Genomic DNA, 57,857 nt, shown 5'->3' with positions numbered 1-57,857 from the left:
GTCCGATTATCTTTTATGTCCATCTCAATCCCCGAGACAACCGTCTTTCACATAATAAACTGATAGAACTTGTTGAATGAAAGAACACGCGCAGAAACCCTCTAAAAGACAGCATACATAGTGATTTTTTTCCTTACTTTTTCAAGATGAAATCCTTATTGACTTTAGTTATCATGCATGTAACACAGGTTCCTTGTAAAAAATTTAAATAATATAGAAAATTTCCCTTGAAGCTCTACCCCACAAAGATAACCATTGTTAATGGTGAGTGTCTACCTTGCCAGTGGGTTACATATTAAACAGAAGACAATACGTGGAACTGTGCGAGCTGTTTTTCTCACTTTAACATTATACCCTTTGTGTCAATATGTAAAGATCGTCCTTATCTTTCATTACACCTGCCTGGTCTCCACAACACCTCTGAGTCTCATACATTTATTCAACGAGGACCCTTTGATAAGCATTTAGGTTGTTTCTGATTCTTCAATACAAGGATCATTCTTGCTCACAGCACTTTGCACCCCTGCACCATTGTTTCATTAAAATACATTTCTATAAGAGAAAAACACATGTGCACATTTGAAATGTTGGTACTTATCTCTAAATTGCCCTCCCAAAGGCTATGCCAACTTGGGCTTTCATTAGCAGAATCGAAGGCTGCCTGTTTCTCCACACTCTCGCCAACAACTGGCTATTACAAATCTTTTTAACCCTGTCATTCTAAGTGAAAAATGACATCCCATTTTTCACTCATCTGTAATTATTTTGCTCCTCTGTAATTATTAGTGACGTAGAACATCTTGAACATGAGTTTTGGCCATTTGCATGTTTTCTTTTTTTTTTTTTTAAAAATGTTTATTTATTTTGAGAGAGTGCACATACATGGGGAGAGGAAGAGGGGAAGAGAGAGAATCCCAAGTGGGATCTGTGCTGTTCATGTCTTCTTTCATGGAGTGCTTCTTTTTTTTAATGTTTATTTATTTTGAGACAGAGAGTGAGAACGAGTGGGGGAGGGACAGAGAGAGAAGGAGACACAGAGTCCGAAGCAGGCTCCAGGCTCTGAGCTGTCAGCACAGAGCCTGACACAGGGCTTGAACCCACAAACCATGAGATCATGACCTGAGCTGAAGTTGGACGCTTAACTGACTGAGCCACCGAGGCTCAGGTGCCCTTATGGAGTGTTTCTTAGTGCCTTTCATTCATTTTCTATTAGGCTTGTAATGCTCTTAATTATTTCTACATCATCATCATCATCATCATCATCATCATCATCATCCATAGTTTTCTCTCTCATGTTGCAAATATTTTTTTCATTTTGTTATGCCATTGGTTTGCTTTGTGATATAGAGATTTTACATTTTCATGTCAAATTTCTCAATCTTTCCCTTTCTGTTTTTTGTCATTTTACTTTATTTTTATTTAAAGTAGGCTCCGCATCCAATGTGGGGCTTGAACTTCCAACCCTAAGATCAAAAGTCACATGCTCTACTGACTGAGCTAGACAGACGACCCCCCCTGCCTTATTTCATTTCATTTCATTTCATTTCATTTCATTTCATTTCATTTCATTTCATTTCATTTCATTTCATTTCATTGACACAGTCCTAAGAAAGCTGATTATCACATCAAAATTCTAAAAAATTTCTCCTATTGTTTCTCTATTTCTTTGTAGTCTTTTCATTAAAATTTTCTCCTTTATCCTCCTCCTCCTCTTGTCCTACTCCCCCTCTTCCTCCTCCTTCTTCATCATCATCAGCCTTTACAAGGCTGTCATAGACCCGCCTATTATCTCCATCTCCCCTGAATTCCTTGAGGTATGTATGGCCTTATGTGCCATGTGGCCCAGGAGAAGACCCTACCACTCCCTCCTGGGAATCTGGAACAGGAGTATCAGAGACAGAGACAAAGTTGGTTTTGCTTTTGCAAAGTGCTCCCCTGGTAAAAATGAGGTGATTTGGGGTGGCCTGTGGTGAATCGTTTTCATTTAGTTTAATTAAAAATTTAAAATTATTATCATTTTTGGGACGCCTGGGTGGCTCAAGCCGTTAAGCCTACAACTTTGGCTCAGGTCATGATCTCACGGTTTGTGAGTTCGAGTCCTGCGTGGGGCTCTGTGCTGACAGCTCAGAGCCTGGAGCCTGGAGCCTTCTTTGGATTCTGTGTCCCCCTCTCTCTCTGCCCCTCCAACACTTGCAGTCTGTCTCTCTCACAAAAATAAATAAACATTAAAAAAAAGAATCTTTTAAAATTATTACCATTTTTCCTTACATTTACCAGTTTATTATTATTATTTTTTACATGTTTATTTTTTTTTTTGAGAGAGAGAGAGAGACAGAGATGTAAGCACAGTAGGGGCAGAGAGAGAGGGAGACACAGAATCTGAAGCAGTCTCCAGGCTCTGAGCTGTCAGCACAGAGCCCGAAGCAGGGCTGGAACTTGTGAACCATGAGATTATGACCTGAGCTGGAGTCAGACACTTAACCACCTGAGCCACCAGGCATCCCCTTTACCAGTTTATTATAAAAGATGCAAATGAACAGCCAGGTGAACAGGCAAGGTCTGGAAGGGTCCTGAGGGCAGGAACTTCTCCGTGGGGTTGGGGTGCACCAGCCTTGTGGTGGGTGGATGTGTTTACCAATTTGGAAACCTGTTTTCATTTCAATTGGTACATGTTTATTGTAACAGGTATGGGAAAAAAATAAAACTCACACGTGAGAGTCACAAGGCTAACATAGGTATTTAAGTTACTTTGATAAAAGTGGATCAATTTATTTTTTTAATGTTTATTTTTGAGAGAGAGCAAGAGAGAGACAGAGCACGAGCAGGGAGGGTCGGAGAGAGGGAGACACAGAATCCGAAGCAGGCTCCAGGCTCCGAGCTGTCAGCACAGAGCCTGATGCAGGGCTCGAACTCACGAGCTGTGAGATCATGACCTGAGCTGAAGTTGGACGCCCGACTGACTGAGTCACCCAGGCGCCCCAAGTGTGAATCAATTTAAAGAAGAACATGGCCCTTGAGTAAACATGACACAATGGCTGCAGACGGTTTGAGGGTGATTGAGGTTTGGAAAATCCCAAATTAGATGATAATCTAATCACTCTCAGTCAGTCAAGAGTGCCCTCCGCTGCAAGAAACAAGAACCTGACTCATAATAGCTAAAACACGTCGTGGTATTTTTGTTTGTGATTTTACGCATCATGTCCGTTAATGTTGAGTCAGGGGTTCAATGGTGTCCGAGGGGGAACCACCTCTTCGTGATTCTCCTGACCTTTCTTCACGGTCCCCTGATGACTATTAGAGCCCTAGCTATTACAACCAAAAGGAAGAAAAGGAAGACGTGGTACCAAGCAGCATCTTTCCTTTTTTTGTCGGGAAAAGTAAGAGCTTTCCTGGAGTTTTCAGCAGTCTTTTCCTCAAGCGTCATTTGCCAGAACCACATACTTGGCCACTGCTAGGTGTAAAGGAGGCTGGGAACGTGGACAACAGACTGCTGTCATTGGCTTTAACCATCCTCATTAAGCTGGGGTCCTGACAGTGAGGAAGGAAGGACAAGTGCTGTGTCTGTCGTGTGGGAATGCTTGGACCTGCAGACAGAAGCAGAGATGGGAGGCCACATGGCCCCAGAGAGAATGGTCCAGCAAGGAATAACGTTGGGCTTTCAGCCCCAATCTCTAAGTGACAAACTCTACTTCGTTTCCTGCTCTTGTGAGTTGGCGAGATTGCCCGTTGTATCATTTCCAAAAACTGTCCTTCTGACTTGAGCTGGTGGGAGTGAATTTCTATTCCTTGTAGCCCTGAGCAGAGTTTGTGACACATCTTTCTAGGTGCTTCCTCATCTGTTCCTTACAGTGGTTGCTATTGTCCTTATTTGACACCAGAGGAACAAGAGGCTCTGAGAGGTGAGGTTGCCCACTTTCATGCGACTGTGGCCCAGATTTTCTGACAACGAATATATTCTTTATGCCATCAATGTAGTTTTAGAAGGATCACTTACAGGGGGAGTGTTTATTCCGTAAATAGCATCAAGGGCACAGAGGGACAAATATATGAGAGATGGAGTTTCATCTGGGGCCTGTCAGAGTCACCCATCAGCTCTGTCCCTGGCTTAAGTCAAAAGGCAGGAGGCAGCTTGTCATGCGTCTGGGTTTTGGAAACCCAGGGAATGTTTATTTTCTGCTTGTCTATTTTCAAACTTCACGCATGTAATTTACTGTCCTGATTACACAGTTTAACATGGTTGGAAGATGTGAGTTATTCAAGTTACAGATTTGTATGAGAAGCACAAGAAAAAAGAACCACATCTGGGAGCTATCGCGCTCCCCTTCTCACGCCACTGTCTCTCCTTGGGTGACCTTAGCCGGCCAGCGCCTCTACTGCCCCCAGACAGTGCCGGCTATCAAGATGGTGATTCATCCTGGTCAAGCAGAAGTCATTATCTCCTCTCCCTAAACTTGACCTTTCTCCTTCGTTCCCTATCTCGGTAAATGGCACAGCCGTGGTACACAGTCATGCCCGGAAGTCATCACCCCCGCGTGCTTGCCACGTTATTTAAGATTAATCCCACTTTAATATGCCTCTTCTCCTCTTACCTCAATGCCTCAGTTCCGGCCTTAATCTCCTTTTGGAAGATAGTGGACATCATCTCCTGGACTCATTGTTTTCTAAGCTTGTTAGAAACGTGCCCTGCTCGTTAATCATCTAGATTCTCAGGCCCTTCTCCTAGACGCGACTCAATAGGTCTGGGGTGGAGCCCTGGGATCCACGTGCTTAACAATGATCCCAATCCATTCTTCTGAGCCGGTTTCCTGGCCTCAGGGCTCTCTGCTGCCACTCTAGCCCTCCTCTGCTATAGAACCATCCTCCTAAAATGGGCCCATAGCTCTTTGTCTGTGGCACAAAACCCAACCCTGCAGCATAACAAACAGGGTGTGATTTCGTCACTACCTCCCTCTCTGGTCTTATCTCCTGCCTTCCCTGGGCTCTAACAGCAAAAACTGTTGGTCAGATCTGAGGACCCCATTGCTTTTTCATTGCTCAATGCCTCTGCATGTGCCTTTCTTTCTGCCTGGACAGCCCTCCGTCCCCACAGCTACCTGGAAAATTCCTATCCATCCTGCAAGACCCCAACTCAAGTGTTCCTTCTTCCCTGAAGCTTTCCTTGCCATCCCTGGGACTCAAGTGTATGTTTATTATTGTAGTTGTCTCACTGACTTCTCTATTGAAGAGACTATGTTTAGCGCACAGGGTACTTTTCCCACGTGAGATGAAATTTAGGGAAAGCACATAAGGCAGTTTCCAGGAAAAAATGCTCCCATTCTTTCCCACGAGCGTAAACTCTATCGAGTTTCTTACTGTGAAAATAAAACACTATCCATTTACATTTACAAAGTCAGCGTACTAATTGTTCAATAGTCAATAATAGTCAGTAGTAGTCAACATGTATCTGGTGCCCACTGTGTGCTAGAAACTTTGCATTCACCATTTTACCCCACCTTACAGATGGGAAAAGTGAGGCTCAGAGGTGAGTTAATTTGCCTAAGATCACAAAACTGGTAAGTGGTGAGATTGACGCTATGATAATTCTACCTCTTCCAGAGATTTCTCTAACAACCATTAGGATCTGCAGTATATGTCTAGGACAAACATCCCTGTACCAGGGGGTGCAGGAAGTATAAGGGAGTGAAATGGTGTGGGCTTTGGGCAATAAGATAGGGTAGGGAGTGTGGCCGACTGGAGGACATACAGCCCATTTAAAAGAGCCTGCCAAGACTGAGTGCTGACTGAGGCCCCTCCCCAACATTTTATTGTGAAAAATTTCAAACATATAGCAATGTTGAAAGAATTTTACAGTACATGCCTGTATACCTAACACCTAGATTCTTCCATTAACATTTGACTGGCCTTATCCTGTGTCTGTGCATCTAGCCATCCTTATATATCCAGTCCTTTTGGATATGTTTCAAAGTAAATTGCAGACAGCAGGACACTTCTCCCTAAATACTTTAGGCCGTATAGCATTAATTACAGATGAATATTTATAGTTTTTCTTTTATTATTATTAGTTCATGTTTATTTATTTTTGACAGAGAGACAGATGATTAATGGGAACACTTTTATTTATTTTTGAGACAGAGCAGGGGAGGGGCAGAGAGAGAGGAAGACACAGAGTCCAAAGCAGGCTCCAGGCTCTGAGCTGTCAGCACAGAGCCTGATGCAGGGATCGAACTCACGAGCCATGAGCTCATGACCTGAACCAAAGTCCGACGCTTAATCCACTGAGCCTACCCAGGTGCCCCTAGAGTTTTTCTTTTGATGTAAAATTTATATGTAGTTAAATGCATAAGTCTATAGTGTCCATTCACTAAGTTTTGATAAATATGTGCTCCTCTATCATCCCAACCTCCATCAATATGGAAAACATTACCATTATCTCCCCCAAAATCCCCTCATGTCCCTCCCAGTTTGTCTCTGCTTCCGTCCCCCCAAGGTAGCTGCTGTCCTGATTAGTTTCTTCTTCTTCTTTTTTTCCTACTTCAAAAAACTTTTTGTAACTTGTTTTATTTACAATGCCGACTTTTTAAAACTTAAAAAAAAAAAATCTAGACAACAAACTAGGCAGAAATCGCTTTCCAAAAAGAGGGAAAGCCCAAAATAGCACCTTCTATAAAAACCCCTGGTTCAGTTTTGTTCAGAGCAAAGAGAAAAGGAGCTTTTGATCAGACTGGAAGAAACCCAGCCTCAAGTTTGGAATCTGTACTTCACCTGTGCCAGCAAGGAGGACAATATTCCGCCAAAATAACTGATTTCTTGCTGCACTTGTCTCTGTTTGTCTAATATTAACAGTTATAAACAGAATCGTGTGGCTGGTCTCCACAACAGCCCTTACGGTGTTACAGGGTCAGGTGTAGCATTTCACTTCTCTTCACACCAATGCTTAATTTTGCGTACCTGGGCTTCCCCTTCTCCAGAAAAGTCATTAAAAAAAGTTTTTCTTTAAGTTTATTTAATAATTTTGAGAGGGAGAGAGAGGGGTGGGGGCGTAGGCAGCTCAAATGGGGGAGGAGCAGAGAGAGAGGGAGAGAGAATCCCAAGCAGGCTCCATACCATCGGTGTGGAGCCCAACACAGGGCTTGAACCCACAAAACCACAAGATCGTGAGCTGAGCTGAAGCCAAGAGTCAGGCGCTTAACCAACTGAACCACCCAGGCACCCCTAAAGTCCTGTTTTAAAAAGTTTATTTACTTTTTATAAGTTTTTAAACTTTATTTATTTTGAGAGAGAGAGAGAGAGAGAGAGAGAGAGAGAGAGAGAGTGCAGGAGGAGCAGAGAGAGAATCCCAAGCAGGCTCCACGCTGTCAGCTCAGAGCCTGACACAGGGCTTGATCTCATGAGCCATGAGATCATTACCTGAGCCCAAATCAAGAGTCGGATGCTTAACCAACTGAGCCACCCAGGCACCCCATCCCTTTCCTTAATGATATCTTTTTGATAAGCAGAAAATTTTGATTTTGATGAAGTATAACTTAGCAAAAACATTTTTAAGATAATTTAAAAAAATTTTATTTATTTTGAAAGAAAGGAAGAGAGAGAGAGGGAGAGAGAGAGAGAGTCCCAAGCAGGCTCTGCACTGTCAGCGTGGAGCCCGATGTGGGCCTCTAACCCATGAACTGTGAGATCATGACCTGAGCTGAAACCAAGAGTCAGACATTCAACCCACTGAACCACCCAGGCGCTCCTAACTTAGCAAAAGCATTTTTTAATGGTTATTCTATTCTTTGACTTGTCTGAGAAACTTTTTGCTTACCCCTGAGTCATGGAGGTATTCATCCACATTTTCTTCTAGAAGCTGTACAGTTTTAGCTTTCACATTTAGGCCTGTGATTCATCTCAAAATAATGTTTGTGTACGATGCAGGAGTAAAGGTTTGCATTTTCCCCATACCTCAGTATTCCAACATCATTTTATTGATAAAACTGTCCTTTCCCCATTCGACTGTTTTGGCATTTCCGTTGAAAATCAAACGATGGTATGAGTGTGGTTCTGTTTCTAGGGTCTCTTTCTTGTACCAGCTTTAGCTGATTTGTGCCATGGGCTCAGTATTGCCAGACCCCCAGATTTTAGAGGACAGCTTAGAAACTCAGATTGTTTTTTTTTTTTTTTTAATTTTTTTAACGTTTTTTTATTCTTATTTTTGAGACAGAGAGAGACAGAGCATGAACGGGGGAGGGTCAGAGAGAGAGGGAGACACAGAATCCGAAACAGGCTCCAGGCTCTGAGCTGTCAGCACAGAGCCCGACGCAGGGCTTGTCACGGACCGTGAGAACATGACCTGAGCCGAAGTCGGCCGCTTAACCGACTGAGCCACGCAGGCGCCCCTGAAACTCAGATTGTTTTTAATGTAAATGAGTCTAATTTTTTTAAATGTATTATTTATTTTTGAGAGAGAGAGAGACAGAGCAAGAGCGGGGAGGAGCAGAGAGAGAGGGAGACACAGAATCTGAAACAGGCTCCAGGCTCTGAGCTGTCAGCAGGGAGCCCAAAGCGGGGCTCGAACTCACAAATCGTGAGATCATGACCTGAGCCGGATGCTCAACCGACTGAGCCACCCGGGAGCCCCAACGAGTCTAAATTTTTAAGCGTTGAGCACCAGTTCTAGTTTCAATGCACAAACAAAGGAAGAAACTGATTCCATGCAGCCCAAGAAACTCATTGGGTCTGTGGCCTTGGGACTAGGGGGAGGTAATTTCAACAGGAAGCTGGATATACATACATTCACTATAAATCAAAGGCCTTATTTTTAGTGGAAGAAAACGGGAATGGCCCGAGGGCAGGCAGGTTGATTTCCATAGTCAGTGCAAGTTAATGAGAATTCACTGCCAAGGTGAGATAAAAAACCCCTGGCCTGAGGTTTCTTTGGCGCCCAGGAGACTGGGGAGTACATCTGTGGAGAGATTTGGAATTGTATCTAGAAACAATACGGGCAGAGAGGGCCGGGTGGGAGATGAGGAGAGGCCACGATACCCTGGGTTGCAGTGGGGGTGGGGACTGAGAGCGTAGGCATCTAGACAGATCAGTGAGGGAGAGAGACGAGGACCAAGAGAGTCCAGGGTGAGCTGATTCAGTCAAGGATCTGGAGTGGAGGTAACTAAGAAGGCACAGTTTTCTAAGCCCAGGCCCAGAAAGGCGCCTCCTGGAATTGGCTGGAGGCCTCTTGGCTCTCTCAGTGGAGGTTGAGACATAGCATTCACGAGACATACAACCTCAGATGCCAGAGCTGCAAGGATGGTTCGCAGCAGCACCACTTGCTTGTTACCCTCAAGTTAAAGTTCCTAGTTTTTACCATTTCAAGGTTATATTTTACAATTAAAATTTGTAACAAGAACCACTTCACATGTTTCAAAAAAAAAAACAAAAAACTAAAAATGATTAATGAGAAGTCTTTTCCCCACCTGTCTCCCATCTGCCCAGTTCCCATCTTCAACCCCTCCACCCCCAGGTAACCATTTGTGCAATTTATTTTTACCGCCACCAGGGACACTATTTTGGCAGCCACGTCTGCCAGACAGAATGTGGAGTATGCTGGTTGGGCCGCATAGGGTAGAGCTTGGTGCAGTTGGCTGCATGTAAGAGAAAATAAGGAAGGCTGCGTTAAAGCCAGACAGAAATTTGCTAGAACTTGCTAGAACCTTGCCTCACGAATAGGTAAGAGAGCACCATCAGGACGGGAAATCAATCATTCTCCTTACAGTGTGACAGGGTGCTTGCTATGGACTCAATTGTGTCTCCTCAAGATTCATATGTTGAAGTCCTAACCCTGCATGTCATGGTATTTGGAGGTGGGGCGTTTGGGAGGCAATTAGGTTTGGATGAAGTTATGGGGGTGAGGCCTCTGGGACGGGCTCGGGGTCCTTAGGAGAAGAGGAAGAGACCAGAGCTCTTTCTCTGCCGCCCCCGTGTGCGGACCCCGCGAGAAGGCAGCTGTCTGCAAGCCAGCAAGGGAGAACCCGACCAGGCTGGCCCCACCGAGTCCACGCTGTTTTGTGATGGCAGCCCGAGCTGCGCATGACGCTGTTCAGGGACCAACAAGTGAGCTCTGAGAAAACAGTGAAAAGATTTTCGGTGCTTTGAAATATACCTTTCAATTGTCTTGCCGAGAGCGTCCCACTGTGCTGTATTTGAAAGGGCACGAGAGACTGAGAACCACTGGTCTGGACGAAAGGGACGACCACAGAGACAGGACTCTTCCGTGCTTGAAGCCGGAGACAGATAATTGGATGGCACACGAGCACACAGGTGATTAACTTCCCCGCCCCTCCCAAGCTGTGCTCACACTCTGGCAACTGCTAAATTCTCCTCTGGGAGGACTTTAAGGGGAGAATGAATGCATGTGAAAGGATTTGCGAACCTTCAAAGGTGGCGTTAGGTTCTAGAGGCTGGCTGCCTGACCCAACTTCTATGGGGTACCGAGTTATTTTCACTGGGATGATTTCATTTTCCCTCCCCACCCGGTTTGTTTGGATTTGAAGATAATGCTGCCCTCTGCTGGACTGATCTTGCAACTACAGTCCCTGGCCACCCAGGGCGAACCCCACCCACGCCCCGGCCCCCCCGCCCCCCCGCCCAGTCGTTTGCTTGATCTCAGTTGTTGTCTGTATAGCTAGGGGTCTCAGGCTTTGCTAAGTCATGTCTTACAGCCATGGTGAAGTTGGCTTTCCCTTCAGTGCTATATCCCAGAGGCTGGAGGTGAGATAAACAGGAGGCAAATTACTTCTGGGTCTCCCAGTCTCCAGAAACAAAACCCATCTCTCTTTTTTTTTTCTTCTTTTCCTTCTTCAACCATTTTTGTTTTTTTTAAACGTTTATTTATTTTTGAGAGAGACAGAGTACGAGTGGGGGAGGGTCAGAGAGCGAGGGAGACACAGAATCTGAAGCAGGCTCCGGGCTCTGAGCTGTCAGCACAGAGCCCCACATGGGCTGGAACCCATGGACTGTGAGACCGTGACCTGAGCCAAAGTTGGACACTTAACCGACTGAGCCACCCAGGCGCCCGCTTCTTCAACCACTTTTTATCACATCCTAATCACTAAACTGTCTCTTAGGCACTTGGGATACGGTGATCAAGATAGATAAGGATTTCTACCTTCCTGAAGCTTACAGTTTAGAGAGGAGAGAGAATAAACAACAGTATATGTAATAAACAAGCAGATATACAATATGTTAGGAAGTGGTAAGTGCTGTGAGAGAAGAAAAATGTTTAGAATACAGCATAGCCAGGGACATCAGAAATGCTAGGGGAGGGGCAATTGTGAATAGGTGGACAGGGCGGGCCTCGAGCATTTGAGCAAAGTCTCAGAGCAGGTGGGGGAGTTTCCCCCGAGGGAGGTCTGCTGGAGAGCATTCAGAGAAGAAAAGACATTGGAAGCAATGCACTAAGGCAGGAACGGAGCAACCTGGCTAACGTGGCTGGAGCAGAGTTCTAAGGGGGGAAGGAGGAGGATACAAAGAGGATGCTATGGGCTGAATTACGTCTCCCTCTCCCCAAATTCATATGTGTTGGAGTTCTAACCAGAAGTATGTCAGAATGGGACCCTGTTTGGAAATAGGGCTGTTGCAGATGTAATTAGTTAAGACAAGGCCATGAGAGGGCGCCCTAATCCAACATGACTGGTGTCCTTACAAGAAAAGGGGAAATTTGGGGGCACCTGGGTGGCTCAGTCCGTTGGGCTCAGGTCATGATCTCGCAGCTCGTGAGTTCGAGCTCGCTTCAGATCCTCGGTCTCCCTCTCTCTGCCCCTCCCCTGCTTGAGCCCCCACCCCCCGCCAAATAAATACATATATTTTTTAAAAAAGGGGGACATTTGGACACAGACACCTGCCCACGAGGAGAGCACCATGTGATGATGAAGACAGAGATCAAGGCGATGCATCTACAAGCCAAGGAATGCCAGAGGTGGCTAGCAAACCAGCAGGCGCTATGAAAGAGGCCTGCAACGGTTTCTCCCTTGCAGACCCTCCCTCAGGAGGAAGCAGCCCTGTGGGCACCCTTATCCTGGAGGTCCGGCCTCCAGAACTGGAAGACAATACATTTCTGCTGTCTAAGCCACCCGGTCTGTGCTACTTTGCTGTGGCGGTCCTAGCACACCTAAGGCACAGGGATGATGAAGAGGGATGGGGATGCGGGGGGCAGGGCATGGAATGATGGAGGAAGGCCTTAAAGGACTCTGGCTTTATTCAAATTCATTTTTTTTTCCTGATTAAGTGGGATATATCCCCCCCCCCATGCAAATTAAATGAAAACCATTAATATAATTCACTTGCTAATATATCTAAGAAGGAAAAAAAAAGTCATAGGACTATCTACATAGGCCTTTGACAAGATTCAACACCTAGTCCTGATTTAAGAAATAAAACTCAATATAACACTGTGTGTTAACTACACTGGGATGAAAATTTTAAAAAGTCATTAAAATCATCTAGACCGGTATGCAGAAAGCATTTTCAAAAATAGAAGAATGGAATTGTATTCATAAATAAGATTGAAATGAATCTTTCAATAACAAAAATCAGTGTTAAGACAAAAAAAATGAAGTCAATAACATCACATAGGTGATGACTTTAAACACAATTATGAACTGAACTCTAGCTTTTATTTGGATTTTGCCAGTTTTTCCATTATCACTGTTTTCTGCAGCAGGATCCAGTCCAGGGGTCACATTGCCTCTGGTTGTCATGCCTCCCCAATCTCCTGTGACCTATGGCAGTTTCACTCAGTCATTCCTTGTTTTTCATGATCTTGATAGTCATGAGGAGTATTGACCAGGTATAGAAGGCCTCCCCAGTCTGGGTTTGTCTGATATTTTCCTCCCGATTAGATGGGGGTTATGGGTTTTTGGAGAGAACACTGCAGATGTGGATGCCCTTCTCATCACATCCTGTTGGGCATGTAGGAGCCCACATGGCATCCCTGCTGATACCAGCCTTCCTTACCTGGGTAAGGTAGTGTTCTCCAGGTTCCTCCACTGTGAAGTTGCTTAAAATGCAGTTACAAAAATCAAAGCAGTGAAGGGCGCCTGGGTGGCTCAGTCGGTGGTTAAGCGTCTGACTTCGGCTCAGGTCATGATCTTGCGGTTTGTGAGTTGGAGCCCCGCGTCGGGCTCTGTGCCGACAGCTCAGAGCCTGGAGCCTGCTTTGGATTCTGTGTTGCCCTCTCTCTTTGCCCCTCCCCTGCTTACTGTCTGTCTCTCTGGAAAATAAACCTAAAAAAATAAAAAAAAAATTAAAGCAGTGAAATTCATTCTTTGCAGCCATTGTAGGGCAGTAAGAAAGTATGACTGTGGTGGTCTGACTTAGAATGTCAAAGGACCTGGCTGGCGTGATGAGAACAGACTAGAAGAGCAGGGGCAACACAAGGGGGACTGGGTTGTCGCTTCGGTGATCCAGGTGAGAAGGGAAGGTGGCAGGGGTCAGGGCACCAACAGCAGAGGGGGTGAAAAAATAAGAGTTAGAATCAATTTTGGTCGAGTCAGCAGAATTTTCTGGTAGATCAAGCATTGCATGTCAGGTGTAAGAGATAAAGAGGTGTCAATGAAGAGTCTACAGATGGCGGCCTGAGCTGCTGGAAGGACGGAGTTGCCACTGACCGAGCTAAGATAAAGATTCCAATCTGCCATTTCGCTCCTCTCCACTACTGCGTCCATTTAACCAATATTTATTTGGTGGCAGGGCTGGCTGCAGGACCCAGTCAAAAGGAAAATGTGGGGCTCCTTGTTCCAAAAGCAAGAGAAAAGCTTGTTTGTTTCTTTTGCAATCTTTCTCTGAACTGGACTCCCTGTTTTTTATTTGCTATTTGATGCTGTGCTCCCTGAAGCATGGGGTGCTTGTGGGCTGGGAGAGTGGGTGGCCGAGCCCAAGGAGGCAGTAAGAGGCAGGAGTGCACATGAGCTGAGCCCCAAGCTCCAGCGTGCGCGCCACCGTCCTGCCGGACTTCACGCGAAGGCACGGATTCCAAGATAAAGTTATTAGGAATTTCAAGGCAGTGACTGCAGGGCATCACGCCCCAAGCTCGGGGTTCTTCTGAGCACGGGGCTTCCTGTGGCTGCACGGGTCATACACCGACTTCCTGTCTGGCATCTGCTAGTATGTGTCACACACTTTGTGGGGCACCAAGAATGCAAAACGGAATCCTTTCTAGTTCCTGCCTTTAAGGAGGAGCCAGGAAAGAAAGGATGCTTCATGAATCCCTACTCTGTGCCAGAGCCTCGCCGGTTCACAGCCCAGTGGGAGGGACAGGCTCCTAAAAATGATACAGTAATACAGTCTGAAAACTACAACAGTGGAGGACCCGGGCAGGTGACACGGGAGCCCCAAGGGGAGGGGCAGGAGGATGCAGGGCATTTAGGGCTCGAGGAGTTGGCACTTAAGTTTTTGTTTGTTTTTTAGATAGAAAGAACAAGTGGGGGAGGGGCGGAAAGAGAGGGAGAGAGAGAGAATCCCAAGCAGGCTCTGCACTGTCAGCACAGAGCCCGATGTGGGGTTTGAACCCATGAGTCGTGAGATCGTGGCCTGAGCTGAGGTTGGATGCTTAACTGACTCAGCCATCCAGGTGCCCCTAGGGCTTGAGGAGTTGGGAGTTCAATGGACAGGAGGCTCAGAGTCCTGGCAGTCTGCTCACAAACCTAGCTGGACCAGCTAGGTGAGCAGAGGGGGATATGACCATTAGAGTGTTACATGTTCATTTTTTAGTGAAAATGGCTAAATACATATTTCTTCGTTGCAAAAGTAAGGCTCATCGTAGAAACGGGGCAACTTCAAAAGATATAAACAAGAAAGCAGCTATCTGTAATCCCACCACCCAAAGATAACCACTGTTAACATTTTTTCATTTTTGAGAGACAGAGAGAGATAGAATGTGAGTGGAGGGGGGTCAGAGAGAGAGGGAGACACAGACTCGGAAGCAGGCTCCAGGCTCTGAGCTGTCAGCACAGAGCCCGACACAGGGCTCAAACTCAGGAACTATGAGATCATGACCTGAGCCGAAATCAAGAGTCAGACGCTTAACTGACTGAGCCACCTGGGTGCCCCAAGGAAGGCCAGTATTTGAATGATGGTCTGTCTGACTCCAAAGCAGAGCTTTCTGGGTCGTTCGTGAGGATTTTTGAATTCATTCCAGAGTGTGTTCTCAGATGGGTTCTTATGTGCTTACTTTTCAAGGTTCCTCTTTGGCTTCTGCCAGAGTTTGGCAGGCAGGGCTAGGAGGTCTGCACCTGCCCAGGTCATACCTCTCTTAAGTCCTCTGTTACCCTGACTGTCACAGCATGGACCCTGTGATTCGCTGACATTCCTCCCCTCTCCTTTCATTCCAGATCACTTTTGTTTTCCAGAACTCTTTCAGTTGGTCATCGTTTTGGTTGCAAGCAACGGAAAACTCAGCCTGAACTGGTCTGAACAATAAAGAGAATTTATTGGCTCACGGAACGGAAAAGTACCAAGGGAAGATTGCCTCTGGGTGTGGTTTGTTCAGGACTCTGGCTCCGATTCTCTCAGTTCTGTCTTCCTCTGTGTGTTAGGTTTTGTCTCTGGACGGGTTTGCCATTCATGACGGTAAAATGGCATCCAGCCGTAACAATACCACATCCTTGCTTTTCCACAGTCACCAAACAGCCATCCTGAACTTGGCTCTGCGTGGTTCATCTTAGGTCACATACGTACCCTGCTCCTGGCACTGTGGCAATGGGGGTGATCACTGGAGAGAGGGGAGAATCCTCTCCTCCACCTCCCTTGCCTTTATTGTGGTCCCCAGGTCCAAGCGGGTCCTTCTGCAGGAATGTAAAGAGATGCTGACGCTGACATCAAAGCTGACACAGGGACGGAATAGATATACTTACAGCCATATTGTGCTGTTCACAGGCTCTCGCCTAGAAGCTTTCATTTTTAGAATGGAGTGGCAAGAAGAGGCCCCCGCACTTTGCCAGAGGACTGGCATTCAGGCTACACATGTCACAACAGTCTTTGTGGCACTGGATGTTCTGCACAGAATAGAAAGACGCTTTCCCGTTAGGAACATTAGAGATCCGCCGAAGAGGGAGCAGTTCTAAGCGGGAAGGTGCGGTACAGCAGATATGTTGGGTGGGCAGATTGCTGGAACATTTTCAAGTGGATAACATTTTATTCCAAGCTCATCTATGTGTGCCTTTCCCCTCCTTCAGTGCAATGCTCTTTCCTTTCTTTCCTTCCACGAAAGGGAACTTCTTTTAATTACAAAAATTAAAAAGAAATTAAAATACAACTCATTGGCAAGTTCGCTAACATACAGCGTATACAATGTGCTCTTGGCTTTGGGAGTAGATTCTCATGATTCATCGCTTACGTACAACACCCAGCGCTCATCCCAACAGGTGCCCTCCTCATTGCCCATCATCCATTTCCCCTGCCCCCCTCCCCCCCATCAACCCTCAGTTTGTTCTCTGATTTTAAGAGTCTCTTATGGTTTGCCTCCCTCTCTGCTTGAAACTATTTTTCCCCCTTCCCCCATGGTCTTCTGTTAAGTTTCTTAAATTCCACATATGAGTGAAAACATATGATATCTGTCTTTCTCTGCCTGACTTCTTTCACTTAGCGTAATACCCTCCAGTTCCATCCATGTTGTTGCAAATGGCAAGAATTTATTCTTTCTCACTGGCAAGTAGTATTCCACTGTATATATAAGTCACATCTTCTTTGTCTAGTCATCAGTTAATGGCCATTTGGGCTCTTTCCATAATTTGGCTGTGGTTGATAGCACCGCTGTAAACAGTGGGGTGCACGTGCCCCTATGAATCAGCACTCCTGTATCCTTTGGATACATTCCTAGTAGTGCAATTTCTGGGTTGTAGGTTAATTCTATTTTTGATTTTTGAGGAACCTCCACACTGCTTTCCAGAGCGGCTGCACCAGTTTGCATTCCCACCAGCAGTGCAAAAGAGATCCTCTTTCTCCGCATCCTCGCCAACGTCTGTCATTGTCTGAGTTGTTAATTTTAGCCATCCTGACAGGTGTGAGGTGGTATCTCAGTGCGGTTTTGATATGTATTTCCCTGGTGAGGAGTGATGTGGAGCATCTTCTAATGTGTCTGTTGGCCATCTAGACGTTTAACTCTTGTCCTCCAGATCAGCTTCCCCCTGGAGACCTAAGCTACCAGTGTTGCTACCCCTACACTCATCCAGAGGACTGCTTGTCTTTTGCTCCTTGGGCTTGAGGATGGACCAGCCCCTTCCCCTCCATACCTCAGTCACTCATTGGTTTAGATGGGAATGCTGTACTGACTGGACTGAGGGCGTAAGAAAAGCAGAAGGGAGTTTTATACAAAGAGTATAAATACAATAGGTATTCACTGGGGCTGCTCCTGCCCTGGTCTTTCTCACTGGTCCCTTGCAAGGACTTCCCCATCCTGCAACTGCCGCCCCCTTGTGGCAAACACTCTCTTCCCCCGTGGCCTCAGCTTGCACTTGAGGATGCGTGGGCGGTCTGCAGACAGGCCCCAGACAGTCTGTTCTCTTGTGTGTTACCAGTCACTGTTTACCGCCCCAGGATTACTTTTCCCCTAGATGATTAATAGTGGAATGTTTATTCCCTTCAGGGACTACCCCATCTTCCAGTGCTTTCTGATCGAGGTATCAGATCAGGATAGTAAGACATGAGTGAAAGCATGGGTGGCCCCAGGACAATTATCTCCTTACACTTCCTGCTACTCTTCGTGAATGATAAGAGCACCCAGGAGGAGTGCCAGTGGCAGAGTTGTAGGCACTGGGGGCATGATTAATTGGCACTTATGGTAGGGGGTAGATTTTATGCTTGAACAGGTTGGTGCTGTGAATCATAGAGGATGATTGGGAGAGCACAATCCCAGACAGACCAGCCTGGCTGTGTGGAAGTGAAGCTTTCAGGCACACCTTATACATGACTGTGTGGCCGAAAGCAGTAGACGCTCTGAATCATGGTGGTGATCCGATCCATGAATCACAGGAGGTGTGTCTCATTTTTTCTACAACCATCAATTGAGCACCTGCTTTGTTCCCTGGTAGAGGATCAGAAGGTGGATCAGAGAGGGTCTTTATTCTCTAGGAGCTCACGGTCTCCTGGGGGAAGGCTGACTTGTAAACATATCATTACAATACGGTAGGGTTCATGTTGTATCAGAGAAGTGGTTACAGTACCAGAAGAATGAAGCCAGGGGACAGACATTAGCTGCTGGGAGCAGCTGAGGCAGGTTGCAAGAAGTCACCCTTCATTCTGGGAGAGAAGCAAGATGAGTTAACTCCAACCCCTCTGTTCAGGGATTGCCCCAGGTCCAGTGGTCTCCCTGTGGTCCAGCCAGACTGCGGGAGTGCCCCCCACTCCCCCCAACCCCGCCCCTGCCCCGCCCCCCGCCTCAGGCTAGTCCAATCATCCAATTGTGGATAGAGATTGCCTCCCACCCCCGCCAGGCCCTCCTAAGTGGGGGGCTCCTACAAGGCTCACCTACAGTGGGGTTCTGAAGTCTCTGTCAGAAGCAAAGTCCTCTCCCCTTTATTCATACCCAAGCAAGTTGGAAGCTTTCAAAGGCGATCTGCTAGGGAATTTAAGGGATCAACAAATGGAAACAAATGCCAGAAAAGGAAGAAGATAAAAATAGTCATCCATGCGGAGAATTCAGATAGTGGACCCTTGACTCTACCTTCATGTCTGGTACCCCTGCGTGGACATACAGATCCTGGAAGTCTCTAACGCCCTGTGGTCCCTTGACTTCATCTATTCTCCAAATACGGTTGTGGGCAGGGCTCAGAGAGGAGGTGTGCTAGGAAGAGGCTTGTCTATTTCCCTTTATTCATCAAGTTTCCTCTAACTGTTAAGTCACTCTGATCTCTGAGTTCCAGGCTCTTACAGTTGGACACACCTTGCCAGTGCCTCAGGTAGGAAGCAACCTCTACTGCCAAGACTTTCTTTGGGGAGGGAGATTTAGTTTGATTGTATTTTACAAAATGCATCCATTTCTGTGGGACCTGAAGATTTCTGCTCACTTGGCTTCTTGCCTGCTCCCTTGTGACTGTGTATTCAGTTCTGACCTCATACGTGGTTGTAGGTGGTAACAAGGGGGCCACGGTCTTGTCACCTCCTCCTTTCACACCTCCCCCTTTTTGGGGGGAAGAGGCTTGCTTTGCCCTAAAATGTTGTCTTCTGTAAAAAAAAGAAGTATTGGCAAGGGGGGAACCTCCTAAAGTGTGTGGATCTGAATGAATTTCTAGAACCTCAGGCTTGGAAGCAGCTCAGGGGTTAAATACGCTGCCCGCTTCAAGTTTGCAGATGACAAAACTGAAATCTATAAAGGTAAAATCACCCACTCAAGGTCACACAGCTTATTAATGATAAATCAGGATGGAATGAAGACTGGGTAGCAGGTATTCTTATTTCTTGGTAATTTTCCAAAGGTTTTCAGACTGTTTTCTGGAGAGCTTGGGAGTTTTGGGGGAACCATCTTAGCAGGTGTCTGGGTAGGGATGGAGACCCCCCCTCCTTCCCAGCAGCTGACTTTAAAAATAAAATTTTTAAAAATGATTATTTATTCTTGAGGGAGAGAGACAGACAGACAGAAAGAGGATGAGCAAGGGAGGGACAGAAAGAGAGAGAGAGAGAGACAGAGACAGAATCCAAAGCTGGTTCCAGGCTCTGAGCTGTCAGCACAGAGCCTGATGTGGGGCTCGAATTCACAAACCGTGAGATCATGACCTGAGCCGAAGTCAGATGCTTAACCGACTGAGCCACCCAGGCGCCCCGCAGCAGATGACCTTTGATCGGTTTTACACATTGGTCTTCTGGTATGATTTTGCTTCAGCAAAATGTTTCACAATTTAGGAAGATAATTGAAAACTGCTGATGGTTCTGTGTATATTTAGGGAGTGATATGAGGGAACAAGATGGGGACTTCTCTCAAATGCTGATGCTGTGAAACTGACCTCTAAAGAAGTCCAAAATAGGGGCAAAGGAAGGGATCTCCTGTTGCCAAACCAACAGAAAAGCAAAAGATATTTGAGTAACTGTTCTCACATCCTTGATGAGTGATTTTAATTTGAGTTACTAAATCACATTTCTTTCTTTCTATCTTTCAACTAGAAAGATTCCATGATTGTCTTAATGGAAAATATTGGGAATGAGACTGATTGGTGGGAGTGGATGGACGAGTTTGCAAATTTCACTGGCACACCACCCACAGAAGAATATAGTCCCTGTAGGATAGAGATTGAAACACTCAACAAATATGCCGTACTGGTCATCTATGCCCTGGTCTTCATGCTGAGCCTGCTGGGAAACTCCCTGGTGATACTGGTTGTCTTATACAGTCAGGTCAGCCGATCTGTCACTGATGTCTATCTGCTGAACCTGGCCATAGCTGACTTGCTCTTCGCCCTGACCTTACCTATCTGGGCTGCCTCCAAGGCAAAGGGCTGGATCTTTGGCACAGCCCTTTGCAAGGTGGTCTCTTTTCTGAAGGAAGTCAATTTCTACAGTGGTATTTTACTACTGGCCTGCATCAGTGTGGACCGCTACCTGGCCATTGTCCATGCCACACGCACGCTGACTCGGAAGCGGCACTGGGTCAAGTTCATATGCTTAGGCATCTGGGCCCTGTCCTTGCTCTTGGGCCTGCCCATCTTCATATTCCGTGAGGCCATCGAGCCCCCCTATTCCAGCCCAGTCTGCTATGAGGACATGGGTGCCAATACTACAAAATGGAGGATGGTGATGCGGGTCCTGCCCCAGACCTTTGGCTTCTTCCTGCCTTTCATGGTCATGCTATTTTGCTATGGACTCACCCTGCGCACGCTGTTTGAGGCCCACATGGGGCAGAAACACCGGGCCATGAGGGTCATCTTTGCTGTCGTGCTCATCTTCCTGCTCTGCTGGCTGCCCTACAACCTGGTCCTGATCGCAGACACCCTCATGAGGCTCCGGGCGATCAAAGAGACCTGTGAGCGCCGCAATGACATTGGCCGGGCCCTGGATGCCACCGAGATTCTGGGCTTCTTCCACAGCTGCCTCAATCCCATCATCTACGCCTTCATTGGCCAGAAGTTTCGCCATGGCCTCATCAAGATCATGGCCATCCATGGCCTCATCAGCAAGGAGCACTTGTCCAAGGACAGCAGGCCTTCCTTTGTTGGCTCTTCTTCAGGGAACACTTCTACTACCTTCTAGGCCCCTGCCCCTGTTGCAGCCCCTCGGGGCTCCTCCCTTGCCATCAGCACCCCATTCTAAGCCTCACGCCCACTGGCTGTCCACAGTCTCTATGTCAAGGCAGCCCCCGTTGTGGTTACAGGAAGTTACTGGGGTCACGTCCTTATCAGGCCCTCCTGATATGTATGGTTGAGAAAGCCTGCCCTGCTGCCCCTCCCCTTACTGTAGTTGCTATGTCAGCTGCTAGAGCTCAGTCCATCCTACCACTGAGCCCATAGCACCCTGTCCCCTGAGACACTTAAAGACATTTAACAGACATTCTTTTAAGTGACTACAGAAAGTTCCCACCATTGGGAGCCATTAGTGGCAAACAGCATTGGTTGCTGCCCCAACTCCCTCTTTCTCGCCTGTCAGCAAAGTCCACTTCCCTTGAGAGAGGCCAGAAAGGACAGGTACTCCTTTCTAAGACTCCTTTTTGCTAGGAGTGGCCTTATCATTCACTTCTGACTAATAAGATTTAAGGGCATTAGTGTGCTGGTGAACCACTCTCCTGGGGAAAAAAAAGTCCTGATTTGTAGCATTTGCCAAGTTTCCTGGTGTAAATGCTCCCACCGTGGCGATGTCAGGGGTGGTGGTGTTTAGTAACCAGCTCACAAAAATCTAGGAAATGTAATGATCTGCTTTCACAAGCAGGTACAAACTGGCTTCAGTGCACCATTGCTTAAGAGGAAGTCTGCTGGGACTGGAGGGCTCCTGGGAAGTACTCCTGATTGAACAAAGAGAGGGGCACCTGGGCCACCTGAGTTAAGCATTTGACTTTTGATTTGGCCTCAAGTAATGATCCCAGGGTATGCTGGGCTCATGTTATGGATTATTCGGTTAAGAAATGATCCCAAGGTCATGGGATCAAGCCTCATGTTGGGCTCTGCACTGAGTGTGGAGCTTGCTTAAGATTCTCTCTTTCTCTGTCTCTGCCCTTCTCCCCCACTCACACACACTCTCCTTCTAAAATAAAATGAAAAAAATTAAAAAAAAAGAATAAAGAGACACACACACACATCCTTGGTTCTTGCCTTTAAATATGGTTGTAGGATATGATGTGACAAAGAGTCAAAAAGTGTGCCCAACGTACTTAAGCAGATGAAGGCAATGGGTAAAGAGGACCTAGAATAAAGAGTCCAGAAAGAAACCTAAGTCAGCCTAAATGGTCAAATGGTTTTCGATAAGGGCACCAAGACTCTTCAATGGGGAAAGGATAGTCTTTCAACAAATGGTGCTGGGAAAACTAGATATCTACATGCACAAGAATGAACTTGATCTCTTTCCTTACACCTCATACAGAAGTTAATTCAAAATGAATCAAAGACCTAATAACAAAAGCTGAAACTATAAAACTCTTGGAAGAAAACATAAAGGAAAAGCTTCATTTGGTTTGAGGTTGAGGATGGAGAGATGTTCAGAGATGGGGTTTAGATCAAGGTTGAGATTGGAATCAGGGATGAGGTTGGAGTTGGAGGTGATGTGGTGGGGAGCCAGGGATGGGGTGGCAGCTTGGAACAAGGCAGAAGATCAGAGAAGGATGAAAATTAAGGATGGGGGAAATCCAGAACAGGGAGAAATTGGGGATGAGATTGAGGGAGGTTCAGATGGGCTTGGGAGCAGGTACAGAATGAGGTGTAGGAATGGGATGAGTGTGGGAGGGTGTGGTGAGTCTCAGGGAGAGAAGTCAGAACTGGAGTGAATGCTCAGGGGCTACTAGTGTAGTCCAATTAGTGGTTGGAGCAAAAAGACATCCTTGGGAGAGTGACCATTTTCTGGGGATCATTGTCTACAATGCTTTTCTGGGGGCCAGGATGGAGGTGACTTGGCCTATCCAGCTGGGGTTCTCCAAGGCGGTTGATGAGAAAGGAGTTAGGGCTCAAGCCCTAGGGGATAGATTTGGTGCAGAGAGAAGCCAGACGAATGCAGAAACCCAGGGAGGAAGGCTGGATACTGGGCATGGGAACCTCCCCTTCCTCTCCCTCCCTCCCTCCCTCCCTCCCTCGCTCCCTCCCTCCCTCCCCTAATGCCCTTCTGCCTACTCCTCCTGCCTGATTAAATGCTTATCTTCCTTCATTCTCTGCTATTCCAAAGACAGCTCCATCAGGGCTTTAGTAAGTAAATATGGATCCATATTGGGCCTGAGAAAATACAAATGACTAATACATATCTGAAAACATGCCTGGCCTTGCTAGTAACCTGGGAAATGGGAATCAAACGGCAATAAAATAATTTGGAAGTGTCTTAAATAGGAAGGGATATACAGTGGACTCTCCAACAACACTGGTTTGAATTGTATGCGTCCACTTATATGAGGATTTTAAAAAATAAATACAATACTATAAATGTATTTTCCTCCTGATTTTTAAAAATTTTTAAATACAATCCACATGAGGCTCACACTCGTGATCCTAAGACTAAGAGTCCCATGCTCTACTGACTGAGCAAGCCAGGCACCCCTTCATGATTTTGTTTGTTTTTTTTTTTTTTAAATTTTTTTTTTCAACGTTTATTTATTTTTGGGACAGAGAGAGACAGAGCATGAATGGGGGAGGGGCAGAGAGAGAGGGAGACAGAGAATTGGAAACAGGCTCCAGGCTCTGAGCCACCAGCCCAGAGCCTGACGCGGGGCTCGAACTCACGAACCGCGAGATCGTGACCTGGCTGAAGTCGGACGCTTAACCGACTGCGCCACCCAGGCGCCTCCATGATTTTGTTTTTTAATGTTTATTTATTTATTTTGAGAGAGAGAGAGAGAAAGAGTGAAGGCAAGTGGGGGAGGGCCAGACAGAGAAGGAGAGAGAGAATCCCAAGTAGGCTCCACACTGTCAATGCAGAGCTCGATGCGGGGCTCAGTCTCACAAACCGTGAGATCATGACCAGAGCTGAAATCAAGAGTTGGACGCTTAACCGACTGAGCCACCCAGGCACCCCCTCCATGATTTTCTTAATAACATTTTCTCTAGCTTATTTTATTGTAAGAATACAATATGTAATACATATAACATACAACATATGTGTTAATCTACTATTTATGTTATTGGTAAGGCTTCCAGTCAACAGTACGCTGTTAGCAGTTAAGATTTTGGGGAGTCAAAATTTGCATATAGATTTTTGAGTGCAAGGTGTGGGGGTGGGGTCAGTGTCCCTAACCCTGTGTCGTCTAAGGGGCAACTGTAGTCAGAACTCCTTCCAAACAAGGGCAACATTATTCAATTAGATTTTCAGTGCAGTGTAATTCTCTGGGTTACAGCTCAAGACATAAATAATTTGCATTTCAGATCTGTAGCAATGTCAGATGTGGGTACTAAAACAACACAGTGTACTGAAATATCAAAAACGAGTGTTTACACCACTAGGTAGGATAAGGATTAGATACCTGGTCAAGGTCAGGGAGATGGTTCGCCTCAGAAAGGGCTTAGTGTCCAGGGTGAGGCTGGGATCAGAGACGGGGTGCATCTTAGGAGGAGACTGGGGTGTCAGAGATGGTACAGAGCCAGGGATGGGGCTAGGTTAGGGTAGAGGGGAACATCAGGACAGAGTGGGGGACAGGGATTGGGATGTGAATGTATGTTCTGCTCAATGCTTGCTAATTTAAGTTTTGAAAATTTGTCTTGGGGGCACCTGGCTGGCTCAGTGGGAAGAGCATGTGACTCTTGATCTCAGGGTCATGAGTTCAAGTCCCACATTGGGTGTAGAGATTACTAAAAATGAATGAATGAATGAATGAACTTAAATAAAGAGTATCAAGTTTAAAAAAAATAAAAGAGAATTTGTTTTGTAGGCTTGGTTAAAATTTTCCAGCCTCCATGTAATTATGTTGAAATACACTATTTTTCCCTACCTTAGTTACACTTCTGACCAACCATGGCCCCATCACCATCCCTTGCCCTCAGTTCAGTGGCCCGTTCTTACCAGTTCCAGCAAAAACATTAATTGATAGTCTGGGTTTTATTCGAAAGGGGTTTAAGATGACCCCTTTCTGTGCAACTTGCATTCGAACTAGCGTCTTTCAGAGGCTGAAAATTCTCGTAGATGCAGTCAAAATAAAAGGGCTGCCTCCTCTTTGGTCTAAGGGTCTTTCCTGAGATGTGTCTTTTCTTTTTTTTTTTAATTAAAAAAATAATTTTTTTAAGTTTATTTATTTTTGAGAGAGAGAGAGAGAGAGAGAGAGAGAGAGAGAGAGAGAGACAAAGCATGAGCGGGGGAGGGGCAGAGAGCAAGGGAGACACAGAATCCGAAATAGGCTCCAGGATCTGAGCTGTCAGCACAGAGCCCGATGCAGGGCTTGAAACCCAAAGCTGTGAGATCATGACCTGACTTGAAGTCGGACTCTCAACCAACTGAGCTACTCAGGTGACCCCTGAGATGTGTCTTTTCTGAGGTGACCACTAACCAAGAAATCATGATGGACTACAGCCTTTTGCTGCAGAGGTTGGAGAGGCCAAAGATCTGCAGGCTTGTCCCTTCTAGAAAATCCTAAGTGGCTAACACCTATGTTCTTAACACTGTTGTTTGTATCCATCCTGGTATTCTGTGTTTAAACTCAAGATCCTTCTTCCAACCTTGAGGGTAAACATGAATTAAAGCATTAGAAATATATAAAATAAACAGAACATGTTTCAGACTTTCTAAAATTAGTTTTTTAAGAAATAAAAGTATTTCATGTACATTGTTTCAAAAAAGTGAAATAGCTTTATAAAGCTTATAATGAACATTAACAGCAACCCTCCTACACTACTCCTTGCAGGGAAAGGCAACAACTTTCAACTTTCATAGCTGTTTCATTTAATGGTGCTGTACATATTTTTTTTAAAAAATTTTTATTTATTTATTTTGAGGCAGGGAGGGGCAGAGAGAGAGGGAGAGAGAGGATCCCAAGCAGGCTCTGCTCTGTCAGCACAGAGCCCAACTTGGGGCTCGAACTCACAAACCGTGAGATCATGACCTGAGCCAAAGTCAAGAGTTGGTCACTTAACCGAATGAGCCACTCAGGCACCCCAATAGTGATATACGTGTATCTGAATATCATGCTTATTCAGCTGGTTCTTAATTCCTGTCCCCTGCACCCTCCCCGCGCCCCCCTCCCCCCAGTTTTGGATATCATTTATTGACCTTCTCCTTTGGCTTCTGAGGATTTAACGCTTTTTCGAAATCTCTCCAGCATTTACCACTGTCCAAGCAAACATAAATACTGTCTCTCCCATTCTCCCAGGAAAGATAATCACACTTTCTGGTTAAACCAACATTCAATGTTTTTGCTATAATGACTATGTAAAAAATTATTCATAGTTGGGTACAATGTTTACATTTTCTTTCTTTGTACAAGTTCTATTTTCTCTGGAATTAACAATAGGATTTTCCATTACTTTTTATTACATCATTCTCAAATGTCTCCCTCAATACATCAATATTGATCAGATAATCTATGTATATATTTTTCCTTCTTGGAGACTTCATTCATGGGGCCCTTCATAGTCCTGTTTTCGATCTGGACAGGTTAACTCTCCAGGCCTGCCTTTTTTTTTTTTTTTTTTTTTTTTGCCCCCTAAATGGTTTTAACTACATTTCCAGATAGATTTTAGAGTCTGATAGCCAATTTCTACAAAATTATCCTACTGGGATTTTGATATGGATTATTTTGAATCTGCAGATCAATTTGGAGAAAGTTGATATCTTAACAATATTGAGTTTTCCAATCCATAGCATGGTATCTTTCTCCAGTTTTTTATGTCTTTTCTTTAAGAAAATTTTTTTTAAAATGTTTATTTTTCAGAGAGAGAGAGGGAGAGAGAGAGAGAGTGTGTGTATGTGTGTGTGTGAGCAGGGGAGGGGCAGAAAGATATGGAGACACAGAATCCAAAGCACAGAGCTGTCAGCACAGAGCCCAATGCAGGGTTTGAACTCACAAGTGGTGAGATCATGACCTAAGCAGAAGTCAGACGCTTAACTGACTGAGCCACTCAGGTGCCCCCGTTTCTTTTTTTTTTTTTTTTTTAAATATTTGTTTGTTTCTTTATTTGAGAGAGACAGAGAGAGTGTGAGCAGGGGAGGAGCAGAGAGAGAGGGAGAGAGAATCCCAAGCAGGCTCCGCTCTTAGTATGGAGCTGGAATCAGGGCTTGATCCCGTGACCCTGGGATCGTGACCTGAGCTGAAATCAAGAGTCAGATGCTTAACTGATCCACCCAGGTGCCCCAACCAGTTTTTTTTTTTTTTTTTTTTATGTATTTCCTAATTTATCTATGCAATGTTCTGTAGTTTTCAGTACATAGATCTTGTACCTATTTTGTTAAATTTGTCCCTAGGTATTTTGTGGTTATTTTGATGCTTTTATAAATGGTATTCAAATTTTTTTCCAGTTTCTTTTTCTTACCAGTATATAGAAATATAACTGCATTTTGTAACTTGACCTTGTATCCTGGGACTTCAGTAAATTCTCTTATTAGTTTTAGTGGCTTTATTTTTTTAAAGATTCTTTTGGATTTTATAGGCACATAATCATGTCATCTGAGAATAAAGACAGTTTTATTTCTTCGTTTTATTTTTTATTTATTTAAAAACTTTTTTTTAACGTTTATTTATTTTTGAGACGGAGAGAGACAGAGCATGAACAGGGGAGGGGCAGAGAGAGAGGGAGACACAGAATCTGAAACAGGCTCCAGGCTCTGAGCTGTCAGCACAGAGCCCGATGCGGGGCTCGAACACACGGACCGCGAGATCATGACCTGAGCCGAAGTCGGACGCTTAACCGACCGAGCCACCCAGGCGCCCCTATTTCTTCGTTTTAAAAATTTCTTTTAGTGGGGCACCTGGGTGGCTCAGTTGGTTGAGCAACCAACATCAGCTCAGGCCATGATCTCATGGTTTGTGAGTTCGAGCCCCTGATCGGGCTTGCTTCTGTCAGTGCAGAGTCCACTTCAGATCTTCTGTTCTTCTCTCTCTCTGTCCCTCCCCCTCGCCTGCGCTCACTCTCAAAAGTAAATAAAGTGTTAAAAAATTTTAAAATAAACAAATAAAATAAAATGTCTTTTATTCATTTTTCTTGCCTTAATTCATTGTCTAGGACCTCCAATATGATGCTGAAGAGAAGTTGTGAGAGTGGACATTCTTGCCCTGTTCCCAGTCTTAGGGGTAAAGCATTCAACCTTTCTCTATTAAATGTGATGTTAAGTGACGATTTTGCACAGAGGCTCTTTATCAGGTTGAGGAAGTTCCTTTCATGAATGGGTGTTAAATCTTCCTCTTTCTTTGAGCGCATGGCTCTGGTGCTTTAATGCTTACTCTAACTACTGCTTTGTGACCAAGGGCAGATTTCTCAGCTTTCTTCTACTACCTTGTAAAATGTGTATAATAACAATGCTCAGCTAAAATCTATAAGGATTAAATTAAATGAGCACACAGCCACCAATATAGCATTTAGAAGAATGCCTAGCATACAATAGGTACTATATAAATATCATCTATCATCATTATTTTGGTTTATCCTTTATTTTGCTAGATTACTGGGTCTTGATAAGGAAGGATATAAGGGAAATAACTTTTTGAAGACCTTGAATTTCCAAAAAAGCTTTTATTCAGCTCCTTCACTTGACTGGTATTTGGGCTGAGTATTGAATTCTAGGTTGCAATTCATTTTCCTTCAGAATTTTTCAGGCTCTTAGTTTCATCTAGCTTCTAGGGTTGCTGTTGACACTGCTCGTGCTATTCTGATTCTTGACCTGTTGTATGAGACTGACTTTTCTCTTAGAAAGTTTTAGAATATTCTCTTTATCTTCTTAGTGTTATTTTAAATTTATTTTTAATTTTTATTTTAGAGAGAGAGAGAGAGAGAGCATGATGAAGGGAGAGACGTAGAGAGGGGGAGAGAGAGAGAAAGAGAGAGAGAGAGGGAATCTCAAGCAGGCTTCATGCCCAATGTGGAGCCCAATGTGGGGCTTAATCCCACAACTCTGGGATCATGACCTGAACTAAATCAAGAGTCAAGCTCAACTGACTGAGCCACCCAGGCACCCCAATCTTAGTTATAGAATGCACAATGATGTGCCTTGGCGGGAGCTCTTTTCTCATTCATTTTGCTGGTGAATCCGTTTAATCTAGAAACTCAGATTCTGTGAAATTTTCTTGTAGTATTTATTTGGTACTTTTCTACCCTTCATTTTCTCTATTCTCTTCTTTCTGGGATTCCTTTTACTTGTGTGTTGAATTCCCCAAGGTTGATTCTCTAATATATATTTTTAAATCACTCTTTGTTTTTCAATGTCTTCATCTTTCCACGTCTCATGAAGTTACCCTTAACTTTATCTTCCAGCCTGTTAATTGGCATTTAAAATTTCTGATCATATTTTAAATTTCTAATAGACTTTTTTCCTGTTCCTTGAGGTTCCCTTTTAGAGCACCTCTTTCTTGCCTCACTAATGCAATATTTCCTCTTATCTTTCTGAGGTTACTATGGTTTTTGTGAAGATTTCTTTAGCTCCCTTCATTGTCTTTGTGTCTTTTCTTCTGGTCCAATAACATCTACTTTTTGATTTCTATTAAAAAATATCTCATATATTCTTTCACATTTTCTTTGTTCTTTACCTTGTGGGATTATACCTTTAGTGTCATTTTTAGTGGATTTTTAAAAATATAATTTATTGTCAAATTGGTTTCCATTCAACACCCAGTGCTCATCCCAACAGGTGCCCTCTTCAATGGCCATCACCCACTTTCCCCTCTCCCCCCCACCCCCCCATAAACCCTCTGTTTGTTCTCAATATTTAAGAGTCTCTTATGGTTTGGCTCTCTCTCTCTCTGTAACTTTTTTTTCCCCCTTCCCCTCCCTCATGGTCTTCTGTTAAGTTTCTCAAGATCCACATATGAGTGAAATCTAGTGGATTTTTGAGAGCGAGAAGAGATAAAAACAATCCTTCAATCTTGCACTTTTTTTAGATAAAACTCTCCTGGATTTAAAAAATATACTTATTGGGGCGCCTGGGTGGCTCAGTCGGTTAAGTGTCCAACTTCAGCTCAGGTCATGATCTTGCGGTTCGTGAGTTCAAGCCCCGAGTCAGGCTCTGTGCTGATGGCTCAGAGCCTGGAGCCTGTTTCAGATTCTGGGTCTCCCTCTCTCTCTGACCCTCCCCCGTTCATGCTCTGTCTCTCTCTGTCTCAAAAATAAATAAATGTTAAAAAAAATTTAAAAAAATGTACTTATTGTTTTTATTTTATTTTATGAAAAATTTTTTTAATGTTTATTTATTTTTGAGAGAGACAGAGCATGAGTGGGGGAGGGGCAGAGAGAGAGGGAGACACAGAATCAGAAGCAGGCTCCGGGCTCCGAGCTGTCAACACACAGCTTGACATGGAGCTTGAACCTACGAACTGTGAGATCGTGACCTGAACTGAAGTCTGACGCTTTGCTGACCGACCCACCCAAGCGCCCTCCCAAAATATGCTTATTATAAAGGCACATTCAGATGCTCTGTTATCTTCAGTCCCTCAGGTATAAATTCTCCCAATTGTTATGTTGGCTGAGTGTTGATGGTAGAGGTATTAATTCTATGGAATATTGATTGTGAGCTCATATGTTGAAGAGCATTTTGTTTCATGGGCATCTTGCATATGTTTTGGATTATGAAGAAGTCTACCCAGGGGAAGTGTCATGGTTATCTTTACTGGAGCTCTACTGGGTCACATGGTTCAGAGCATTTGTTGTTGTTGTTGTTGTTTTTCTTAGTCCTGGGTTTCCACACCATTTCAAAGGGCAGATTTGTGTCCTCACCATTTGTCACTCAGGGTTGGGATTTGGGACTGTCCCCCAGGTGGCTCTCTTTTCCCTATGGCCTAGGGAAGGTAGTTCACTGACAGGACACGTCTCAGAGCTAACTGGTATTTTTCTATCTCCAGACAAGCGTGGGCCAACTCTTTCCTGGTTCTTAGCCTTTTTCTGGGAAACCAGTTCCAGTTCCCTGCTGCGGGGTCTGTAAACCTACTGTAGACCTTCTGTTGTCACTGTTCCCATCATTAAGATACATGACCAGTTCTAGCATCCTTCTGGGTTCCTGTGGTTTTAGGTCCTTCCTAATAAGTCCAAACCTCTTTATGTTCCTCTTCTCTCTCTCTCTTTCTCTCCTTTTGCTTTTGATCTCAGATATTTACTTAAAAACTTAAAAATACATGTTATCTAACACTTCGCTGTAGATTGTGTGTGTGTGTGTGTGTGTGTGTGTGTGTGTGTGGTTGTTGTCGTTTCCCATGCCTCCTCAGCCCAACATCATGATGATGGGATATCAGTAAAAATTGAAATATCTCATGAAATGAAAACAAAGTTTCCCTTCCTGTACTCCACTTCTTCTTTTCAATGAAGATAAGCATTGTTAAGACCTTCTTCCAATACATTTGAAATGTCAGCCTGGAAGACACATTGACCAGATTTCTAGTTAACTCACAGTGTGATGTGTATGTGTGTGTTGGAGGTACATGGCACTGGGTTATCCCAGAATTATCACCCTCTTCTTTCAGCCAGGTTCAGATTGGGGGTGTGGGAGAAGTAAGATATAAAGGTAAGTAGGAAGGTGCTTGTGAAGAAATCCAGTCATTTCTGACATTGTATTGCCCAACAGAAATGTGAGGCCACATCCGTACCTCTTTTGGTTCCCATGTTGTAAACAAGGCTATCTTCCTGAAAGGGTTGGCTTTGCTCCAACTTTGAGGGTGGAGGGAGATTAAGGACGCAGTGCAGGGCTCCCCACTTTGACAGTGTACTGTGTACTCCTCTTAGCTGGGATTCTGATGATACTTAGCATGTACTATGCCCTGTGCACATTGATTGAGGTGTTCTAGAAAACATACGTTCGTAAGTTAGGATCAAATAACCAGTTATTGGATTATGTATCAAATGCCTACTATGCACCCAACTTCGTGTTAGTTCCTTAAGACAAGGGCACATACTATAGAAATGAAACTTAGGGGACAAAGGAAACTTGTGAATGGAGGATATGTGAAGAGTTATGAAATTTCCTGTCGCATCATGGTGGCCAGAACAAAGAGATCCAGCTGGGGGTCCTATTGTACTACAAGCGGACTCTGAAGATTTGGGAAAATGCTTCTAATTAAATAAAAGAGAGAGAAAAGAAAGACTTAGCAGCTGTGTGACCTTGAATATTCACTTAAACTTTCTGAACCTCAGTTTCCTCTTCATTGAATAGAAGTTTGGGGGTGCCTGGGTGGCGCAGTCGGTTAAGCGTCTGACTTCAGCCAGGTCACGATCTCGCGGTCCGTGAGTTCGAGCCCCGCGTCAGGCTCTGGGCTGATGGCTCAGAGCCTGGAGCCTGTTTCGGATTCTGTGTCTCCCTCTCTCTCTGCCCCTCCCCCGTTCATGCTCTGTCTCTCTCTGTCCCAAAAATAAATAAACGTTGAATAGAAGTTTGATGAGGGAAGCTCCCTTCCAGTTCTAAGAGGTGATCTAAATCTAAGAGTCTACTGAGAAGTACACATGCATCTATATTTGTGCATATGTATAGCTCCATGTAAACTTGATAAGGAACTTTTATCTTTGCTCAGATCATGATCATTAGTGATTAGGTACGTCACAGAAGGCCACTTTGTGCTTTCCAGGCAGATGCTGACTAGGCCTAACATGAAGGGTTCCAGAGAGGCCTCCCTTCTCTCCCTTGCTCTCCCCTCTTTCCTCCTTTCTCCCTCCTTCCCTTCCAATATCTCCTTTTCTCATCTATCAGCAATTAACTCCTTTGGGTTATGCAGGTCATCTGGAAAAAGGGCAAATGCTCCTGGGTGAGGGAAATGCTTGTCTTTCAGTCATTAAGCCTAGAACAAAAATGGTTGGAATCATTCCCTTGCACAGAAGACTCTCTCCTTCTGAGCCTTCAAGGTCATGAAAGACTTGCATGCTGCGATCTGACATGTCAGCTTAGCCTGTCACTAACAGATGTGTCTGCTAATTGAAAACCTACTCTGTGCCAGGCACTGCGAAAAGCACTTCTTACATTCATTATTTCATTTAATGCTCGCCGAGACCTTATGTTAGGAATTCTTACTATCCCCACTTTACAGATGAGAGAAATAAGGCCCAAGGAGATTAAGTACCTTGCTCAAGGTAACACAGCAACAGAGAAGTGGCAAAACTGGAGGTTAAATCAAGGACTAAGTGCTTTCAGAGTCTGAGCTCTCAACTGCTCATGGTAGGTGGAGAAGCACTATGGTAGAGCGAGAGCCATGTGGGGCTTTGAGTCAGGATCGGTCTTGGTCTATCCTGACTTCTTTAATCCTGAGCAAGTAACTTAACTTGTCTGAACGCCTGTCTCCTTGAAGGGATGATAGCATGAGATGCTTGGCAATGTACGGCAGACTCTTGGAATAGACCAGGGCCTTGACAAATGGCAGACATTATTATCATAGCAGAGCCTTGGAAGGGCGACTCAGTTGAAGAGCTGGAAAGTACCCTGAAACCTTCTAACTTTAATGGCAGTGCCTCCTGCATGATGTTACAGGGGTTGGGGGCTAATAGGAGAGTTGGTATACATTACTTTCAAAGGCATCAGGCCACTCTGAGATGAAAGGACAGAGCTTGGAAAAGGGATCAATTGACTTGCTTCATGTTCCTACAACCATTTTTTTTCTCTTCTGAATCATTCCCATTAGCATCTAAGCTCCCTTCTTATAATAACCATCCCTTCATCCCACATCCCTGTCAGCTACAGTCCTATTTCTCTGCTCCACTTTGTAGCTAAGGTCTGAGTCTTATGGCTCAAAGGATGTTTCAAACCCATGAAGGGAGATGAGGGACATTGAGCAGAGTCTCAGTTGGAACCTGACCTGGGCCATTCTGGGGGTTCATGTAAGCCTGAGCACACCTGAAAGGAACAAGAGGTCAGGGGCTTTTTAGGAAGTGAGCTCATTTCTATGGGACTAGAGTAAAGTCCATGGGCCTGCAGAGGGTAATGAGTCAGAACTGGGGGCAATGGGAGTGGGCGTTGTGGTTAAGACCATGGACTCTGGCCCATGGATTCTCACCTGTCAGGGAGATGGGGCTGGGAGAGAAAATGAAAAACACTGGGAGATTTTGCCAGTGCAAGCAACATGCTCAGGGAGACTGGGCCTGTTCTTTCTAGGTGGCCAGGCTGGAATTGGCAGACGAATGAGGGCCAGCTTGACGAAAAGGCCAAGGGGCTTCAAAGGGGCAGGTGGGAGGCAGTCCCAGAGAGGTTCCCTGAGGTGACAAATCACAGCTTGCTCACTGGGTGTCTACATACAGGTTGTAAGCAAAGAAAGAGCTCAAGAAGGAAATGGCGGGCAGATTTCTGGGACCACCAGTAGCAGAGGAGGGCATTACTTCTCCACATACCTCACTTCCTCCTTCTTAAAGATCTATTCTCCCTGGTCTCCTGCTTTCCTTCTGCATGTTCATCTCCTTTTCAGTCTCTTTGGAAGGCTCCGCTTCCTCTCCCAGACTCTTAAATGCTGACATGCTTCCAGATCCAGTTGTTCCCCTTTTCCTGCTCTTTATCTATTATCATCTTTCCCTGGGTGATGTGATCTACCCCTGTGGCTTTAATGATCTGCCACCTCTCTGAAAATGATCTTCAAAAATGTGTTTCTAGGGTAGCCATTTTTCCTGGGCTTCCCGAACTAAATATTCCAAAGCACATCGACATGCCTACTTGAACCCTCACCATAAATCCAAAATGAAAGCTGGCGTCTTCGCTCCAAAACCTGCTTCCTTCAGGTTGTTTGTCCAAGCTACGGGTGGAAGAAAACTTTTTGACCCATTCCCTCTTTTTCGCTTCCTCACTCCTATCCTTGATGGCCGAGTCCTGTTGTCTTGCCCTTAAAGGTCTCTTAAACTCCACCCACATTGTCCTTACTTTGCCCAGACTTTCATCATTTCTGCTATAGCCTACTGACTGGACTCCTGCCTGAGCCTCTAGATCTCTGGGTCCATTCACACACTACTCATGGAACAGTCTGATTTCATTATTTATCAGCCGAAAGCTTTCCCAGAGCTTCTATTTCTTGTGGGATAAAGCTCCAACATTTTGGCACAGCACTCAAGGCCTCCTGAGGTTTGGACTTGCCCAGTCTTATCTCTCTTATCCTCACATCTGTTATGACCTTTGCTTTGGCCAGACTGTTTTCCTTAAATTTCCCCTAATACATAATGCTGTCTGCTTTGGTCTAGATTTCTTTGCTTGTAAGTAACAGAAACTTGCTTTAAAGAGACCGAAGCCTGAAAGGAATTTAGTAGAAGGGTCATCTGATGGAACCCAAGGGTGAGGTGGTTCTAGGAGGGACAAGAACAAGGAGTAGGAAGGTAACTCTTTTCTTGGGCTCTCTTTCTTTGGGGGCTACTGATTTTTCTCCTCTACTTCATTTAGCAAGTCTGTTTCACTCCTCTTTCTAGGCATACAAGCTTTCTCTGCTTCTTCCTGCTCACAGCTACTCCATAAGTGAATTTATGTCACCCTAAATCAATTGAAAATTCCAGGAAACATCCCAGGCTTCCATTTCCAGGCAAGCAACTCTTGTTGGCCCAGCTTTGGCCATGGAGGCAGCTTCTGGGCAGAACATACATAAGGGAGGCTTGGATGATACCTTCAAAGAAGTCTCGAAACTCTCATTGCTGAGCTTTTGCATATACTATTCCCGTTCACTGGATGCCCTTCCTTGCATCTCCAGCTGTTAAATTCTACTCATATCTCAAAAGTTAGCTCAAAATTTAGACTGTTTTGAAAACCTCACTACATAGAGTTATGAGTCCCTCCATGTGTTCCCATAAAACTATTGTATATCTTGACTCGAATGCTTATTGCGTTTGGGTTATGTCAATTAATTTTCTCCGTCTTTCCTTTAGACCTTAAGATCTCGGGAGTAGACACGGAATCTTTCCACCTCTTTTTCTTTAGAGTCGGGGGAAGAGTGAGGCCTAAAATGGGGGTAGATCACCTTTTAGACGAATGAAGAGAAAGGTGATTAATCTCCATCTACTGCATGTAGGTATTTTTCAGGGCAGGATTCAGGCATATGGTGGGAAAAGAGAAAATACCACACTGACTTATTCTAATGGCAGCATGTTCTTTTACTGTTCGTCAGAGTCCTACGAGTGTCAGCCCTGAGGAAGCTGCGTAATTTAGGATTAGTGTTCTGCAGGTTTACAGGGTTCTGACTTCCTGGATCAAAAGGGCCTAATCTGACTTATAAGCTGATACAAGAAAATGAATGGCTAAACGAAGAACAGACTGGGTTGCAGAACACATTTTAAAAATGTTACCACCTTCCTAGGACAGGCAAGTTGATAGTGGCTGTGTTCATTTTATATTAAAACTATAGCTGGGAACTCATTTGAACTTTATTATCAATGTTGCTGTGCATAAAGTTTAGCCCAAATTATGACTGACCTCTGTAAAGTTGGAGCAAAATTAAATATTTGAATAAAGATTAATAGGTAACATTTATCAGAGTTTACAATGCTCTATTACTGGGCTAAGTGCTTTTTTTAAATATGTTTTTTAAAACGTTTATTTAGTTTGAGAGAGAGAGAGAGGGAGAGAGAGACAGAGAGAGAGAACACGCGTGCGCACGCACGCAAGCAGAGGCGAGGCAGAGAGAAGGAGAGACAGAATCCTAAGCAGGCTCCACGCCTTCAGCACGGAGCCCGATGCAGGGCTCAAACTCAGGAACTGTGAGATCATGACCTGAGCCAAGATCGAGAGTCGGACGCTTAACTGACTGCACCACTCAGGTGCTCCTGAGCTAAGAACTTTAAAAAAATTTTTTACATTTTAATTCCAATTAGTTAACATACAGTGTTGTATTAGTTTTGGATGTACACTATAGTGATTCCATACATCATCTGGTGCTTATCATGACTCGTGCATTCCTTAACCCCCATCACTAGTTCCCCCATCCCCCCTTGCTCCTCCCTCAGGTAACCATCAGTTTGTTCTCTATAATTAAGAATCTGTTCCCCGAGTGCCTGGGTGGCTTAGTCGGTTACAGCTCAGATCATGATTCCGCGGTTTGTGAGCTCGAGCCCCGCATCGGGCTCTGTGCTGGGGCTCGGTGCTGACAGCTTGGAGCCTGGAGCCTGTTTCAGAGTCTGTGGATCCCTGTCTCTCCACTCCTCCCCCACTCATGCGCTGTCTCTCAAAAATAAACTTAAAAAAAAAATCTGTTTCCTGGGTTGGTTCTCTCTCTTGTTTTTTTTCCCTTTGCTTGTTTGCTAAGTGCTTTAGATATGTTCACTAACTACTCTGATCCTTAAAACTACCCTATGAGGCTGGTTTTATAATTAGTCCGTTTTGCAGAAGAGGAAGGCGAGGCACAAGAGTTTAACTAGAGTTGGGATGTGCCTGTAGGGATCTGGCTCCGAAGCTAAACCTACTTACAGGTGGTAGACCCTGGGGCCAGACCCTTAAGTAGCTAAATCTACCACCTAAACCAGCTCCAAATGTTTACCTGCTTCTCACGATGGGTGGGAATACATGAAGAAGTGTTGAGGACAGCCCTCTAAGTCTCTAATTTTGGGTTTTCTTATCCCTTGAATCTTTATCTATAGGTGCTGGAAGAAAAAGGTCATGGGCACAATCTCATGAGTCTTGCTGTCAGTCCTATGCGAATTAGTTTCCCCAGCGACTTGACTGGAGGCTTCCTGGTCTAGTGAAGAGGGTAATGGATGGGGAATCTGGAGACCAGGGTCCAGCTCTGCCTCTGTCACTTGTAGTTCAAGACCTTCGGCAAGGGTCCATCTGCTCTCGGTCTTGAGTCACTCACCTTTCAAAAGGGGAGTTCAGACTGGAAGGGGATATTTTTAAGCTCCCTTCCAACCAGTCTAGATTTAGGTAAAGCAGTTCAGGGCCACCACTCGTAGATGGGCAGGTTTGACACTGCACAGCCTAAGGGGGGTGCCATTTGCAGAGTATGAGGTGAATAACACACACACACACACACACACACACACACACACACACACATATATACATGTATGCCCTAAGCTGAATTAGCAGGGCCTCCCCATAACGGAGGGTTTTTGGGCAACCCTGACCCTGGTCCCCGGGAGCTACTATGACGTTGAGAGTCCTGAGCCTTTCAGAAGCTCCCTGGGAGTCACGCTCCTGCATTTTGACAACTGAGGGAGACCCTCGGGCAAGCGTAGACTTATGGGACAGCAGAGTTGCCCAAAGTGCCAGCTATGCAGTCTTGTGTAGTAAATCCCGTAGCATCATGCTGGACATCCGACAAAGTTCCCTAGAAATGCTAGTTGGTATTATTACTGTAGTGGAATAGAGAAGAAACATGGGTCAGATCACCTCATGGGATTCAAGACTTTGACCCAATCTCTGAGGTGGCTTGGCACAGAGCCAGCTTCGATGGGAAGCTGACCCTGCCATTTATGGCCGGGGGAACATGTCTGACATCAGACCTTGCAAGGCTCTGTTGAGAAATCAGTTGTGTGTCTGTCTTCTCCGGGAAGGTGACTTGTGAATGTCTCTGAAGGGCTGGGGGAGGGGCCTTGAGTTGGGAATGTGATCTCTGTTTTCCCCGCTCTCCCTCCCCATCCCCACATCTGTTCTATTTTGAGCGGATGGAATGGTCAGGAGGAGGCTGAAATGCAAGGCCACCTTGCTTTGGGCTAGGGGTCAGCAGGAGTTGGAGGGTCTTAGAAACTGGAAGCATACACGGAGAGAGAGAGAGAGAGAGAGAGAGAGAGAAAGTAGAATATATACCTTGTGCAAGGGAAAGACTCACCTTCACACACAATTCTAATTGCAACGGGGCATTTCTCATCTCTGGTTTGGGCAGCTCGGCCACCACTGCTTCTGGGTCAGTGGGCTTTACGCTTGAGTCTTGATGATACTCCTCTGGGACCCCAGATTCCCAGGACCCCACCCTCAGCTATTCAGATTCGGTAGGACTGGGACCCTCCCCTTACATCAACCTCATGTTGGAGCGGTGAGTTGGATACCTTCCACGTATCCACTCTCTGCCTTTCTTACCCTGCTCTATGCCGTGGGATACTGACTGATAGGGACTACCTAAATGGATTCCCCTGTCCTCTGGATTCTGAGCTCAGCCAGCGGGAACCCTAGTAGGAGATGGGTGGGCTGAAACTTCAACTCAGGGCATAAATAAATAAATCCGCCCCCCCAGCTCTGTCCCTGCTAGTTGCTGGGATTGGTTCCTGCTGGGCGGCCATCATCATACAGCTTCCTCCCTGGGCTCCCGTAATGTCTCCCTTGCTTCACTCCTTAGACCTAGAGGCAGTGACAGCTCCCAACTGTTACTGGCCTTGGGGTGCTGCACCATCACTCATTTTCTTTTCCCCGAGCCGTTTCCACATGTTATTACGCTCTCACCAGTCTGATAAAACTCTCTCTCCTTGCCCAGCTTCAGTACGCCACCTGGTCCTGCCAGGGCTCTGATCCATTCAGGGATTGTCCATAAAGCTGCCTTTTAAGCAAGGGGCCCATCTTAAACATGGAGAACTTTTAGAAATACTGCTTTATGGCCTTTTATGCTCTCTAGTTCTTTTTCAGTCCCTTGGCGCTTAACTCATTTGAGACTAAGGTGATGTTTTGCAAAGGCAACTTTACCAGAAAATGAAGTTAAAAAAAAAAAAGACTGTTCAATGGGAAAATATAAAAGCATAGGGACATATCCATAAAGCCTAACCTCCTTGTCTGTAAGGAGACCGATATGCGTGCAGCCTGGCATGACCCCTTCCCAGACAATAGGCCTCCATTCCCCCCATTTTTGAGAAAATCCCACCCCAATCAAATACGTGAAACAATGCAAAACTGTATGAATTAATCCTAAATATTATTCCACTGTCCAATTCTCTTTAACTCTAACGCCTTTCGATAACTTTGTGTATATCCTCCCAGATATTTTTCTGAACATTTATAAACCCATATATATTATGGTTTTTTTTTTTTTTTACAAAAATAAGCCATTTACTGTTCTACTTTCCTTTTTCATTCAGCATGCTTTCTTAAAGATCTTTCTGTGTCCATGCATATAACCACCTCATTATTCTTTAAGGATTTTTAAAACAGCTTTATTGACTATAATTTACTTACAATAAAATTCACCTGCTTTAAGTATATACCATCCAATGACTTTTGGCAATTTTCCAGAGTCGTATGACTATTACCACAATCCAGATGTAGAATATTTCCACTGCCCCTAAAAGTAGTCTTGTGCCTGCCTTCAATCATTCCCTGCTCCCATCCCGAGCCCTACGGCCCACCGGATCTCTGTCTCTGTAGATACGCCTTTTTCAGACATTTTATGTTGATGGAATCATACAACATGTGATTTTCTATTCTGACTTTTTCCACTGAACACCATGTTTTTACCTTGTGTTTAAACCACTGCATTCAATGCATTCCATGGTGTGGGTGTTCCTTCGAACCTTATTGCATCTTTCCCTCCTGTTGAACATTTAGGTTGTCTCGAAGATTTGAGTTTTAACAGCAATGCAGTGACAAATATCCTTTGTCTACCTGTGTGGGTATTTGTATAGGGTAGATTTCTAGAAGAGTAATTCCCGGGTCAGAAGGTATATACACTAAAATAATACAATCATATTACCTTCTCTAAAGGGTGTCCCTATTTACCCTGCTACCAAGTATGGGTGATGATATTGTCTTCTAATCTGGTGGATTCTGACCCCCAAAACTATAGGATGTGGCAGCCTCCCCTTGACTCCCTGCAGTGGCTGCTCCAAATGACCAGAGTTGTCCTTTGTTCTTCTGGTAACTTTCTTCATATTCTTTCCCTTAATTTTAGTGATTAAAAGCACTTTTATGGTGACTAGAACACATACTGCAGGTTGTAGAAAACTAATGTTTTTAGCTTTAAGAATAATGATACATCAGGGGCGCCTGGGTGGCTCAGTTAGTTAAGCGTCTGACTTCGGCTCAGGTTATGCTCTCACAGTTTGTGAGTTCGAGCCCCCGGTGGAACTCAGCACAGAGCTGGCTTCGGATCCTCGGTCTCCCTGGCTTTATCTGCCCCTCCCCCACTCGCACGCACGCTCGTTCTCTCAAATATAAATAAACGTTTAAAAAAATTTTTTTTTTCAACGTTTATTTATTTTTGGGACAGAGAGAGACAGAGCATGAACGGGGGAGGGGCAGAGAGAGAGGGAGACACAGAATCGGAAACAGGCTCCAGGTTCTGAGCCATCAGCCCAGAGCCTGACGCGGGGCTTGAACTCACGGACCGCGAGATCGTGACCTGGCTGAAGTCGGACGCTTAACCGACTGCGCCACCCAGGCGCCCCTAAATAAACGTTTTAAAAAAAGAATAGTGACGCAACAAATCCCAGGTATCCATAACCTAGGTAAAGAAAGGGAATATTACCAGCATCCTCAAAAGCCCCAGTGTGTTCCTCTCTGATGGATTCAAACCCTAAGTAAACATTATCCAGATTTCGGTGGTAACCATTCTTCTTCTTTCGAGTCTGCACCTATGTTTGTGTGGAAGATTTGTAATGAGTTGTTGTAGTTACACTGGCATCACGCTTCCTCAAGCTCCCTTTCTTGCCTAGTTCCGCCTCAGCCGTCGGCCAGGAGAGACTTCTGTGTGAGCTTTACCAGCACAAGCTGCATTCTTTTTATGCTCTGGAAGGTCAGCGCGAGGCAGCAGATGCTGATCTATGTTGTGCCTCATTTGCCGGCTCCTCTTGTTAGTGGGGGGCGGCTGCTGAATCCGCAGCACCTCCTGCTCCAGAGCCAGGTGTTCTCTGACCTTCATGACGCAGGCATTGGCGTGTCCCGCAGGCCATCACACGTTGAACTTGAAGGCCATGAGAGGCCAGCGCAGGTCTCAGTCTGTCGTGGCACGGTCCAGCTTGTCCTATTCTCTGCTTCATGTGATCTCTCCTTCTCAGCCACCTGTCCTGCCACTTCCGGGTCCCAGCACCAGAAGCAAAGACCGCAGCCTGACCTAGACTGTCTAGCCAGCTCCCACAACTGCATACAGTCAGATCCCTATAACCCATCTCTCCTCCAAGGGGTCCCGCTTTCCTAATGGAACGCTGCGCGACAGCGCGTGTGTCCTCCATAGAGGGTTTAGGGCTGCCTGTCTTTGCACTTTGTACTGGGTTCCAATTGTCTCTTTAACTGGCTTGCGTACCAGCTCAGAATACGGTAACCCTGTTCTGAGCCTGCTCCCAACCCTGGGCCCCAAGCCTCAGTTGGCCCTTACCTCTATCATATGAGTGTAGGCACTGAAGTAGAGACTGGCCCTACCTGTATGAGCGGAATGCTCTGAGACGTTCATGTATATATTTCCCCCATCTGTTTGTAAGGGGCCTGAAGTCTCACCACTAGAAAAGCAAAATATCTGAAAAAACGAACCACACTAGGAATTTTCATTGCGCTCTACTCTGACCCAGCCATGAGATTTTGATGAAGTTGCTTTGTTCGGGCCTCAGTTTCCTCATTTATGTACTGCAAGGGTTGGTGGGGAGGGAGGGGGGCTCCAGGTTGCCTCCGGCTCCACTATGGCAGTGGTGGCATGGTTTTCCACGTGGGTCTGCATGCGATGAATTTCAATGTGATATGCAAACTGGAGGTACTTCTTTATGTCACCCAAGAGAGACTGGAGGCTGTCCTGATCTCATGAACAGAGGGAGCCCATCCCGCAGAGAATGGGGAGGGGTTGCTGTGGAGGAAGGCGGTATAAACTTGGGACACAGAGAAAAAAGGGTGTTCGTGCAAGTAGGGGAATATATCTCCAGAAGCAAGAGCCCCCCTCGCCCCCCTCACCCCCCTGCTTAGATGGAGCAGGCAGATCTAGACAGAAAGGAGCTGGGCCCTAGGGACGCCTGGGTGGCTCAGTCAGTTAAGCGTCTGACTTCGGCTCAGGTCATGATCTCACAGTTCTGTTTGTTCTGTTTGTGAGTTTGAGCCCCGCGTCGGGCTCTGTGCTGACAGCTCCGAGCCTGGAGCCTGCTTTGGATTCTGTGTCTCCCTCTCTCTCTGCGCCCCCCACCCCTGCCGCCCCCGCTCGTGCTCTGTCTCTCTCTCAAAAATAAATAAACCTTAAAAAAAAAAAAAAAAAAGGAGCTGGGCCCTGCCAGTGGGACTCAGGCCTGGAAACTTGGGAGGGAAGGAAGAAATCAACAACTCAAAGGCAGGCCCAGGATTTGCCTCCTCCTAGTGATGGCTTGGTCGGTCAGTCCCTTGTGCCAAGGGAGGAGGGAGGGAGAGAGTGAGAAAGAGAAACATTAACAGACACCTAATTGCAACTGAGTCTCTGCCTGATTGCTCCTGGGCTTGTTTTATCCTCTTATTTTCCTTGGAGAAACATGCTTCCTCGAGCCCTTGTTATAGGAGGAAAGAGCAGAGCCCCGGAACCAGAGTGAAACTTCCCACTGACAATGATCTCAGGGAGCCATCTGGCCCATCCACTGTGCCAGGTCAGAACACCACCGGCCCCTCTGGCAACTCGGGTGTTCCCTCTAGTAAATACATGCTCACCTGCCTTTCCCACCTGCTGAATCAGAAGCTGCTCTGGAGGCTTGGCCAGCGCGGTGGGTCATGCCTGAACCTGAGCTTAGCACAGTGCCTGGCACAGAATGAGCTCAGAACAAGGGATAAATCGTTGCCTGGATTAATCCTGTTTGCACTTTCCTGAGTTGGGAGTGCTAGTTACGTGCCCTTCGAATACTCCAGCTCAAGAGATTTGCTCCTGCCTCCCTGGAGAGGCCTGTTTTCAGGCTTCTGATTTAGTGGTCAGAGAGCTGGTAACAGGAAGGGGATCAGAACCTGGTAAAGTTTGGGGACTGCGCACTTCAACTCCCCTTGACGTTTTATTTCCTTAGCAGGCTGCTCAGAGCTCTCTTGTCCCCTGCAGAGACAAGGCCTGTGAACAGGAGGGCTGCCGGGGAAGGCTCTGCCATATTCCAGAGCCCTGAGCTGGCAGGCCCTTAATAAATACTGCGAAAGCAGTGAGTTGAAGCCTTTGTTTTGTGCGGAAATCAGTTCCCTGTGCTGCAAGAGTGTGCTTTTGCCAGTCCTGAATGATGGGCGTATGTGTGCACGTGTGTGTGTGAGTGTACGTTTTGTGTGAGACTCGAAGTAGGGGTTGCTGACTGGGCTCAGGAGAGCTCTCTGACTTCCTGCTCCCCCGTCTATCCGATCTGGTCAACACACTTGGCTTTTCTAATCCCATCCTTGACACTCTTGACTATGGTTTCACCCAAAGTCATGAGAAGCACTAAATGACCCCGGGACACATTTCCTTCCATAACACATGACCAGCAACAAGCTTGGGCTCAGGATGAAGGAGGTAGAAAGGCTGGCCTCGATCTCTATTTCTTTTTTTTTTTTTTTTTAATTTTTTTTTTCAACGTTTATTTATTTTGGGGACAGAGAGAGACAGAGCATGAACAGGGGAGGGGCAGAGAGAGAGGGAGACACAGAATCGGAAACAGGCTCCAGGCTCTGAGCCATCAGCCCAGAGCCTGACGCGGGGCTCAAACTCACGGACCGCGAGATCGTGACCTGGCTGAAGTCACACGCTTAACCGACTGCGCCACCCAGGCGCCCCTCGATCTCTATTTCAATCCTTCTCTCTGTGTGTCCAATAAACAGCAAAGGGGTTTATTTATTGTAAATAAATTTTCACTCGGGACCTCTGCTCACCCTTATCTGACTTTCCAGTTTGGATGCTTTTTGTTGCAAGTAATTAAATACTCGACTAAAAGTGGTTTATATATAAAAAAAGACATTTAATTATCTCCCTTAACAAGAAATTATTGGTAGATGGTTCCATGGCTGGTTCAGTGGCTACAATTTGTCTTTTGGGACCTAGTTTTTTTTTTTTTTTTTCATTGCGGTAAAATACACATAACATAGACTTTACCATTTTTACCATTTGTAAGTGTACTATTTAGGGGCATTAAGCACATCCACACTGTTGTACAACTATCACCACAAGCCATCTTCAGAACCTTTTATCTTCCTCAAATGAATTCTGTACTCATTAAACAATAACTTCCCATTTTCTCCTCTTTCCAGTTCCTGGTAACTGTTATTTTACTTTTCGTCTATGAACTTGACTCTTCTCGGTACTTCCAATAAGTAGAATCATACGCTATTTCTGTCTGGCTTATTTCGCTTAGTGTAATGTTTTCAAGGTTCATCCATGTTGTAGCCTGTATCAGAACTTCATTCCTTTTTAAGACTGAAGACAAAATTCCATTGTACGTATATCCAACATTTTGTTTGTCCATCATCCACTGAAGGACATTTGGGTTGTTTTCCCCTCTTGGCTATCATGAATAATGCTGCTATGAACACTGGTGTACCAATATCTGAGTCTCTGCTTTCAGTTCTTTTGGGTATACACTTAGACATGGAATTGCCAGATCGTATAGCAATTCTAGGTGTCATCTTTTGAGGCACTGTTTCTCATGGCAACTGCACCATTTCACATTCCCACCAACAGTGCACGAGGGTTCCACCAGTTTTTCCATATCCTTGTCAACACTTGTTATTGTCTGTTGTTGTTGAATTGTAGGGATTCTTTATATATTGTGGAAAGTAACCTGTATAAGATATATGATTTGCAAATATTTTCTTCCATTTCGTGGTTTCCCTTTCCACTCTGTTGATGGTACCCTTTGACATACATAAGGTTTTGCCTTTGATGAGATCTAATTTATCTATTTATTCTTTTGTTGCCTGTGCTTTTGGTGTCATATCCAAGGAATCATTGTTGAATCCAATGTTATAAAATTTTTCCTCTGTTTCTACTAAGAGTTTTATCATTGAAACTCTCATGTTGAGGTCTTTGATCCATTTTCAGTTAACTTTTGTGTATAGTGTAAGAGAAGAGACCAAGTTCATTCTTGTGCACGTGAATAGTTTTCCCAGCACCACTTGTTGAAAGACTATCCTTTCCCCACTGAAGAGTCTTGACGCCCTTGTTGAAAACAATTTGACCATTTATGCTTAGGTTTCTTTCTGGGCTCTTCATTCTTGGGTCCTTTTTATACTTTGACTCCATCTGCCTAAGTATGTTGGGCATACTTAGTTTTTGCCACTTTGTCACATTATATCCTACAACCATATTTAAAGGCAAGAACCAAGGGTGTGTGTGTGTGTGTATGTGTGTGTGTGTGTGTGTTTAATCAGGAGTACTTCCCAGGAGCCCTCCGGTCCCAACAGACTTCCTCTTAAGCAATGCTGCACTGAAGCCAGTTTGTACCTGCTTGTGAAAGCAGATCATTACATTTCCTAGATTTTTGTGAGCTGGTTGCTAAACACCACCACCCGTGACATCGCCACGGTGGGAGCATTTACACCAGGCAACTTGGCAAATGCTACAAATCAGGACTTTTTTTTCCCCAGGAGAGTGGTTCACCAGCACACTAATGCCCTTAAATCTTATTAGTCAGAAGTGAATGATAAGGCCACTCCTAGCAAAAAGGAGTCTTAGAAAGGAGTACCTGTCCTTTCTGGCCTCTCTCAAGGGAAGTGGACTTTGCTGACAGGCGAGAAAGAGGGAGTTGGGGCAGCAACCAATGCTGTTTGCCACTAATGGCTCCCAATGGTGGGAACTTTCTGTAGTCACTTAAAAGAATGTCTGTTAAATGTCTTTAAGTGTCTCAGGGGACAGGGTGCTATGGGCTCAGTGGTAGGATGGACTGAGCTCTAGCAGCTGACATAGCAACTACAGTAAGGGGAGGGGCAGCAGGGCAGGCTTTCTCAACCATACATATCAGGAGGGCCTGATAAGGACGTGACCCCAGTAACTTCCTGTAACCACAACGGGGGCTGCCTTGACATAGAGACTGTGGACAGCCAGTGGGCGTGAGGCTTAGAATGGGGTGCTGATGGCAAGGGAGGAGCCCCGAGGGGCTGCAACAGGGGCAGGGGCCTAGAAGGTAGTAGAAGTGTTCCCTGAAGAAGAGCCAACAAAGGAAGGCCTGCTGTCCTTGGACAAGTGCTCCTTGCTGATGAGGCCATGGATGGCCATGATCTTGATGAGGCCATGGCGAAACTTCTGGCCAATGAAGGCGTAGATGATGGGATTGAGGCAGCTGTGGAAGAAGCCCAGAATCTCGGTGGCATCCAGGGCCCGGCCAATGTCATTGCGGCGCTCACAGGTCTCTTTGATCGCCCGGAGCCTCATGAGGGTGTCTGCGATCAGGACCAGGTTGTAGGGCAGCCAGCAGAGCAGGAAGATGAGCACGACAGCAAAGATGACCCTCATGGCCCGGTGTTTCTGCCCCATGTGGGCCTCAAACAGCGTGCGCAGGGTGAGTCCATAGCAAAATAGCATGACCATCAAAGGTATGAGGAAGCCAAAGGTCTGGGGCAGGACCCGCATCACCATCCTCCATTTTGTAGTATTGGCACCCATGTCCTCATAGCAGACTGGGCTGGAATAGGGGGGATAGATGGCCCTGCGGAAGATGAAGATGGGCAGGGACAGGATCAGGGACAGGGCCCAGATGCCTAAGCATATGAACTTGACCCAGTGCCGCTTCTGAGTCAGTGTGCGTGTGGCATGGACAATGGCCAAGTAGCGGTCCACGCTGATGCAGGCCAGCAGCAGGATGCTGCTGTAGAAGTTGATTTCTTTCAGGAGCGAGACCACCTTGCAAAGGGCTGTGCCAAAGATCCAGCCCTTTGCCTTGGAGGCAGCCCAGATAGGCAAGGTCAGGGCAAAGAGCAAGTCGGCTATGGCCAGGTTCAGCAGATAGACATCAGTGACAGATCGGCTGACCTGACTGTATAAGACAACCAGTATCACTAAGGAGTTTCCCAGTAGGCTGAGCACGAAGACCAGGGCATAGACGACCACCATGGCATACTGATTGATTTCCAGAGATTCTGGCCTGCATGGGGCAGAGTCTGACAGAAGAGTGGGCAGGTCAGTGTTGTAACTATAATTTTCCATGTCGAAGAGATCTTCCAAGCTGTAATTATCCCAGTCTATTTCCATATTTGAGGCAAACTTAAATCCTGGCCTAGAGAAGAGAGGTGAGAGTTACTGCACAGGAACATCTCCCCAGACTCTAGCCTGTTTGCCCATAAACCTCTGACTCTTCGATTTGGCTTGTATATTACATGCAAGCAAGTTTCATGTTAGGAAATAGTGGCTCTAGGGTTTTGAGACTCATTTACTTAGTGATAAGTGGTACATTGCATGAAGAGTGTAGTTCCCTTCAAAGCCAGAGAGGTTCTGAGCACTTTCTACGACACCACCATCACCCAAAACATTGTTGAAACTTCCCTTCAAATAATCCCTATAGAGCATGTCTTGGATTCTTCAGTGGTGAGCATGTCTGGCTGTTGAGGCTGAATTTAATGTCAGAAACATGAGGTACCATTTAGTTCTTGATCTGGGGGATGAAGCAGGCAATCCAGTTGGGTTTGACCACTAGAAAAAGATCAAGGTTTGACTATAAAGCTGAGGGAGGAAGCCCTTTGTCCAACTTTTTGAAAGTTATTTAAAAGAAGTGTGCGGGGAAACAGATTTAGCGGTAACAGCATACAGTTGCAAGATACTTGAGCTAGAAGAAGGAGAGTTTACTCAGTACAGCCCAGTATTTTCCTTTCAGGATGCAGGAGACCTGCAGTGGGAGTATTTGTGTAGTTTGGAAAAAATATCTTAAAAATCCTAAGCAGGTGGCTGATTGATTCTCCAAGTGGGTGGCAATGAAACAGAGTGGCTTGGGAGCTCTGAGGAGCCATATTCTGTCATGCAGAGGTGAGCAGAGAAAGCCAGCGTGCTCCCAGCATGAGGAGCAGAGGCAGCAGGAAGCAGAGAAGACAGGTGGAGACACACTATCCTTGTTTTGGTGGCTTTCCAGTTCTGGTGGGGATACTCTCTGTCCTGCTAGGGAGTGCCTTCATCCATCATTGACTCCCCAGCACCCCCAGACTCTCCCCAGGTAAACCCACTTCTCTTGGCTCTGCCCTTGTTACGGGGATAGCCCAAAGCCTGCCTCTGGAGGAAGCTGCAGTCACTCTGAAATATGAACCCAGTTTTCAAACAGGAAGTAAATTAAAATAGACTAGCTACCAAATTAGTTCCTTTTGAACCACAAAATATGTCACCATTGTGCCATTTCTTTATACCGAGGTATGACCATCCTGTGACCATATGCAAGTCTGTGACCCAATTCAAAATGGAACCAGTGTCAAAGAGAAAAAACATAAAGTAAATGGTTCTGGAATTACTTCAATACTAACTAGGATCACCATAATAAAACAAGATGGACAGCAACGATGTTGACAAGGATGTGGAGAAATTGGACCCCTCATACATTGTAAGTGGGAATGTAACATGGTGCAGCTACCTTGGAAAACAGTCTGGCAGTTGTTCAAAAAGTTAAACACAGTTACCAATGACCCAGCAATTTTACTTCTAGATATGTACGCAAGGGAATTGAAAACGCATGTCCACACAAAAAGTTGTACACAGATGTTCATAGCAGCATAATAGCCAAAAAGTGGAAACAATCCAAATGTCCATCATCCAATTAAAGGATAAACAAATTGTGGTCTATACAAACAAGGCAATATTATTCAACCACAAAAAGAAATGAAGTACTGATCTATGCTACAACGTGAGTGAATCTTGAAAACATTATTCCAAGTGAAAAAAGCCAGACATAAATGGCTTCATACTGGATGAGTCCATGTATGAAGGAATAGGCAAATCAGTAAAGACAGAAAGCAGATCTGTGGTTGCCAGGGGCTGGAGGGAGGGGAATATTAATGAGTACAGGCTCTCTTTTCAAGGTGATGAAAGTGTTCAGGAATCAGACCGTGGTGATGATTGTATAACTTTGTGCATATATTAAGAACCACGGGTTGTACATTGGAAGTGGGTGACTTTGACAGTGTGTGAATTATATCTCAACCAGAAAAAAAATAACCAAAGGGCAAATACATTGAAAAGCAAATACAAATAGTAAAACAATAGCATCAACAACGAAACTCCCAGGGAGCTTTTCTCTTTAACAGAAGAAAGTCTGTTATTGTCAATCACACATAGTAAAGAAGAAAGCTGGGTAGGGATAAGAGACACCAGAAACGTAATGCCCTTTCCCCTAGAGTGACAGAATTCTTAGCCTTCACTTTCCTGAGAGGTTATTACTTTTTTGCCTAGATGATGGAGGTCAGTTAAGTTAGCCTCTTAGCCCATGGAGACCACGCACAGAGCAGATTCGATCAGTCTGTGCTGGTGGTGGTGCCCTGTCTGGCCAGGAGGAGAAGGTGGTTGTGGGATAGGCAGATGGTCCAGCTGGCTCAGCCATGGTTGTTGGCAAGACCTGCAAGTCATTGGCTCCTCAGTCCCATAGTCAAGAGCATGTTTATCCCAGGGTCACATCCAAGGAAGTCACAAGGTCAAGGGTAGGTCGCCTCTGGGAACTGATGATCAAAGGTGCTCTCAAGGGAAACAAGTGACCTAAGAGAAGGCCCATTTTTGAAAGTGGGTGCAGAACTTGTGCCCACAGAGGAGACCCCTTCCTCCCCCCAGTTATGAGCATTGGCTGTGAGAAGACAGGGCTACGGTGGCCACAGAAACTTCCCTATCAGGACAGGACAGGCAGCAGTCAAGTATATTTCACAGATATGCCCTCATTCTGGATAATCCAGTGCTCAGCTGTACTTCGACAAAGTGTCAGTTGGAGGGTCCAGAGGGAGACCCCGCAAACCAGGATAGAAGGTAGAGGACTCGGGAAAGAGAACCAGGCCAGGGCAATGACCCCCAGCCACTGGGAGATGGCGGGGGGGGGGGACGAGGTTTGTTGTTGCCTGTTGGGTTTTCAATTTACCAATCTCTAGGGAGGATGTTTTGACAGTTAAAGGGAGAAACTAAGGGAAGGGAGTTAACATATCTGAGATCTGCTTTGTGCCTCATAGGTACATGATCTCCCTTGATGGTTACAAATAGATATGATTAGCCCCTGTTTACAGATGAGAAGAGAGGCCCAGAGAGGCACAAAAACCAGCCCAGGGTCACAGAGCCTACAAGTGCTGCAGCCAGGATTCCATGTAGGTGTGGACATCTCCACATGCTACTTACAGTCTACAGACCTGCTTCATGAAAAAAAAACATACCTCATATATTAAATATACTTCTAAGCTAAGTTCTCAAGATCTCATGAAGTCAGACTGTATACGGTTGACTCCCATCATTTGCTGTTTTGTGCAGTGCTTTCTTAGCTATTCTGTAGACCCAGAATGAAATCTACAGCAGCCCTTGCAGGAATGATAAACCAAACGCCTTTGAACTGGCTAGCTGCTACTGACCACCCAGTCCTGTTCTCGGTGAACAAGCAGGAGACTCCCTCATTGAGTGAGATGGCCATACCCTTGATGACTCATGGCCGTTCAGAAACTCCACAGATGAGGGGTGCCTGGGTGGCTCAGTCGGTTGGGCGACCGACTTCGGCTCAGGTCATGATCTCACACTCCGTGAGTTCGAGCCCCGCAACGGGCTCTGTGCTGACAGCTCAGAGCCTGGAGCCTGTTTCAGATTCTGTGTCTCCCTCTCTCTCTGACCCTCCCCCGTTCATGCTCTGTCTCTCTGCCTCAAAAATAAATAAACGTCAAATAAAAAAAAAAAAAAAAAGAAACTCCACAGATGGGATGAGTCCAACTTATTTTATGAAAATGCTATAAAACGGAGACATTTATAAGATCCCAAACATTGAAGGCAATCTTTTCAACAGCAATGGAAAATTCAATCATCTCAATACAATTTTAGCATTTTTTCTCTCTATAAATATAATCCACACATATTTGCATTTAATATAGTAGACGGGGTGGGGGGTGGAACTCAGCAATGTCTGTCCCTTCCTCAGACCCAATCCTAGCCAAAGCAGGAGAGCTCGCTGAGTTAGGAAGGGAAGGGGGTGTGAAGAGAGTTGCCCTAAGTGGTTGTTGGAGAGAGGTGTAGGGATGAAGGGCAGAAGCTCTCCCTTTGGGGGCAGGGAGGCCTAAAAATGGATAAAGCCCACCCAGGGTGGGGAGAGGTGTCTGGGATAAACAGAGGCTGGTGTTAAGAAGAATAGAGAACAGAAACATTCTGGAAGGTGAGAGGGTAGGTGTTCCAAGACTTACCAGGAGTCTGGGACTTTCACCTGTACAATGCGATGCGTCCAGGAGGGTAGATGTGCCTGACTGACAGGGCGGCTGTGGTGAGAACACAGTGGAGGAAGTGAGCGGAGGATTCAGATTGCTCAATTCTAGGGTGGAGTCCTCAGGGTGCTGGATACTTTTGATAACTTGAATAATTAATTCCCAGGTCAGCTCTTGGGTCACAAGTAATTTTCTGGACCGGTAGAGTTCCATATTGGTAAGGGACATATGGTATTTTCTAGACAATCTTTTCCATTTCACAGATGAGGCAATTGAGGCCCACACAAAGGCAGCAGTTTGCCCAGGACAGCATGGGTTTATCTCACCTTTGCCCTGGTCTCAGCAGCCCCTGGTTCTTTCAGCTGCCTTGTCTGACTCTCTTCACACTCCAGCTGCCTGGGGCAGCTCCTGGCTCATGAACCTCTTTCACATCTCAAAGGAGAGTGACTCATGAAGACGACAGAGAGACAGAGATCGTTTCCTCCTGCCTCCTGTCCCATCCCATTCACCCCAGGAACCCTTAAAGCCTCACAGATTCCTTCTCCATGTCACATCCTTGTGAGAACTCCCACCCCCAAGTGGGGGCCCCACTCTCTTGTCTTTCACCTCCCTGCCCAACCATCTGCCCTGACCAGGGGCTCCTCTAAGGGCATTGCGATTCTTTCTCGGCTTGTACACTTGGGATTGGCTCTGCTGTAGCTACCGTCTTTGGAGCATCGGATTTGGAAAGAAAGCCTTTCGGGAAAAATTAACAACGTATCCAAGTCCAAACAGTTTTGAAAGCAGTGCTGGGTGGCACTAGGAATAGATTTTGTCACATTGGCTATCGATTACAATGGAAAGGATGAACACGGGCAGAGCAGTGAACACGAATTCACGGCTCCCTCCCAAGCCCCCACCCCAGCAAACGATACCTCCATCCCCTCCACTACACCTTACCCTAGCCTGTTAGTCCGTGTGTCCCTGCAGAATATTCTCAAAGCCTGCAGCAGACTCACCCAGGCTGCCGGCCCCTACAAAAGAACCTCTGAGTCCCACTGTTTAGCACACATTCTTCGTCACCCTTCTCTTTCCCATGCCGGAGAAGAACGCAGTGACTCCTGACCAGGTGATGCCAAAACCAGACAGAAGCTCGTTATACATGGAGGGAGGAACATGAAAGCAGGATAAGGATTCTGCTAGCCGAGCAGCTCTAGGCAAGTGACTTTTCCTTTCCAAGTCTCAGTTTACTCATCTGTAAGATGAGACCAATGATAGCATCTAACTCGTCAGGTTGTCCTGAGGATTGACTGAAGAATTACCCGTAAAGTTCTTAAGACATACAGAAAGCGTGATGTTAGCTTTTGTCCTCGTGATCTTTAAAAAAAATTTTTTTTCATGTTTATTTATTTTTGAGAGACAGAGAGACAGAGCGTGAGCAAGGGAGGGGCAGAGAGAGAGAGGGAGACACAGAATCCGAAGCAGGCTCCAAGCTCTGAGCTGTCAGCACAGAGCACAAAGCAGGGCTCGAACTCACAGACTGTGAGATCATGACCTGAGCCGAAGTCGGACGCTTAACCGAGTGAGCCACCCAGGCGCCCCTATCATTGTGATCTTTATTACTGAAATAGTGTATCAACTATACGATGACGTCTCTCCACTATACCCCCAGGCAAGGAAAAGCAGTGGGTATGCTTTCCAGGCTGACTCTGATGTACATCTTCACTTTCTCTGACCTGGATAACAATAGTCACATTAGCTATAATGTTGAGTGCCTACCAGGGTCCAGCTCCTGGGAAAAGTGCTTTCCAGAATTTGTATTTTAGGGGCGCCTGGCTGGCTCAGACAGTGGAGTAAACAACTCTTGATCTCAGGGTTGTGAGTTTGAACCCCATGTTGGGTGTGAAGAGTACTTAAACATAAAATCTTAAAAAAAAAAAAAAAGAATCTGTACATTTAATCCTCTCAACAAACCCATGAAGTACACATTTGGTGAATGAGGAAACTGGACTCTGGGAGTTAAGCAACTTCGTCAGAGTGACGCAGGGAACTGGGTTTTAAACAATTTTTTTAAAAAATGTATTTATTTTTGGGAGAGTGCAAGTGGGGAAGGACAGAGAGAGGGGGACAGAGGATCTGAAGTGGGCTCTGTGCTGACAGGCTGACAGCAGTGAGCCCGATGTGGGGCTTGGACTCACGAACTGCGAGATCATGACCTGAGCTGAAGTTGGACGCTCATCTGACTGAGCCACCCAGGTGCCCCTTAAACAATTTTTAAGCAATGTTTTTTACTGGACCTTAAATCCTGTATTCTTTCCACTGTTAACAAGGGGCCGGATCCTAACCTCAGGTTTCTGAGCTCTGTTAGGTACCTCTCTGTCCCAGACAACTAAATGAAAAGGTGTCGAAAGTGGAGACCAGATTTAAAAAAAAATTTTTTTTTTTAATGTTTATTTATTTTTGAGACAGAGAGAGACAGAGCATGAACGGGGGAGGGTCAGAGAGAGAGGGAGACACAGAATCTGAAGCAGGCTCCAGGCTCTGAGCTGGCAGCACAGAGCCCAATGCGGGGCTCAAACTCACAGACCGTGACATCATGACGTGAGCCGAAGTCAGATGCTTAACCGACTGAGCCACCCAGGCGCCCCGCAGGGGGAGCCCAGATTTGACATTTCCCCACCTGCCAGCTTCTTGACGTCCACCGGGTTGATTTCACTTCCCCTGAACCCACCACCTGCATATGGATGTTGGGGTGAATAAAGAACAGGCTGGTTCTGCTGCTGATGGTCAGGGTGAACTAAGACAAGTCAATTCTCTCTGGGCCTTGACGTGGCCCGTTGGAAAATGAGGCGATTGTTCTAGATCTGCATTGTCCAGTACGATAGCCACTAGACACATGGAGCTACTTAACATGAGTTAAAGTGAAACAAAACACTTAGTTCCTCAGTCATAGCAGCCATCTTTCAAGGGTTCAAGAGCCATGCGTGGCTATCACGTTGGACGGTGCAGATACAGAGTCTCTCACACTTGCAGTAAGTTCTTTTGTACCATATGCTGTCCGGGTGAAGATTTTGTTAGCTTTAGCTCGAAAACTCATCACCCCGGTTCTCGGGGGCTCCGTGGAGGAGACTGAAGTTTCAAAGTCACGTCCATCAGAAAAATGCCCCCGGCGGCCCTCAGCCCGAACACTCACTTACCTGCTGTCGCCGCTACAGCTGCTGTTGTGATTGGAGTGGTCACTGGTACCTCCTCTGTGACTCAGGGCTGGAAGCAGTCAGGGCTGTCGGACAGGAAAAAGAGTGAAGTGGACTTTATGGGGAAACCTCGAACCTGGAGTTGCCCAGGGTGAATTCCAGGAGGCCCACCAGGGGGAGAGTTCCCTCGGAGGAATGAGGTCTGTCCGGAGACTCTGACTCCAGGCCCAGGATCTGCCTGGAGATTCTGTGATGAGCGCTGGGGATTTTCATGCCTACCTGAAAGTCTAATGGCTGCTGGAGGAGCCTGCCAGTCTGAAGGTGGAAGTATGCCTAGTCTACCTCTGTCGCCGAGCGTGTGGAAACTGCACCTCCTTCTTTACAAGGAAGATGCGGGCGACCCCGGTCCCCGTGAACAGGCTTGCGCGCCCTTGTTGCACACCTTCTTCCTTCCTCGTAGAGTCAGCGTGAGAAGTGTCCCTCCTTCTCTTTCTGGTAAATTCCTGCACTGTCTGTGGAACACACTGCCTCTCACATCCTCGAGGGTCCTGCCTCCCGGCCTCTCTGCCCCATCCCCCATCCCGTTCCCTGAGCTCACCCTCCCTCTGTCGGAGGACCCCTCCAGCTACCGCTCCCCTAGTGCCCTCCTCGCAGGCAGACTTCTGGAGAAAGCGGGGACTGTCTTCACCTCGCCACCTCTTGTTCACCGCTCAGCCCGCTGCAGCTAGCTCCCTTCCCACCGCTCTGCTGACGCAGCTCTTGCCAACATTACCAATGACCTCAGGCCACGGCCTCCAATAAGCCCTTTTCTGAAATCAAGCCACTTTAATATTGGAAAAACAAAGCAGGACTATGGTAAAGAATAGAGGCACCACAGAAGCATCTGAAGTCAAACAGGAAGGACTCTTTCCATCCTTAGATTCACATATACCTTGTGTCCATCTTTCCAGACTTTTCCCCATGCATACACAAGCATGTTTTCCTTCCTTCCTTCCCTAAAACAAGTGATAGTTAACTACATGTACCATCCTGCACCTTAATACGCTGTCGCGGACCTATTAACACATCAGTGCATGTAGATCCGTCTTTCTCTTTTCAGTGACAGATACTGGCCCGTGGTGCGGATGTATCACGATTCATTCGATAATTACCTTATGGACGAATATTTAAATTTTGCTACGAGCATCTTTGGGCCCAGGTCTTTGGGAACTTGTATGATTGTATGTGTGACTTAATTATAATTTTGCTGGGTCATATCTGTGCATGTTTAAATTTTGATAAGGCCGTACCAGCTTACGGGGGCTCTACTTACCGTGATGAGCAGGGCGTGATGTCCACAGAATTGTCCACACCACCGTGTTGTACGCCTGAAAGTAATATAACATTATATGTCAACCATACTTCAAGAAAAAGACTGTATCAATTTATTCTCCCTTTGTCAGTTTACAAAAGGGCCCCTTACCCCGTCTACTCATGTCTGCCAATTATGTTAAAATATTCCCCCCCCCCCCCCCCGTTGCATGCCCTGTAACCGTATTTACAGTGAAATGGTTATTGTTCAAGTCTTATTTCACCTCTGTAGCACTTAATCCCCTTGACCTCATTCTTTTTTTATTTCTCCTGCACCTCTCTTCATCTCACTTTGGAGCATTATTTCTCAATTCATTCCTCAAATCTGGATGTTCCTCCGGGCTCTGCCTGGGTCCTCCTCTCTCCCTGCCCTCCCCAGGCCAGCCTACCTGCCCCCGTTGGCTTCAACGGCCACCCAGTAAGGGCCAGGATCTCCCATACCTTTTGCTCCTGACTCGCCTCCTGCACTTCTCGCCTAAGCTCCAACTCCTCACGGGGCCACCTCTTGAAATTTCTGCTGAGGCTCCACAGGTGCTGCAAGCTGAGCAGGTAGAAAACCAGTCTCGTGGAATTCTGACCCCACCCTCCTAGCCGGGCATCTGCCCAACCGGAACGGCCCGCCCCTCACACACCCCTGTCTCAGAGGCTATCTGTTTAGCATCTCTTGATTATCGCCATCTTCGCTGACAGTGTTAGGCAACACCGCAGTCCTCAGGCAATAGCTGTGGATTCTGGAGCTGGACTGTAGACCTTGGGGAGGTTCTTTAGTCTCACTGGGTCTCAGTCTCATCATCTGGAAAATGGGGCTGTTGAAAACACCTACTGCATGTTAGAGTGTTGTCATGCAGATTAAATGAGTCTATATTTATAAAGCACTTGGAATGGTGCTTGGCACCGTTTGCTACTGCTGTTCCTACTACTACTAATCACCAATACCACTAGATCACCGTCCCCACCACCACGACAGCTACAACTATTCTCCTAAGTGAT

General features: G+C 45.8%; 2 protein-coding genes and 1 long non-coding RNA gene across 6 annotated transcripts; 2 read left to right on the top strand and 1 right to left on the bottom strand.

Annotated features, from left to right (window-relative positions):
- The first annotated feature begins 9,573 nt into the window (after nt 1-9,573).
- LOC123596932 lies at nt 9,574-12,103 on the top strand. Its single transcript, XR_006711886.1, has 3 exons — nt 9,574-9,702; nt 10,183-10,293; nt 11,851-12,103. It is a non-coding gene; the product is annotated as an uncharacterized LOC123596932 (long non-coding RNA).
- A 6,727-nt stretch (nt 12,104-18,830) lies between these two features.
- Nucleotides 18,831-21,994, top strand: LOC123599456 (C-X-C chemokine receptor type 2-like). 2 transcript variants are annotated; one of them, XM_045481210.1, is made up of 2 exons: nt 18,831-18,926; nt 20,125-21,994. In XM_045481210.1, the coding sequence occupies exon 2, from the start codon at nt 20,134-20,136 to the stop codon at nt 21,205-21,207; it is 1,074 nt and encodes a 357-aa protein (XP_045337166.1). In that variant the 5' UTR covers nt 18,831-18,926; nt 20,125-20,133; the 3' UTR covers nt 21,208-21,994. The 2 variants fall into 2 exon arrangements, with proteins under 2 accessions (XP_045337166.1, XP_045337167.1); XM_045481211.1 differs by having other exon boundaries at nt 18,874-18,926; nt 20,129-21,994.
- A 23,042-nt stretch (nt 21,995-45,036) lies between these two features.
- CXCR2 (C-X-C motif chemokine receptor 2) lies at nt 45,037-56,246 on the bottom strand. Of its 3 annotated transcripts, none has more exons than XM_045481207.1 (3): nt 56,116-56,246; nt 55,521-55,603; nt 45,037-48,215 (listed from the first exon to the last, which is right to left on the bottom strand). In XM_045481207.1, exon 3 carries the CDS (start codon nt 48,188-48,190, stop codon nt 47,120-47,122), a length of 1,071 nt encoding a protein of 356 aa, XP_045337163.1. In that variant the 5' UTR covers nt 48,191-48,215; nt 55,521-55,603; nt 56,116-56,246; the 3' UTR covers nt 45,037-47,119. The 3 variants fall into 3 exon arrangements, with proteins under 3 accessions (XP_045337163.1, XP_045337164.1, XP_045337162.1); XM_045481208.1 differs by lacking the exon at nt 56,116-56,246 and adding an exon at nt 55,797-56,100; XM_045481206.1 differs by lacking the exons at nt 55,521-55,603; nt 56,116-56,246 and adding an exon at nt 52,327-52,397.
- Between the last annotated feature and the right edge of the window lie 1,611 nt (nt 56,247-57,857).

This window comes from Leopardus geoffroyi, chromosome C1, assembly GCF_018350155.1.
Source record: "Leopardus geoffroyi isolate Oge1 chromosome C1, O.geoffroyi_Oge1_pat1.0, whole genome shotgun sequence".
Taxonomy (NCBI): domain Eukaryota; kingdom Metazoa; phylum Chordata; class Mammalia; order Carnivora; family Felidae; genus Leopardus; species Leopardus geoffroyi.
This window is presented reverse-complemented; position numbering and strand designations above follow the sequence as displayed.

What these genes read in the sequence shown, in the direction of transcription:
- LOC123599456 (XM_045481210.1), top strand. Translation starts at nt 20,134, where the DNA reads ATGATTGTCTTAATGGAAAATATTGGGAATGAGACTGATTGGTGGGAG.
- CXCR2 (XM_045481207.1), bottom strand. Translation starts at nt 48,190, where the DNA reads ATGGAAATAGACTGGGATAATTACAGCTTGGAAGATCTCTTCGACATG.